Here is a 70,470-nt window from a genome sequence, read left to right on the forward strand (position 1 = left end):
TCAGAGTCGCAAGTGCTGAAGATTCTAATAACAATAAGCAGTTCAGTTTTTATTTTAAGAATATAGATAAGAGGATTGATGATGAGAAGCACAGGGAATTGTCCACTTTCATTTAGCGAGATAGCTTCATGCAAGGTCTGTAATGTGGCATTCTATACTTGTGAATCGAAGCACCCATATGATCACTGATGCACATCTTTTTAATGAAAAATTGTTTGTCATTGCCTGCTGGTATTTGACAGGTTATGTTAGATCAGGATGGCTTCAGTGAGGGATATGGTTCTGCCATATTCTCGACTGTTAAAGAATCCCCTGGAACTGTAAGTTTGTGGCACTTTGAATTGTGTTACCAAATCTCATATATTTCTTTACTTAATGTGGTTGCATTGCGAAAAGATTATTCCCTCTGTTGCTGCAGCTATATAAAATGAATGACGAGATGCCTGTCATCAATCATCTTTTTGTTGCACATGCTTTCGAGAAGAAAGCTACAAGAGCAAGGTTGCAGGTGCAATTTACATGTTTTTCACTTCCAAATGGGAAAGAAATAAAGATTTTCTTTGGGACCATTGTCTAGATCTCAGTTTGCTGTACAAAGTCTTAATTAGCTTCATTTGGCATTGACAGTGTAAAATTGGATTAAATGATTATCCAATTCACCATGTTTTTGGGGAAATGATAGTCGGACGCCCCTATTTGATGTCTACAGACCCTTTGAGATTGTAGTAAGGTTTAGATTTCTTTTGCTGTCACTAGAATTTGCAAACAGCCTAAGGGAGATAAAAGAAATCATTCCTACCATTGTATTTCAGAACTCATATCATTAGGCGCTCTTTTTTTTTTCTCTTTTAATAGCGTCGTATCGTTAGTTGACCCCCCTTATCTTTGTTGATCACGGAAGCTCAAACTTACCCAACGACTACAACTAAAATTGCCTGGCTGCAATTTATCATCCATTGTATCCCCTGTATTTTAGCAGGATTACCTACTGTATCCCTCATTTATCTAAATGAAAAGCACATAAGAAAATCATCCTCTGCGACCTTTTTGTTGACCAATCTATGGTAACTCTCTTGGGATACATCACCATCAGAAGGTGGATCTCGTGTGTTAAGAGAAAGATGGAGCTTCTGTCTAGTGAAAGCAAAGCAAGGCCTCCCCGCTCTATTCTCAAAATTAAAACTAAATCTTTTGAATTATGTTGTTTGCAGCTTGATGAACATTAGTTGTTAGGCATGAATTACAATCAGTTAAAGATTGAAGATTGGACAAAAAAAATTAATTAGTTACCCCCAAAATTGTTGTGAGATTTCATAAAATGAAAATATACAGTTTAGAGCAGTACAAGTAACTATGTATAGTAACATGAATTTTACATTCATATTACAAAAATGCACATATTAATTTATCATGATTTACAAAGATGTTAATTCTGAATCTATAGGTAGCATAGTTGATTGTGTATAGTAATTGAATATTTCATTCACATTATTAATGATGTATAAATTTATTAGGCATAAGTTACAACTTGTTAAAAATTGAGAATTGGACAAAAAAAAAATTATTAGTTACTCTCAAATTGTTGTAGGAGAGATGAAAATATATAATTTAGACTATACTACACAACTTTTATGCATATGACATATATGGCTGATTGCGCATAGTAGTTGAATTTTACATTCTTGTTACAAAGATGTACAAGCTAATTTATTAGTTACTATAGGTTTAATATACATTATACTTACCATTCCTACCACTCTCAATTTCTTCTTGTTGAAGGAGTATCTTGATGATGATTATTAAACCGGCATGGCTTGGAAGAAGAGCTTGGAGATAGACAGTGCAACTACGTACCTCTGAAAAGTATAAAAATTTTTAAACATGTTGTAATTCATTGCCAATTATTTGTACAATCTTAACACATAGATTTGGATTTACTATTAAATTATCGTTCATGGACATCTATACTATCAAGATTTGGATGGTCAAATCTTGACCACTAATCTATGAATGATTGTCTATGCCATGACACTAATTATGCTTTTGTTGGTGCTGCTTGCAAGATTTTAACTTTCAAAATTGACAGAGGAAGAAAAGAAGATGAATAGTAATGTTTGAGGATCTTGAAGACAACGTTAAAAAGGAATTGATGTATTAAATTATAGTCGTCCAATATTTTGATGCAGTAATCATCGCTATAATTTATATGCTAACTGTTTTTTTTCTTTTCTTGCTTCCAAATTAAAGGTTAGATAGTGTACTATATACATTGGAGTTTTAAGTACAATTTTGTTGGCTTCATTTGATACCCTTTTGAGAATTTGTTGAGCATGCATTTTAATTTTTACGATTGATTGACTTGAAAACAATAAACAAAAAGTTCTAAAATACCAGTGGATTTACATCTTACAATGGACCAAGTTTCCAAAGAAAAAAAAGGAGCATTTTTATGATACTTAGTAATGAACTGATATAACTACAGATGCTCATGTTTCAATATCAAATGACTTGTTCAATATCCAAAACACTTCAATAGTTGCTCTTTTTCTTTTCTTTTTTTCTTAACCACTTACAAGGTAGTCTAGTCTTTCTTCATTTTTCAATCGTCAACTCCTCGTTGATGTTTATCGTATAAAATAAAAAAAAAATTGTAGTTACATGATAATTTTTAAAAAAAAATTACAATTGTAGATTGGATATAGTTCACGAAAAATAAAATTTTACCTCTACCTGATTTGATTGCGGTTGAGAAGTTAAATTCCATGGGAATAAAGCATTGACAGGAAATATTTAATTGCTAATATAAGTAGAAGCCATAGAAAAATTGGAAAACATATTCGTGAAACTAGAGCAATGAATATCCTGAAGTTGCAAATAATCTTCCTGGACTAAATTTGCATTGTCCTACAAAATAATCAAAACATCAACATTCAATAAAAGAAACATAGTACATATTAATAGAAATGTTATACAAGAGCATCTTGTGATTGTAGATTAGTTTCACTCTTTGATTTCTTTGTTCTCTTCTTTTCGTATGAGCTTTTGATTTTAGTAGTGGAACTGCCTCTTAATCGATCTCCTCTTGACAAGATCAAAAATCTAAATATCATTAGATTTAGTTTGTGATCTTCGAATGTCATTTGATGAACCACATCTATTGGAGAATTTATGTTGTTGAATTTGATGAGTTTCTAGTTGATCCATGCGATTATTTATAAACTCCTTCACTTCATCACTCTCAGCACACAAGCTCAATAAATAAGAAGCTCAATTTTTATCATCAACTGGAAAATATTAGGATAAATTATTTCCTTCCGAATGCAAATTTATCAAATAATTCAAGAATGTTTGACAATCTCCTCCACTAATCAAGATTACCCTTTCAGAATTTGCCAAGTTTTTAGCATCACGAGAGCAAATGAAAGATTTTTGGCACCACTAACATCATCCTTCATGCAATTATATATTATTGTAGTTCTCACCCCTGACTTTGCCATAGATTTAAACGTATCCCTTTGGTTTCACTTATCTTCCTCATTGATCTGATTAAGTGCCTCTGATTTCAGCAGTCATGGCATGATTTTGGAAAGAATTAAACTCTATCGCTTCCCAAACACCATCATCAATCTTGAATCTAATAAAAGGCGGACAGCCACATCTTTTTTACAGTTCTATAACATTTAGGAGCTTTATGAGGTGAACTCTTTAGCCCACAACCTTCATAGCAATACATAAATGTACAACTGCGCAACTTCTCTTTAGTATTTTTGTATTTTTGCCTTTTACGGTCCCCAAATCTTTGATTATATGCATAAGAATTATAGTTATTGAAAGCTTCTTTCTCGTTATTAAATACTAGCCCAATTCCAAACTCAATATCTTTATCAGTTTGACAGTCAAGATAAAATTTCGTTATTTTCAATAGACTGTCATATTTGTAAAATGAACTAACAGCAGCAAAAATATAAACAAAAAAAAAGCATCTTTCAGGTATACAATAATCCATACCCAAATCCACATTTATGCTTAATTTGAAAAACTATTAAAAGAAATCCAGTTCTTTTGCTAGGGCAAAGGATGAAAAATATACAAAAACCTAACCTTTAAACCGAAAGGCTTCTGAAAAGTTTTAATTGCTGATTGATGCAATGAGTAAAAATGGAGGTAAAGGAGGAAAGGATTGGTATGAATATTGAATTGGATTTTGGAAAATAGCAGGAAGTAAGGTTGCAAACGAATCTAACCGCTCACGAGTCAAAACTGATTGAACTAAAGTCGAGTTCAAACTAACCAAATCGAACTCGAGTTTAAATATTAAATTCGTTAACTCGCGAGCTCGAGTATATATATATATTTTTATTTTTTATTTTTATTTTAATAGTAAAATTATATATATATTCCTAATATTTTATTAATTATTAAACAATATTATTTTATTTATTTTTAAAAAAATAAAAATAATTATTTTTTATTTTTTTCAAGTTCAAGCTCGAGTTCGCCTTGACTCAAATTTAAGTCAAGCTTGAGCTCAAGCTCGAGCTTTAAATTGCCAACTCGTTGAGTTCGAGTTCGAGTTTGATAAAATTAAATCAAAACTCGATTCGATTAATTCAAAACTCAATTCGACTTAACTCATTTGCAACCCTAGCAGGAAGCAGAAAAAAGGTTTACAACACAAGACAAGACATTTTTTTGGACCTCCATTTTGAATAAGCAAAAAGTCAATTCTTGAGTCAACAAAAACTTGCCATGCAGCTGTTTCTTATTGGTTCTTAACCACCGCGTCAGTTTGATTAACAACCATATAATACTTTCTCACGATGGCAAATTGGCTGAGACACCCGGCCAAGCTATCTTGCATATATCATCCCTGTGGGTGAAAGCTGGATCCCGAGAAAACCTTAGATTCACATAGCTCCCTTGATCAGTAAGCAAAAAGCTTATTCTGCTCCAATGCGGTGCCAGCCATGTGCCAAAAGGGCAATGAAAAAGCAAATAAATTATGACATTCCCAGCCTTACTCTTATCTGTACAACCCTGATCTACTTTTGGAAACTAAAGACCTACTTCCAACTCAAAAGTTCTGCTACAGTAGTAGATCATTAAAGCGTACTAGTTTCAGGCACCACGTGATGATTCTATTACCAATAACCAATTCTCAATCAAGCTTGAGAGGCAAGAGAAATTTCCCTTTTCTTTCTCTACCTTTTTTTTTCCGCGGGTATTAGGGTGATCACCATCAAATATTGTCCTTCCGCAGTGCACTAACACAAAATACATGCCCACCAGATAAACACTTGAGCATCCAATGAGGACTGCTCAGACACACAAACGCTTTGCCTGAGACTTTCCAGAGGTTCTAACACTCTGGCAGCAAGCAAACGCATCAGGAATACCAGAGCTAGGAGAAACATACCAGGCGTGCTTCCACTTTCCCTTGATCTATAGCTTATACAGAACTTGCACCATAACATAAGATATAACACACATAAACACGCACGCAAGTTCTAGTGTATAAATGCTTTAAACGGGATATATGTACTAAAGATCAAGGGCCATTGCTCTGTTATTGCTAGGCTGAGATGGGAGGTGCCAAAGCAGAGCTGGTTCGAGGTGTCTTCTTCAAAACTCGTTCTGGCAAAGCTCGTGATGGCCGTGTAAGTCCATGATTGAACTTTACTAGAGCTTTTCTTGAACTGCAATTATGAATTCGTTATGCAGATTATAGCAAAAGACGTGCTTCTTTTCTTGTTTACTATAGTTATACTCCATAATTCCGCACACGTTTAGCTCTGCAAAGTAATCAAGACAGCAATCAAGTTGCCAATCTTCAATTACAAAAAAGTTTTTCTAATGATCTGATCAAACCAGGGAAGAAGCAATGCAGTGGAAAAGAAAGGATGGAGCTCAGTCAAGTCATATTTGTGTGGTGATGAATGTGCTTCGGTCCTGGGAGAAAACGATTCAGCTTCATTCGGACAGCTTGAGATCAGCTCAGTTGTCGCCGAGGAGAATTCAGCTCAGACAACCAGACTATGTCAAATTCATTCAGACTTTACAGAGGAAGATACAGCTTCCTTCAAGAGTTCCGAAGCCACTGTAACTCAACCCATCATACGAGAAATCCCAGACAAAAGCGATAAAAAGAACATTTTGAACAATCAAGAACTTTGGGGAGTGAAGCAAAACTCAGCCTATCAGCTCTTTCAGCAAGAAGATGCTGCCATGACCATTCAGTCAGCATTCAGAAATTATCTGGTCAATTCACCCGTATTACAAGATATTAGTCTACTTCAGTATAAAACTGATTGTTTTCATTGACTCTTATTTTAAAAAAAGAAAAATTCGTTAGATTCAATAACCAGCAAGAAATTCAAGATAATTGAAGATCACGGTGATCTTAAACATTACGGGTTTCTCCAACTAGTAGGGCCATTCAATGATGAAATACTTGTTTCATGTAGTTTGTAACCTGGCGTGGGTGCTTGAATTTTCAGGCCAGGCGTTCCTCTCGGATGAAGGTGAATGATGGAAAGCAAGAGATCATTGTGGACACAGCAATTCCAAGCCCAGAGTCTCTAAGCTCATCAATAAAAGTTCAAACAGGTGATTCAACAGGCACATCTGTAGTTGATGTTGAAAGCATTAGCCTCAACCAGCCAATGCAAAAGCGTGTAAGAGTCCAAGCGGCAAAGCTGCAGGTAAACCCCAAAAAAGAACTTAAGACACATCTTTTGGAGTTTTAGCTGCAAAATACATGCATCTTCAAAAGACGAAACCTGGAGTTATAGATGAATCTTATAGCTTCCAACTAAGATTCACCAAAATGTAAGCAGTTGGGACAATAAAAGATATGTAATTGGACAGTACATTGATGCTAGAGGCTTAACTTTCTTTTCGCATGTTACTATCACTAATTCAAGGTTCATTTGCTGACCATATAGTTGTGACTAAACCTATCAAATTGAGTTTATGGTCCTGCTGAGTTACGGCTGCTAGCTAAAAAGGTCATCATCTTTGATTGCTCTTTTCTTCTCTCTTATGCAACACCCGACATTATCATACAAAAAGCTTAGCATAATCTTTGTCAAAGGCACTCAAGAATTTAACTGAAGCAAAAATTCACCTGAATTTACCTGAATTCCATCAAGTCAGATCTCACCAAGAAAATTAATATGCAATGCTCTAGATCATTAAGACTCTCTCTATATTTTTGAAATTTCAATTATTAGTCAAAAATTGATTGCTATTCCTTTTCTCGATATTGATGCAAACCAACCTGAATGCAGTTGCAAATTACTTAATAAGCACCATAGCATTTGGATAAGAGGAAAAGTGAAAAAGGAAAAGAAAAGGCAGTAAGGAATAATTGAACAGAAAGCATTATGTATGTTTCTTCTGCGCAACTTTGACAGGAAGATTGGGATGATAGCACAGTAAGTAGTACCATATCAAAAATGAGGATTCAGAAAAGAATAGAGGCGGCAACAAGGCGTGAGAGAGCTCTTGCATATGCTTTTGCACAACAGGTACAAAAAAATAAACTCGTGAACATGCAGTGATTAATTCAAATTTGCTATAAACAGAGGCTCTTTGCAGTTAAGAGTATGTGCAAAGAAGAAATGTACCAAATCCAATAGCTTGGATGCCAATATGAGCTGGAGCTGGCTAGAAAGATGGATGGCAACCCGCCAGCCAGAAAGTTCTTTGGTTAGTAACAATGCATGCAAGAGGACCAAGTTGGGTAGCTGCACATCACTGTCCAAAAAATTAATGGATGCAACAGCCGAAGAGGAAAGCTGTGGATCTAATGAGGTTTCTGCACACATTGATGGAATATTGGTAGCTGGTCAAAGAACACAGGATCGTATTAGGCCTGCCAAGATTAAAAGCCGTAAGGAATATCGCAAAGAAACAACTCGTTTCAAGCAGGCAGTGTGTAAAAGAGGCAAAGGTAAATCTTCTAATAAGTAATGTAATTACCAACAACTACTCTGTTATAGGAAAAAGATTACAATGACATTTTATTGACAGATAGGATCTTCTCCTAATTCTGGCCTGTATATTTATTGCTTACTACTGCTTGCTGGATAGGCAAGCAAGAAAGATTTTCTGGCAGATGATGAAAAAGAACATGAAAACAAATTCAAGCAGTCAGGGCAATAAAAAGAACTGAAATGTCAGCTTATCTTAAGTATCCTCTGATCTTGCAAGGTGCAACAACTACTGTCAACATACTTTGTGCGCTCTAGACCCCATTACCCAGTCCATAAAATAGAAAAGAAAACAAATTGTTGACAGGGATTTTCTTAGTTTACTGTGCAACTTCCAGTTTGCTGCTCTTGGAAGGCAAAATGTAAACTACAGAAGCTTGTGCAACAAAAAGAAACCATTTGCCAGTTTGTTCAAGAGTTCTATTACAACATTTAGAAGAGTACCTAAAAGAGTTCACTATAACTTCACAGGTTAGAGCTAAATATAATTTCTGCAACATAATCGCCAGAGGACACAATTCTTTTTAAAACTCCATTAGCAAAAGCAATACAAGTAAAAAAAGACAAGATGAAGAGGATGGAAACAAAAGCAAAAATATATATATATAGATTCAAGCCATTTCACAACTTTCAACAGTTTCTCCTGAAAAGAAAATGAAAGATAGAATTAAAAAAAAATCAACATACAAGCTTAATAAGCCCCTACTATAACCAGACTGATATCTATTTTTAGGTTTAGAAGGAAGAAAAGTCCAGCAGTAATTCAAGACTTCAAAAGTTGCAATTGCGACTTAGGGAAACGTAGGAAACTAGTAATGTAACCAAAGCCAGCCAAACCCATTGAAACTATACACTCTTTCACAATGTAAAATCAAAAGTTGAAACTTCAGAGAAAGGAATGATATAAAGAAACAATTGAATGAGCTCCTTGATCATGCTTGACAAAGTGATCTTATTAAAATATAATTTGAGCTATGGGATCATGATAGAATCAAATGACGATAAATAGATTGCATAAGAGCAAGGAAAATAAAAAGACAGAAGACTTGAAGGGCTCAAAAGCTCATGGTAAACAAGAAACAGCGTGAGAATCACAATTATAAATGATGTATGCAGTCAAAGGGGGGAGAGGCCAGTAACTTTAACTTTGGAACCTCCTCCAAAACATTCAGTCCCCTTCCATTCCCTGCTTCAGTAGGTTCTCTGCTGATATTGGGATATTCCAGACAAACCAAAAATAAAGCAACTCCAAAGCTCATCTGTCTAACAACTTAAATAAAAAAAAGAGACAAAAAGTATAACCAGTTTGTTTTCCTGAGAAATTTTTAGCTTTAAATTCTCTTATGCACAAAAAAAAAAGTAAGTAGATTTGTCAATGGCGAAGAATTGAAACAGAACTTAAAACGTCTAAAAGTCAAACCTATGTCTTGCCTTTGTCAGAAGATGGGACTTTGTAAGCTTAGAGACTGGAGGGATGGCCTTGTCCTCATTCATCGGATCACGCTGATGAAAAACCAGGGCGAGTGAAGATAGGACAGCAGGTTGCATATATGTGTGTGGGTGTGAGAGAGAGAGAGAGAGGGAGAGGAATTCATGGTTAGAGAAAGGGTGTCTACAGCCAATGAGAGGAAGAAAAACACGTTTGGGAGGAGCAAATATGCTGTATAGCAAACAGGCAGTTCAGAAAACCATTGAAAACATAATTTTGGCCCCTAAAAAGGTGACAGATACAGTGGATAATGAAGGATAAAAAGGAGAGCAGAAGGAGGAGCAAACTGAAAAGAAAATTTTTCCACAACTCACAACTTATTTCCCCATCTTAAAATATTGAAAGATATAATGATTCAACACCACCAAACAAGCCAATAACAAGCCTAAGTTTCTGGTTAAGATCCTAACTTGTTTATGTAGTGCCAAAACCAACTTTTCTTACCAAAAGGGGTGGGAATGTGGTTACCAACTCGTTACTTTGAACTAAACAACCTGGCACAACTGTCCAAGAAATTTGAATTTCTCATTTCTCAATAAGGTAACGCACTAGAACTGTATCTGATTAATATTGAATGTGATAGCTAGATTACTGATAAATGAGCAATAAAAGCATGAATGAAGCATTTATACCTCCTTTTGATCTCCATTAGTAAAGCTCAATTTGAGCATGCAGCTGTCTCTACTTCTTTGTTAATCACAGCTCAACCTTGTGATAGACTAAAACAAAACTCATTTGAGACATTTCTCATGGGAAAGATAGACTTAAAAGATCTAATTTTGTAGTTTTTTCTAAGAGAGCCCTGTAATTGTTAGTACAGTCATCACTTCTAGAGAGCAAATCTCAGTTAAGGAACATGTCTGACCAGAAGAGATGATTGGCAAATTAATATACCAGTTAGCAAAAACTATTCCACTAAAAACTCTTCCTCCATAGTAGAATCTGCACAAGCAACATAACCTGCATCTTTCATTTGCTTAATTAGTCCCCCTAATAGAACATATATTTCATTTGTTTGACTGCTAGAAGAGTCCTCAACCAGGAACGGGGAAAATCCACCACCAACATCAACCCAAGCACAGCCAGGGTCCTTTCTGACACCCAAGTCTCTCATGAAAGTCCTCACCTTGGCCAGTTTGGTCCAAGACCCAGCAGCTGCATACATGTTAGCAATTAACACATAATATCCAGAATTCTGAGGCTTCATCTCCAGTAGCTTTTCAGCTGCCCATTCTCCCATATATGTATTCCCATGGATCCGACATGCTCCAATGAGCGTCGCCCACATCGCAGATGTTGGTGCATACGGCATCTTTGTGATAATTTCCTGTGCTTTTTTAAGTAAACCTGCTCTTCCATAGAGATCAACCATGCAAGCATAGTGCTCCAAATGAGGAGCTAAACCATAGATGGTTTGCATCTTTTCGAATAGTATCTGACCTTGGACTACAAGACCTGAATGACTGCAGGCTGACAAAACAGCAACCATTGCTACATGATCTGGTTCAATATCAGACCTAATCATCTCTTCAAATAGTTCAATTGCTTCTTTTCCTTCTCCTTGAATCCCATACCCAGCTATTAGTGAAGTGTAAGTGATAACATCTTTCTTTTCTAGCAGATAAAAAAGTGTTTTGGCAGTTGAAACTTTTCCTGATCTTGCATATGTGTCCACAAGCGCATTCCATAGCAACAAATGGTCTTCAAACCCCTCATGCTTTATAATATAGCAATGAAACTCTCTGCCATGCTGCAGATCAGCCACCCGAGCACAAAGGGGCAGGATACTTGCAATAGTCACATAATTCGGTTCTACACCAGAAAGCAACATCTCTCTGAAAAGAAAGGAGGCTTCATCAGATCGATCCCAGTGTGCATAACCAGAGATAATGGAATTCCATGTGATTACACTTTTAGCTTCTAATAATCGGAACAAAACATGTGCATGCATAAGGTTGTTGCACCTAGCATACATAGTAATTAATGCATTTCTAACGTTATCAAGACTACCATAACAACTACGAACAGCCAAACCATGAAATTGTCTTCCAACTCTTAATATACCCAAGTGTGAACAAGCACCCAATCCTATAAGCACAGCCACAGGATCCAAAGGAATACCGCCAGTTCTCATCTGAGAAAGCAACTCAAGTGTCCCTTTAAAGTTACCCGTCCTCAAGCAACCTCCAGCAATGGTATTCCATGTTAAGAGATTTATTTGTGCACCATCTTTTCTCATGTCTTCAAAAAGCTCAAAGGCTTCAATCCACCTACCTTTAGAAGCATATCCAGAAATTATTGTATTCCAAGAAACTGTATCCTTATCAGGCATCTTATCAAAAATCTTGCGAGCAGCATCAATTTCCCCAAATTTCCCATACATGGAAACTAATGCATTTTGCACAAATATGTTGTGTTCTGAAGAGCTGCCATCAATATAGCTGTGAACCACCTTCCCATAGTTCACATCCAATTGCTCACCACATGCCTTAAGTATGGAAGGGTAAGTAAATTTATCAGGTCTTATTCCCTTATTCAGAATACGTTGGAAAGTAGAAATAGCTTCCTTGCTAAGCCCATTTCTGACATATGACGAGATAAGAAGATTCCAAGGCAATGGGTGCAAAAAATTTGATATTTCAGTTATAGTACGTGCATCAACAAGCAAATCGAAGCTAGTGTAAAGAGTTATCAGTTTTGGGACCAGGGCTGGGTGCTCTTCAAGACCCAAACTGATAGCTTGGGCATGAAGTTGCTTACCTTCTGGAAGCAACTTCAGGTTAGTGCTACTTACCAAAAGAGAAGACAATGCCTGTATAGTAAGATCAAACGAGAAGGATGCTACTGTGTGACTTCGAAAACTTGAAAAAGTCCTAAAGGCTTCTGATAAGTGGCCTTGACAGGCAAATTCCTTCAGGGTTTTCAGGAGGGTATCCACCATTGATTCCGTGCGATTGTTCTCACCTATTTTCCACTTTTTGGGAACAAATTTTTGAACATGGGACAAAGAGATGTGTCCTGGTAACCAACTAGATACAGAAGGCATACAATGTAGCTACTGAAGCTATAAAGAATACAGACACAGTAAATGAACAATGAATGCATAGCTGCACTAGCATTGGCAACACTCACAAACAAAATATCCAGTAATATATTGATCAATCACCTCCAAATCTCCCTCTCTGCACTGCAAATACTGGAATAGGAAAGGAATACTATCAGCTAAACCATAGAAAGGTAAAAGGACACATAAAGTGAAAAAAAAATTATAAAGCCACTTCTCCACGTATCAATTAATTAAAAAATAAAAAGCAAATAATCCCATAGAAAGATTTAAGTTATTGCCTAAAACCAAGTCCCTCTATACTGCCAACCAACAAGGATACATGTATACATGGTCTTCAAAAAAGAAGTTTCTTTTCCTAATGTGGCAAAAATGAGAACTTGCAGGAATTGAACTGAAAAAAATGTGAAGCCAAGATGCAAAGAATAGACAAATAATTCCCAAAAGGCCGCACCATACACAGCGAAAGGTAAAATGAGGCACATATTTTTCCGATTTGGGGAATCTGATAGACAACTTTGAATCCCTTTTCAGAGTCGACAAAGAGCGTATAATATACTACCTAGTAAGCATTAAGCTCAATTCAATTGGCAAATGCCAGTAATTGATATCCATGGCTACCCAGTTTTTCGAAAATAACTTCGACATTTGTGCCATTAATTGTGAAATGCCAGTACTGATATCAATGGCAGTATTAGACAAGAATTAGGAAAAGTAAAAACTTACCCTGAAGAGTAAAGCAGCAATTGAATTAATCCCGAAGTAGACAAGAGATGAAGAGGGGGCAAGGGGGTTGAAGGGAGAAATCGCCGGGAGAAGGGGTCTTCTGTTTAATGCAAGATTGATTCATAAAGATGTTCTTTTCTATGGGGTTTTAGGGGGGTTTTAGTCAAAAAAAAAAAAAGGCTTAAACCCCAAGTCTACGAGGCTCTTGGATTTTCCACCGTTCTTCTTATTTATCTATATATTTATTTATTTAATTTTTCCTTTTTTTTTAAATGGTTTTTCGCCAAATCCCAATTAATCTTTCAGTAATTTACTTCTATAATTTTTCCTGATTTTATAATCTCGTTGTAACTTGACTTAACATTTAAATTTTTTGTTTGGATCAGAGATTTAATGTCTACGTATTATATTAATAACAACTAAAACACATTTGACATCACCATTTTTCTAGCAAAATTTTAAGAGATTGAATTCAATGCAATTGTCGGAGCAAGTTTAGATATGTTTAAGAGCAAATCGTGTAAAATGTCACCAAATTATACATTTGTACTGACTCAGGTCACTAACGAAATCCATAATATGATGGCGGTTGGGCAAGTAGGCCTCTACGTCTAGTCGTTCAGGACATCTCTTTTTCAAGGAGGCAGCGGAATTCGACTTTTTCTAAAAATAGAGTACTGCGAAAGGAAGTTAATCATAGATTATCAATAAATCTAAAAGTGATTCTTCCCCGGTCGATGCCCGAGCGATTAATGGGGACGGATTGTAAATTCATTAGTAACATGTCTACACAGGTTCAAATCCAGCTCGCCCCAATAATTCGTCCAATTCGTCAATCCAATCTATCATGAGAGGATATAACCCCCTATCTTTCGTAAAGAGTCAATGTGGAGATAAAAAGAATAAAAATCTCTGCAAGATTCCTTTTTTCATTGGGGTTGTAGTTCAATTGGTCAAAGCACCACCCTATCAAGGCGAAAGCTGCCGGTTCTTTATCTCCACTTGCGGCTTGATTTTGGACAAGTATAATCTCCGGTTCACCTCGTTGGCTAACTTTTGTGAGAGGGTAAATACTTGGGTAAATTTGGTCTACAGCCCTGTTTGTAGATCGAGTGACCCAGAATTTACCACGTCATCAATGCGAATTCAATACTTTTTTTTTTGTTTTTTTTTCCTAACGATAATAATTGAATTCAATACTTAGAAACCAAAAAATTTTCTCTCTACTCACCATTCTGATTCGCAACACCACCAATTGAATCAAGAAGCTCTTCTCTTAGAGCTTCTGGCATCTCTTCGGTGCCTTCCATTCTTGTCTTTATAACATCAACCAATTTTGCCTTCGAATCAAGCTTACATATACAGAGCTAAGCCATTCAAAGTTGGAATTCATTCTTAAAATCATATGAGAAAGGAGACAGAATGAAAAAAAGTAAAAAAAAAAAACTTGCTGCAGAAAATTTTGGGAAAAGAGAGGAAGAAAATCCACCAGTCACATCTTCCATTTGATTTCTAGATCTATTTAAAAAAAATTATATGTCTTGCACTTTTGGAGGACATGAGAAACTATAAAGTAAGTGATGGGACTCTTACGATGGAGAAGAAGAGGCCAAAACAACTAGAGATGTAGGCTTTAATGAGCTAATATCGTTGATACCTAACATATCCATCTTCTTAACACTGAATTTTTTAATTAGGGAAAAATGCACTTTTCATCCTCAAAGTTTAGGTTGTTGACCAATTTCACCTCAAAGTTTCACCTAAAACACATTTCATCCTCAAAGTTCTGTAATTTTGACCAATTAAGGGCAATTGACGGAAATGAAGGATAATTATTTAATTTGGACGGAACTTTGCACGTGAGAAGCACGCTCCGTCAAATCCAACTTTATACCCAACAAAAAACGGGTCAAACCGAATGAAGCCACTTTTTGTAACGAACGAAAATTTGGAAAATAGCAAAAGGGAAAAGCTCCATTCTTCTCCTTCTTTCTTCTCCATTCTTTTAGGAACTTTGGGAAGAAAACCTTAGTGCAGCCATCAGTCTTCAAGTTCTGGAAATAGCTGAGAAATTTTCAAGAACTGCTGCATCCCACAGCATCGCAACTGATTATGGGAAACTTGACTGCCTGAATTCTATATTTATGAATGTCTTCTCTCGTAATCAACCCCTGGCATTCTGGAAAGCTCTGTTCCCTGTGTTCAACAGTGTCTTTGAACTCCATGGAGCAACACTAATGGCAAGGGAAAATGATCGATTCTTGAAGCAAGTTGCTTTTCATCTTCTTCGTCTTGCAGTTTTTCGGAATGACAGTATCAGGAAAAGCGCTGTTACTGGCCTACAAATACTTGTCCGGGTATAGTTACTGATTTACTTAGGATAGTTATATGGCTCCAGCAGTAAATATGCTTCTTGACATGTTGAGTAAAGTTTAGCTTTTTCATGTTGTAGAGCTCTTTCTCCTACTTCACGCAAACAGCTAGGCTAAGGGTCATGGTAACTATTACTCTTTCTGAATTGATATATGAAGTTCAAGTGACTCAGATGAAATCTGATGGAACACTTGAAGAAAGTGGTGAAGCGCTCTTAGAATATCGTTGAGGGAAATGGCAGATGAATCTAAGAGTCCTAACTTGTTAAATGATTGTGGTCTTCCAGATAATTCACTTGTCTCTGTTCCTCAAAATTTATCAGAGAACCATTGGTCCTGGACTGAGGTCAAATATCTTGCTGACAGCCTTCTTTTGGCTTTTGATGCTAGCTTGGAACATGCGCTTCTGGTATATTTGATGTTATGATCAATCCTACCACATATAATATGCATGATGAATTTTTATTAATATATGGTATTAATCAAAAAATCTTCCAGGCATCTATTATGACTGTGGATCGATATGCAGCAGCAGAGGGCTTTTACAAACTTGCATTGGCCTTTGCTCCTGCAGGTTGGGGGCTGAAGTCAATCATTTGGTCGATTAGAGAACAGTAAAAACAATACACACTTGACATATGCTACCGTTAAGGGAACAGCCCATGAAGTCCCCTTCACTTCTCCCTCCCAAGCTCTCACACTTTTCAAAGCATTTCTAAGTGGACATCCTCCCCCAAGAACCAGTAATATTTGAGTTGGAAATTGTTGGGTTGAGTGCTGTGCTATACGTTGCTATTCAAGATGGAAGCTTTTGCTTCGGATTTTAACTTACCAAGTCAGCTAAATGTGCAGTTCGCTGTGATGATACCACATACAGAGCAATGAACATGAATAATACTACACTGCTCCAATCAGAAGATTGAAGAAAATTGTTGCAACAACAATGTATGCTATCGTCTTCAGGGGATGCTAAGTAACAAATGCATTCGAAACCTAGTAACTTGTATATGATAGCTGTTGAATTCAAACCAATGGCCCCAATTTCTGGCCCCTTATATCCTTACCCTGTTACCTATGCATAATGCATGGTGGAGGCGAGTTGAAGTTGCATATTGTTTCGTAACTAAATTCTACTTCACATAAGGGATCTCTGTAAAAGAAGCCAGGCAAGCTTTCCACAGGGTTAAACTATTTTATGAACTGTTCAGCTCTAAAGGGACTAGTACAATAGTAACTCCAAAAAGAAGAGTACCAGATATAAATATAATACTAGCATATATACACGAAAAGGATTTAACTTCCTGCATGACGCCCCCTAACTTCAGTAAAGATCACCAAGGAAGTAATAATACGCTAGTTGTTTTGACAACACTACTAAAATTACAGAAGGCGTTCCAGATCTTTATATAATGTGGTTACTGCATTTGTGTGATGCATATCAGGAGATGCAGTCTTGGGCTGAAGCTGCACAAAAAATTTTGGGGTTGCAGAAAGGCAGAGGGGAGAAGGTAGAGGGAAGAAGGAGAATAATGTTGGTTTTTGTCCGTTGCAAATTATTGTTCCGTTAAAAAATGGCTCCATTCGGTTTTACCCATTTTTTGTTGGGTTTAAAGTTGGTTCTAACGATAAATTTGCAAATTCCCGTCAATTGTCCTTAATTGGCCAAAATTACGGAACTTTGAGGATGAAATGTGTTTTGGGTGAAACTTTGAGGTGAAATTGGTCAACAACCCAAACTTTGAGGATGAAAAGTGCATTTTTCCCTTTTTAATTAATTAGGAGAACATCATGTTCTAGTTCCAATCTACTAGGTTCTTCAAATTCTTTTTTTTTTTTTTGGAAAATCTTTTAATTTAGAAATAGAACTGTCATTGCTTTATACAGCTATAGATAGGATTGTAATCGAATCGAACCACTCGTGGTAAGGTTGTAATCGAATTAAATTACTTGCAAGTAGCTTAGTCAACAACTCGACTTGAACTCAGGTAGCTAGTAGGCCCTAAGTCCCCTAACAAGTCGAGTTCGTGTATCTAATAGTAAAACTCGAACGCTCGTCAAGTCTTATCTAACTTTTTAATTTTAATTTTAAATATATTATTATTATGAAATCACTTTTGTACGCACAAGAGTGGTTGAATTTACAAAAAGTTTTAGATTGTATGAAATTTTTTGAAGGATTTTTTGCTCAAAAATTATCAAAAAAAATGAAATCCTCAAATCTTCATAACTTGAAATCGATAAGACTCGCTTTGATTTGAACCCATGCAAGTCGAGTTCGAGCTCCAATAATGCTACTCATTCGAGTTCGTGTATCCTTCGTACAAGTCGAGTCGATTTCGAATACGACCGTATCCGGGATACTTACCTCGACCCGACTCAATGGACTCTATTACATCCCTTGGCACTGGGGCTGCTTTGTATTTACAATTAACTAATAACCCCAACCAAATTTCCTCCCCAGCGCTCCCGCCCAGGAGGGGCATTTCCGTCAACTAAATCCTTCGCCACATGCACATTTATTTCATGGGAAAATTGCAGAAACCTCCCCTGAAACTACTGACAGTTGCACTGAGCTCCCCTCTAAGTTCTGAAATGGCAGATAGCACCCCTCAACAGGAACATTAAGTTGCAAAATCAGTCCAGGCAGCTTCAATTCCCATTAAAAAATTAGCTGTACAAGTGAGATAAAAAATTTGTTCCAAATTTGCCCTGATGTTGGTTGACAAGTAGTATTAACAAGAGAGGGGCTTTTTCATTAAGCACAAGGAAGTTCAGGGGGTATAAATGCAACAACATGCTTCCAGATGATGACCTGCAACAACTTCATTTGCTGAGAAACCAACGGCTACTTAACGGCTAATTGATGTAACTAAGGCACTAGCTTATAAACGATGGTCAGTAGCAAAATGAATACCAGAATCTGGACTCATGTATGCAGCAGCAATTTTCCAGCTCAAAACACAGCTTGCTTGATACTCAGTTTGGCAGTTTCAAGTCATATTGCAGAAATCAGAAAATGGCTTCTTCCAGCCACAGGAGAACATCATGGAACTCTCCTACATCCTTCACAATACAAAACAAATATTGCTGGTGCAATAGAAAGGCAACATTGAAGATTTCTGAGTCTGAAAACAACCCCAACAAATTATACTTTTTTGGGTAAACAACAAAAAAGCCCCATGTGGTTAGGCAATCATACATAAAAACCCCTTGTGGTTTCATATCATACCAGTCGATACCCCGTGGTTTGAATTAACCTGAAAAGTGGACGGAAATCGTCAAATATTCGGCGTGTGTCTTAAACGAACTGCAAAGGCGCGTGCATATGCGAAAAACAGATTTCCACCACAAACTTTCACCTGATATGCCTATTTTAGCCTTCACTCTTTAATAATAAGAGACCAGCTTCCGTTTCTTCTGAGTCTTCATTCAATCTGTTTCCAGATTATTCAGTAACTACTGTAGACACCAAATTTTTAGTGTATTTTTATTTACTGTTATTTTTATTTTTCATGCTAGTTTTTATTTACTTTTAGTCTTTTATTTTTGTTTTAAGTCATTTTAGCATAGAATTTATTTTTAAAAAAAAAAGGGGGAAACCCGCAAGCGGGTTTCAGGCTATTTAACAAATTACTTAAAAAAAAAAAAATTTTTTTACATGCAAGCTGCGTTGAGTTGCATATGCCCATCGGAGGGCCCTAGGATGCCCAGCAAACCTCCCCTCTCATCCTCACCCTTCAGGTGAGGGTTTGAGAGTATGTGTTTGATATAAATAGAACAGAAACGCAGCTTTTAGTCATTTTACATAAGGGGGAAACCCGCAAGCGGGTTTCAGGCAGGCTATTTAACAAATTACTTTAAAAAAAAAAATTTTACATGCAAGCTGCGTTCTTCAAAAGGGTATTTTCGTCTATTCACTCAGCTCCGTCTGTTTTGCCGATTTCCGTCCACTTTTCAGGTTAATTCAAACCACGGGGTATCGACTGGTATGATATGAAACCACAGGGGGCTTTTATGTATGATTGCTTAACCACAGGGGGCTTTTTTGTTGTTTACCCTACTTTTTTTGTGCAAAATGCAAGTACTTCCAGTGGTATGAGGGTCCAGAAGAAGAAGAGGTTAACAGTAGAAACTATGACACCAATTCAGTGCTACAATCGCACCTACAGCAACAAAGGTCTATGGCTGTTAGAATGGAAATGCCAATTGTTCTGACAAGTGCAGTGGCTATACTTTTCATCATCAATCTCATACTTGTTGCTGTTTATGTTTTCATCCATATTGTGAAGTCAATAGGCTGATGCTATCCAGAAATGTACATTAGTGATGAAGTAGATATAGCTGCAGTTCGAATTTATATGTAAGACATAGGAGAGGAACAAGTTCCCTTCATCATGTATGCAGCAGCGTTTGTAGTTTACAATATAAATGCAAGCCAGAGTTCTGTTTATATCTACTGTCATCAATACAAAATCACTTGTTACCAACAATACAAAACAAAACAGTCACAGAAGCATACTTGTATTACAAGATTAATGCATTAATACAACAAGTCTGATCAGAATTCAGTAATTTGAAGTACTACAAAAGTGAAACACAACAGGCAAGTAATAGCAGAGCATGACTGAGCAATCCACAAAAAGTTCAAAACACCATCTGAACCATTAAATCACTTAGAACAGATGGTGAGGATTGCAATGTCATGAGAGGCAGAAACATGTCTAAAACTGCCACAGTATAGTACAAAATAGCTCTGTTATGTACATAATTAATGGCATACTACTGAATTGATACTTTCAGCAGTAAGCATTCACTTGCCAAAACTATAGAGATAATATCAGAATTGCATACTAAAACTGCTATTGTTGCTAACATTTGTTGAGTGCAGTGTTGTAGCTGCATTGATGGATTCAGATGCAGGTGTAGCAACTTGAAATGTAGCAATTTGCTGATGACCAGCTTGTTCCACAATTTGAGTGATCTGAGTAGTATTTGAGTAGTTTCTCTTGCTGCTCCCTCTAGCAGATGCTCCAGTATTGCTTAAAGGTCTTCCTCTCTGTACAATCACACGTGTTGAACATTACACTCAAGCATTTTATTAAAGCATATCATAAAATGCACTCATTCAATTGCACCTTTTTCTTTGAAGTGGTTGCTGTGCTCTGATTCTGCACATGCACATTCACAGTTGCAGGTGCAGGTTGAGTTGAAGGAGAATGATTGTTGCCTTGGCTTGAGTATACAACTGGAACATTGCCAGAGACATGATCCTAGCAGTAAACATTGACAAGTAATATTAGTTTCGACAAGGCATGTGCTATAAATGTTACAATCAGAAGCTTAAATAAGTTAAAAAATCTTACCCAAAGAGTTGCTCCTGACAGGCCCGTGTTTGCAGTCCCTCTTCCTGGTTTGCCTCTTCTATAGCTCTGTTGTTAAGGAACAAGCTAATTGTAAGTAATGAATTGATATAAAATAATCACATTCAGTAGCAATTTCAGCACATATAACACCTGCTGGCCAGTAGTTCTATTGCCATTCTTCTTATTCTGGACAGGTGCTCCTTGACATGACCTCTTGTTGTGACCAAAAGAGCCACAGTTTCCACACTTGATGCAGCAAAGTCTTTTTGGTTGTGACGCAGACTGTCCTTCATCATGTTCCCTTCTCCTTTTAGTCTTTGGTCTACCTGGAGCTCTTCTTAATGGAGGAGGTAGGACTGTTACAGGTGTAACATATGGCATAGGTGGCCACATTTTCTCATCAGGAATTGGATGAATCATACTTGAATATGTCTTTAAGTACTTATCTCTTGAGAACCAATGCTCACAGTAGGATTCCAGCTTTTCTCTCTTGTAGATAATCCCTAGTGCAGCATGTTTACAAGGAAGGCCTGAAATTTGAAATGCTCCACAATCACAAGTTTTAGCTGATAAATTGACTATGTAGGACCTGTTCATATCCCCCACTTCAAATACATCAGTAGAAGCCATAGTGAGTTCACATTGTCTTGATGCTTGTCCTATTTTTTGTAGTTTACCAAGCATCTTTGGTGTGATGGCAGTGGTGAGCATGCACCCTTTCTGATATCGCTTATGCATTTTCTTCATGAACTTCTTCCTCAACCCATCAACAAGTGTCAAGATAGGCTTCCCTCTTAGCTCACCTATCCATGCATTGAAGGACTCAGTGCAGTTATTTGTGACATGATCACATTTTAGTCCAGTATTGAACGTATATCTGCACCATGTTGTTTTAGGAATTTTGTCCAAGTATTTCCATGCTTCTATGTTTAACTCCTTTATGCTAGCCATGGCTTCATTATGTCCTGCAACATCAAAGCTTTTTGCTGCTCTCCAGAACAAGTTACTAAGCAGAATACCAGGAAATTGAGCTTTAAAATTACTGCAGATATGCCTACAGCAATGTCTTCCACTAGCAACAGGCACTCTCTCTTCATAAGCTATATTCAAGCCCTGAAATGATCACCAAAACATGCAAACAAGTTACACTAAAAAATACAGAATCATTGACAAGTACATAACTAATCCAGAATCTGGATGCATAACAGAATCAGAATAATGTTCAAGGCCTGTTGTGAAGCTCACCTTTTGCCTGTCACTCATGAAGGTTAGAGGACCATGAAAACCATTTTCTGAAGTAAATGGCCCAAAAAACTCCTCAAAGTAATGAAAAAACCAACTCCAGGTTTCTTTATTTTCAGCTTCAGCCACAGCAAATGCAATAGGAAAAATGCTATTGTTAGCATCTAATGTGACTGCTGTGAGAAGCACACCACCATAAGCACCTTTTAAAAAACATCCATCAAAACCAACAAAAGGTCTACAGCCTTCAACAAATCCACTTCTTTGAGCTTTGAAACTAATAAACATTCTGAGAAATCTAGGCTCAACAAGAAGAGTAGGCCTATCATAATGTATTTTGCAGATACTTTGTGGGTTGTATTTCCTGATCAGCTCTGCATACTTTGGCAATTTGGCGTACGATTCAATGTGATTGCCTTCAATCTCATTTCTTGCTTTAGTTAGTGCTCTATACATCTGCCATTTGCTTGGATGCACACCATACTTAATCATCTCAGCTTCTACCCCTTTGGTGGACATGTTGGGGTGAATTCTCATGACTGGAACTAGTTTCTTGGCAATCCAGTCAGCTGTAGCTTCTGTGTTCTTCCTGTCCATCACACATGTGTGTTCACCTTGATAAGTCTTAATCATAAAGGTCATGGAATCTAAAACTGGTGATGCATGGATTCTCCATTTGCACCCTTCAACACCACAAACAGCAGTGACTCTGCTCTTCTCATTCTTTAGTCTCATAATTGGAAATCCTTTCTGAATTACATAGTCCTTTAAAGCTGCTCTAAATGCATCGACATTAGTAAATAGTTGACCTTTCTTAAACTCTATCTCTACTTTTGGGTTGTACGTCCACAGTTTTGATTTCAAAGCTTGCTGAACAGGGTCAGTTTCTTCTTCATTTTCAAAATAAGGAACTAAGGCACCCTCCTCATTGTCATCAAAATCAGAAAATGACATGTCAGATTCATCACTATCGCTATGAACATCTAAATCTTTCTCATTGTCACTATCCATGCTGTGCAGCCAGCTTGAATCAGAGCTGGAATCACTATATTCACCCTCAGAATCATCAATGGCAACAACACATACCTTGTCCTTTCCTTTTTCTCTTAAGTTCAAATCAGTGTTATGACCATTTTCATTTATCTGATTAGCTTTATAAGATGGAATAACATCCATATCCTGCACATGCACATTAATCATTCTTCCAGACTTATGCATTTCAAACATTTCACGTACACTATCATCATCTGTAATATCAAACATACGATCTGTCTTAGGAATCTGACACCTCATATGTATTAACTTATTCAGATGCCCAGGGACTTCACCGAACACCTTCTCAGCAACATCAAATAGTAGATTAAGGTAACAGTAACCAATTGGATCGATATTTGGATTTCTCACTTGTTTCTCCTCATAGTGAACAACCATATCATAAGTAGAAAAAAGAGCCATCCTAGGTTTCAAAAGTGACAGAAACTTAGCAATGTAAGTAGAAAATAGCAGACAACTGTATCTAGTTTAGACACTTATGTCTACACTGATGACTAGTCATGAACTCAAGACTATTGTAGCATTCACTGAGTTGATACAAGTCTTAAAAGATCGAAAAATAGATCATGATCAAAACATCCATTGATAAACATGTCTAAAATAACATGAATAGCAGAGTACAACAGCTCGTCTAAAACCAGCTACAATATCATCATATTTGGCATTGATCATTACTGACAATAACATCACATTTGTTTCTGATCATTACTAACACATTCAACTCATGATGGAACAAAAAACATGCATTCATTGCACTCAGTATTCAAAAACATGATCATACAAGAGCTAAAGTACAAATTTATTTACCTACTCCACTTCAGTTCTTGCAAATTAACTGCAGTTGATGCTCAAAATTGGTTCCTAGCTCACGGTCACATATGTTGTTTATCTCTCACGGACAATCAGCCTCCCATGAACTAAGCCAGAGTTCCAATTTTCTTCTCTTATGTTTCCTTCTCTCAATGGTCAGAATTTTATCTGCAAGGCACACTCTCTTATGCTGCAAGTAGGCAGCTTGTCACCTCAAGAGCAACTTGTAACAAATTGGCGCCAATTCATGGCGCCATCTTCCTCAGCAATTGCCGCCCTGTTCTTGCCTCTAAAACTAGTCTCACACTAAAGCATACCCTTAATCAAAGCTGGACGGAGACTGCAACTTGAGTTAGTTAGTTAGTTAGTTAATTAAGAAGTTAATTAACTAATTAGATAATTAGTTAAGCATCTAAAGTTAATTAGTTATTTATGTCAACAGATAATTAGTTAATTAATTAATTAGATTATTAGTTATTTAGTTATTTAGTTAAACTATGCATAAATAGTTAATTTAGTGTAAACTACAATTATCAAAATGACAAATGTTTTACTAGGTTTAAGTCATCACATTCTTTGGTAAAATTAAATTTTAGTGAGGGTATTTTAGTAAATTGACAATGAAGAATGTATTAAATTGTGTCAGTCTTTTTTTAGGGAGGTGATTGCTATTTTAAACTTCATAGGGGAGGTCAATGCTATTACCATAAAACTCAGGGGAGGTTTCTGCAATTATCCCTTATTTCATTGAACACGTTGAAATTCATAGGGTTCTGTTTGGAAATTCTTTCCACTTGTCTCCACGGCCCCACCTCTGAAGTCTGAAATCCAGAACTAAAAATTCTCTGCCCAAACAGGCACAAGCAAAGATTTGAGACAGAGGAGAGGCGACCGACGCTCACGCGCTCCCTTGCAAACTTCTTAGCTGCCTCCGCCCCGCCCACCAGAAAAATAAAAATGCAATTTCAGAAACTCCATTGATTGCTCCACCGGATTTTCAACTCAGATTCTGAAGCTCTATCGCCTTTGATTGATGGTGGATTTTTGAAAAATGTGCGGAATTACGGCGACCCGGCCCTGCCCAATTCGGTGCTATAGTAATGGTTTTGGGGAAAAGAGGCTCGGTTTTGCTGGTACCGTAGCAAAGGATGCTCAGAGATCGCAATTTCTCAAAATATCCAGGCCTTTTCTTCAGGAGGTAACTTCTACTTCTGAGTTCTAATTCTGTCATTTACTGCATTTTAATTTGATTTTTTTTGTTAAGGTCTGTTTGGTTAGCAAAGCACAAAGCGTTTGATTTTTTATTTATTTGTTTTGTTTGTTTGATGCACTTTGAAAAATCATCAAGAGTTTTGATAGTTGTTACTCAAAAGTAGTGAAATGGTGGACGACAATTAATACATGTTGCCCCTTTCATTTTGCGAAAATTCATTTTTTTTTTACTCAGAATGTAGGATGGAAATGTTAATGTTTTCTTTCAAGAAGAGTACATCGCAACTTTGGCGTCTCCAATTATGAAAAGTAAAGTTTATCTGTATAAAATAGGATTTAATTTATCATATTCTTTATTATAATTGGACAAAGGACTCCTTTTTAGTGTTAAAACCTATTATGGTTGTAAAAGTCCTTGGAGCATGCTAGAGAAGGTGGGATACCTGTCACTTTTTATGCAAAATTGTAAAATTTTCTAGAGAATTGTTTACTTTTACAATTAAGGGGCAGATGTCACTTTAGAGTGTTTATTATGGTCCAGCGACCCTTTTTTGGTGGATTTTACTGTTCCCTGAGGGCATTATTATAATCGCTCGAGCTTTCATATAAGGAAACTGGACATTGTTTTTGTTTGATCTATGTTGGCTTCCTATTGAGTTGCCTTCCACTTTTCTTGTTAGGAATTTCCTAAACTTTCAATGAGGGCGGCATTCAAAGGTAGAGGTATTCAAATGGCATTGGCAGATGAGAGACTTCTGCAAAGGAGAGCTGTAGTAAAGCCTGCTGACATTTTGGTAAATATGATTAGCTCCTTTTGAGATTGCCACATATGTGAGGTTGGAATATTTTTGGAACTTTGGTTTTGGTTTGAATTGCAAAGCCATGTAATTGATGAAGGGTGGTAATTTCTCTGTGCAGGCATATGATCTTGTCCAAGGAGCTGATGTAAGTTAAAGTCTACTTAGTACACCTTCTTTTTAATGGGATTACAACACTTGGTTGCACCAAAATATCATTTCACCTTAAGTTGTCATTAGTTGCAATGAGAAATCTTTCAATACTACTGTTATGATGCTTTTCCAGGAAGGTTTTAGAGTTAAAGATGCTAGACAAATGTTTATGCTTTCAGTATGTCTGATAGTTACCATGATAGTGAATCAAAATATTTTTATTTACTCAAAAATTTGTAGTAGCAGAGAGCATTTGTTATGTCGGTGCTGTAAAGTGCTGTAATTCATTTCAAATCTTCTCTGATGCCAAGAGGTTGTATAATAGGTTTAAAGTCCTGCAGTTAGACCTTTCTCCAGGTCTCATGCTTGGTTCTTTGACTATTGATTTGTTGGTTTTACTTTCCCGCAACAAGATTGAAAACAGTAATGCTACTTCAAACAAAAAGGGAAAAAAAAAAGGACCCAGTTTGGATAATGTTTAATTGCAAAAGCGAACTTTTTCTCTACTTTATAGACTTCTCTAGTTGATTGCTAAGCTTGATGTTCTAGAATCTGAATGTCTGTCAGATCTGGTTTTGCTAGTTTATGGTACCCACCAAGCTCTGTTGTGCTATTGCATAACGATTTGACTTACAGTGGAGAGAGTGACCCTTCTTACAGTATCTGGAAATTGTTTTGAGAATTTTGGTGATCTTTTACAAATGTTTTGTCTTAACTCATCGAGTATTTCCTATGAAATTTTGGTATAATCAGAAATTGAACGATTCACATTCTTTGTAGCCTTTTCTGCCATTGAGGATATTTTAGAACAAGAATATCCCATCTAAGATTAAATGTACATTGGAGTCAGTTCAATTGGTTCTGAATTCAATTAATTCTGTTGCCTTCTGACTGAGAATGTCTAAGATGTTAGTAAGATTCTTGATTTATATGCAAGTCCTCTAGAGAGGTCAATAATATTGATCTTTTCTTTCAATTTCAGGTATCTGAGAGAGCTTTAGGACAATATATTATCTTTAGTGAGTAGTTGGATTCCTAGAAAAAGAAAAGGTACATGGCCTTGTTGAGATTAGATTTTCAGGTTTTAGTGGGACTGGAAGGTACTATTGATAAAACCTCAATTTGCAGTACTCTGAGACATTAAGAATGGGAGGACGGCGATGGCTTTTTTGAATTAGTTCATGCAGAACCCTTGCTAGCCTTTAGGATTTAGAAGCCACTATTGCTTTAGGTATTTCAGCAATTCTTCTTCATGTTATATGAAGAGAGATGGTGTGAGCAACTCTTTTCTTTAGAGGACTTGATGTCATCTATATATGCTAGTGTGTGTGTGTGTGTGTATCCTTTTCTTTCTATTGTCTGTTAAATGTATTTATTTCAAGAGATAAAATGGAAGGAGGACAATTTTGACCTTTTAAGATGTCGCTATTGTATTATCATTGAGTTTTGTTTTGTTTTATTTTGTGTTTGTATATATGAATTGCTTAATGCAAGTAAGTAACAATAAGATGATTTACAATGACCGATCGTTTTACTGGAGCTATTGTGCGTTTGCTTGCATGTGTCTGAATGACTGCTTATAATTACCAGAAGGAAAACAAGAAAGAAAAGAAGTGATTTCCCATCCATCTTTGTGCAAATGGCACTACACAAAACTTGTTGGCTTTACAGTTATTTTCTCTTGCTGATGACATTATGGCATAAACAATAGAATTGTTAAACCATGGTGGCTACTTAGAAGTCACTCTATTTTTCTGATTAATGTGCAGAACCTAAGACTTTGCAAGATAGTCTACTGATTACATGTACTGGTTGAGTTTCTCATTCGAAACTTGCTTTGATCTGATTGCATGAACCAGGTTACATGGAGTTATATTCTGGGAAGATCAGTCCCTGAGCCTCCAACAGCTGTTCTTCTACATGGCATTCTAGGAAGCAGAAAAAATTGGGGTAGGTTCTGTTTGCAGCTAGTTATATTCAATATTATGCAAAAGCTAGTCATGATTATCGTATGCACTTGTTACCTATTTGTTTAACTCTGTAGTTTCATGATGTCAAAGTCTGCCTCTATTTAATCCTTTCTTCTTTTTTTACATGACATGTGATGCTATTACACAAATTCAGCATGTTGTTTGCTTTGTATCTTCTCAGAATGACAATATTAGTAGCATCCTGTAAGATCTGGCTTATGTGTTTTACATACATGAGCATCTACCCTCAATGAGAGTTGGAGGATATACATTATCTTGTGTGCATTCTAAGTGGCAATGGATTATACTTTTGTAGCAATGTAGTTTTGGGGATTTTTTTTTCCTTTTCATTATATGGATAAAAGCAGAAAGTGCCTTAACGAGTGCAAGGAATCCTACTAATGGAACAAAAAATCCTCAACAATCTGGGACAATGTCTCCTGACCATATATTATACTTTTGACCTCTCTTGTGCTTTGCTAAGGAGTTCTATGTCCTCCAGTCTCCTTTTGTATGGTCTTGTTTGAGATGTCCGTCTATGGTTGTTAACATCTCTTGTTGCTATTTCCAGATCAGCCTTTACCCCTGTGAATTGCTTTCATGAACCGAATCTTTCCCCAAGACAGCTCCTATTAAAAATGATTTCTATTCCCTCAGTACTCTAATCAATACTTTCCCCATGTCATTTGGATTGTTTCAGTTCTTCAGTTTATAACTCGTGATTTTCATGGATTTGTGATGCATTAGTTGAGAATTTTTAGTTAACTTGGTCATGTTAATATTACATAATTGCACAAGTTATTTTCTTGTTGTTTCGCATTATTAAAAAGGGAAATGACCAAGGGTGCCTACTGATGTTGTAGAACAGATGGGTGAGAGTGGCAATTAGTCAGCTTCTGCAAAAGTACCACATTTTATTCAGCATTCTGCACTTTGTGCCCTGACATTTTGTAATATTCCTTGCCATAACGTTTAATTAGCCATATAGAATTGAATGGAGGCAGTCAGCCCCGTTACACTTTGGGAATAATGCATAATAAGCTAGGAAAGGTATAAACCTTTTTAAATTTGTCAAGTTGTGCTGTTCTTAGATCTTGTAAGCTTACCTTCTGACCCTCCTTCCCAAAAAATTGGCCATAGAACATTAAAGAATGCTATACATTACTGTCCTCTGGTGGAAATGGTGTTAAACCAAATTGAAATTGGAAAGAGGACTTTCTGAAGAGGTGAAGCCAAAATATCTGACTGTATACCTGATCTTCAAATTAAATCTAGTCTTCTAAACAAAAATCTAAACTTTATTGTTGAAGTCATTTTCGAAGTAATCTATGATTTCTTCTAACATTTATCCAGTACTTACAATGGCAATTCTCATCGACACTTTTCACAGGTACATTTGCTAGGAGATTAGCAAAGGAATATCCGAAGTGGCAGGTGCGTCAGGCATGTGTGCTTGGTTTAGTTTTATTGTCACTTAATGCAGCTGTGCAAAATACTGTTTATCAAAAAGTAAAGTTTCCTATTTGTCATTCATCTATGTGATATAGGGATTAACTTTGTCTACACTGACAATGTAATGATTTTCTTCACACTACCAGGCCTACATGCATGACACTTTACCTCGATTTAGTGTTGAAATTCTTTTGCATATTTGACATGCATCTAGACCCAATGGTAAAAAATTCTTTACACTGTCTGTCCAGGAAAGGTTAATCATGATGTTATGGAAGGAACTTGTCATCCGCTGGTTAACAAGTAAAAGAACAAGCACTTTTATGCATGCAGCAACATGTTAGAGATAACAAAAACAAAAGAAGGGTATTGCTATCATCTTGTAAAAATATGAAAGGAAATACTATGAAACAGCTTTAGAAGATAGTGGCTTTGCTTTTTAGGTGTTTCTATTCTAAATACTTGGGTGGATTTTCAGGATAGTTTGAGTTTTCTCTTGATGCTTCTTTCCTGAGTTTCCCTATAGCAACAAATTCTGAAAATTAGTACCCTGTTGTTGGAGAAAGCATTTTCAGGGCAATCTAGGTCATGGGAGTTCTTAGACTTGTCCTTTTGATCTAGAGGATGAGTTATGTGTTTAATTGCTTTTGTTATTTCATAGGCCTTTAGGATTGCAATTCAGCATATAATTTGAAGATAGGGTGTATTGAAGCATTGTAAATGTTACATTTATTAAAAGCTTACTATAATTCACACATTGGTTGACTCAGTTTCTCTTGGTAGACCTGCGATGCCATGGTGATTCAGCATCTATCAAAAAGCAGGGACCTCATACTGTTGCAGCTGCTGCCCTTGATGTCTTAAAGCTTGTATGTAATGGTTCAGGTTTGAGCTATCTTCTACATACATGTAAAACGGTTCCCCTGTCAAGTGTATTTGTTTTGACAATGTTGCTTTGATGCGATGGATTGTTCACGTAAAACTGTTTCACTTGAGTGTGTGTGAATATATTGTTAATTTTTTTTTTCTCTTTTTAAACTTTGTTTGCCTCTATGATCCATGGTATTGCTGTCTGGATTTTAATTAGTTTGAATAGTATCAGGTAAAATGTCACTGCCTGGATACCAACCCAGTTTGCTGAGCAGTGTTCTAAATTTGTAGTTGGACCCTTGTATGGACATGATTGATTGTTTCTATCAGAGGCATATTATGCAACACAAGGTTTAAGCCTCATTGTATGGTTTATGTATTAGTCATCCAAAACCCCTTTCAAGTATTTGGTTTTTGTCTCCTGGATTCAGCTAGCGTAGATTGTATATCTACAAGTATTGAATTTGCAATTGATGCGCTGATCTAGCACTGTTGTAGTGGTGCAACATTCTATAAATGAACGTGTAATGGGTACCTGAAGAAATGAAGACAAAGGACATTATAAAATTTGGAAACAGAAAGTGTAGTGGATATTTTCCTGGCAAGGGTAGGGCTGGGACATGAGCTGATGCTGGACCCCTGTATAAGCATAAGGATATTGGGAATTTCTTGTAGAAGTGGCTTATGAACCTTGAAGCTGTTGTTCTTTGTGTATGTTGATGGTAGTGTTGTGTTATTTAATGTCATGACTGGTATTGCAATGACATCAAATCCCGATTCTGATGTTAAAATGTATGCATACATGCAGGCACAATGCCTCACATAGGGATAGTTTTAAGTCAAGTGAGACCAATTTGGATTTTAGAACAGGAGATAGTCTATGAGCCTTATGACTTTAAAAAGCTTGCCATGGTTCCATATCCTTTGCTCTTTTTGTGTTTTAGTGTGCCTCATATTAAAGATCAATCCTATGTAATAAAACATTCTTTCTGAATAGCTTCTGAAGAGTAGTCTGCTTTCCTATTCTTTGCCAATATGTAGTTCCAGTATGGGTTTTGTTTAAACAATTTGTGTGAGAATCAGTTTTCATTAGAATCTGATGCAGAATAAAGGATTACTCTAGTATGATGATAAGAAGATGATTGCGGATTGCAATGGAAACAACCTCTCTTTATGCTTTCATAATTGGTATTCTATAAGTAAAACATCATTTCACAAAGGGTCTATTTTCTATAAAAGTAATATTTGTGCTGTCAATGTTATTATTCAGCAAGAATTCTCCACAAGTTTTAAGAGGAAATCTGAGGAGCTCAGTTTCATGTAATTCATTTGGTTTTGGCTTTTCTCGGGATTTTGCTGTATCTAATATGTAATCAATAAGAGGGTTAGACTTGTACATCTTATGATTATTTATTCTTTGTTTCATATTGATCTAAAATAATTACAATGAGGATAAAAATATTGATTCATGGTATCTGTAAATCCTTTATCTCATAATTCTAGTCTGCTTTTTTAAGTTAAAAATGCTTAGAATGCAGAATAAATTGATATAACTTCCTTGGTGAAGAATCTCAATCATTCATGCCTCACTGAACTTGTCTGTGATGTTTAAAAGTAGAGATATATTCCCTTTGCATCCTCTACAGATTATAGTGACATGTAATACTGCATATTTAAACATTTGAAAAGAGATGAGCAATTTCTCCTAAGACATTGTAGATATAAGGAGCTGTGATATAACTTAGTGGGTCATGAATTTGAAATTTCTATGGTTTTTGAAATAAAAAAGAGAAGAATAGTTCTTTTGCAATTAAGTATGTGCTTCTTTAAATGGTATTCATGTCTATGGTGTGCTTGATTTATGCATACCTCTTCTGAAGTTCTTTCCTGATGAAGCTTTCTGAGTTAGTATGTCTAAGCCTCTGCTTTATAAATCTTGTGCTTTTTCCCCCATGTACAATTCCTGTTATTCTTATCAACGCTCTCTTGAACCTAAAGCACAATTACAAATAAATATGGGAAGTAATCTTTTACCGCTTTTAACCGTTATGTGGTAACACTTGTTTTTCTTTGACTAGCTTGGGCAGCTCAGATTAACTCCTCGGGTTGTAGTTGGTCATAGCTTTGGAGGAAAAGGTAATTTCTTCTAAAACGATTTATTGATAAAAATAGTGCACATTGGTCTAAATTCTAAACACCAGGATATGCAGTGTCAGATGTATGCAGTTGATTACATTTTTCTTTCTGTGCAGTTGCCTTGAGCATGGTTGAGCAGGCTGCAAAACCACTTGCACGACCTGTCAGAGTACGTCAATGAAATTCCGAAGATTACTAAAACAAACTTCCAATTTTTCATCTTTTGTGATTTTAAAATGAATTGCACCTTGTGGTAAGTTTTGTCATAATAGGCTCTACCACTGCTATTTGCAAAGGTAGCAAAGATTACAGATCGAGGTGAGCTTAATGCCTTACAGCAGCTCTATTCTTGAGAAGCAAAAGTCTTTTATAACTTTAAGTCATAGGTCTCCATTTTTCTAGGGTGATCACTGGCACAAAGAATTAAACTTCATGACGTGGGTTTCTGTTTTCAAGAATTATATTTAGTGATAAGAGAATTTTAACATTTAATTTTATCATTCATCATGTTACCCCTTAATTATATAAATGGATTCTAAATCCATGATTATATATACATTAAACCATAGGATAAAGCAGATATATGTGTATAGCTGTCAAGTATGCTTGAGTAAAGTTTTGGTTAGATCATCTCTATGTTGATGGCTATGGGGCAAATTCTATTTCTTAACATTTCCATGCCCCTTTCTAAGTATCCAAAATGTTGACCATACGCATGAATTTAGCTTCTTCTGCCTCCTTGGTAAAAATTTTCCCTTTCCCACAAATTTTCTGCAATCTAGTGTGTAATTAAAAGTGAAGAGTGTTTTACATAATGGCATAGAATCAACCAAGTCTTTTATAGCTTATTCTAGTTGACTACCCTCTTGCATTGTGAGATAGCATAAAATTTTGTAATCGAGTTCAAAATGTAAGTCTGTGGAAACATGATTTATGGCAAGTTAATGCAAAATTGTGGAAGATATTGATTAATCTTGATGCTGAGAATACTTTTAATCTGTATGGAAATGATGGATAAGTTGTAAGCTAGAGTTGTAAGGCTGTCTTTTATAGTCTTTGTTCATTCTCTAGTCATCTTTATTCTGTTTTTAACTAGATTGCCATTCAGGTTTGGGTTCTAGATGCAACACCTGGAAAAGTTCGAGCTGGTGGAGATGGAGAAGACCATCCTGCTGAACTGATAGCTTTTCTGAGTAAATTGCCTGATGAGGTCAGTGCTTGTTCTCTTTTTGTTTTCTTTGTATTTTTGTTTGGTTCATTCTTTCAAACATTTTGAATTTTTAAGAATAACATTTTGGCATTGAGTCGGCTTTGATGTCTTTATGTTACCTTTTCCATGGTGGTCTAACAATATCAAAAGTGACTTAGGATTGCAGTTGTGTTGACTTAGTTTTGAAGTGTGGCCTTAACCTATTCTTATCTTGTCATGGTGCTCCATAGTGCTTTGATGATATTTAATTCAGTTATGCTGTTTAGGAAGAATGTGGGATGAGATTTGTATTATTTGAGTAATACCTCGGTAAAGCAGAGAATATGCTAGAAATGGAAGATCGGTTATTAGCTTTCTCATTTTACTATTCACATGTTCTAGACTTGGACTGAATGTTCTCAACACTTCAGTTTTGCAATTTTTAGCCATAGATTTGTTGTATTTCCGTAAATTTGTAATCACTGTCTTCATGGGCATGGTACTGCTTCTTGATTATTAACCATCTTGGTAGAAACATGAAGTCCATTCTGTGCTTCCATTAAATTTGACAAGTTGACAACAATAATAGCCTTCATACCAAAGACCTAGCTTAACCAGATGGGACAATAACCAGGCAAACATGAGCTTTCTGGATCAACTCTCAAGCACTCCTTTTTCCCCTAGTAATGCTTTGTAAGGCTTAAGAGTCTCCCTTGAATCGAAATTATGGCCTCCAGTTACAGTGACATCTTCTAACTAGGTTTGTCTCACTGTGGAGTTCGCGAAGAAAGACAGCTGATGTGAGGGTTTCAGCATAATAACTTCAGTATGACAAGTAGTCCACAGGTGTAGGTGCCTAATATGTAGTAATAGCAGATCCTAGATATAATGTTTTCTTCTTTTTGAGGTAGATGTTAGCTTTCTCTTAATTTGAAGACCCTTGCTTTGAGTTTCAAGTTTTGTTACATAATTTGTTTATTATAAGTTAGCTTGACCACTTACTTTAAAAGGGTCAGCACATTCCTGTTTTTGCAGACCAAAGCTAATTTTTTCTAATGGAGGAAAGTGGTTAATCCTTTATACTTGTTTGGAACCGTTTAGTCTAATGTTTGACCATGTATTCCTGTAACATCTTATTCAAAATTACTGACTTAGCTGTAATTAAAAGACAGCTGGATGGGATACTGAAACATTTGATACATTACAGGTTATCTACTTCATTATTTATCTGATTGGTTGGATAGTAATTTCAATAGCACTTTGAGAATTATACTGTTACAAATAGCCAGTTCCACTTTGAAATGTCATATAGCTTGTGAGCACCATTTTGTAATCGGAAAAGTTTGGCCCCTTCTGGACATCATTGTCCGCTACCATTAAATTAAGCATACAAAACTTGAGTCTGATTTGCAAGCTTCACAGGATCTGCAAGTCTTTTTATCTTTTTCTTGTTTTTTGCATTTTCTTTTCTTTGTCTACACATCTGTGCCTATATCCTTTTTACTTTGAAGCACATTAGTCATGTTGGCTCCAATAACATGGCATTCATTTCAACAAAGATCATCATGCTTTCTAAGCCAGTGGCCACCCCGCCATACAAATCACAACTAGCATTGCCAAAACTCTATCTCTACTTACTTCTCCATCTCAAATTGAGATCTGCTCAAGTCTAGCAATGACAACTATCGATTACCAAGATCTGCTGACACAATGCAAGTAAAAGTCACAAAGTCTTGGATTTCGGGAGCTTAACAATAGTCATGTCATCTTTTCATAAAAAAGTTTTGAAATCAACTAATGATACAGTTCAAATAAATGTTGGTGTTACTACATGCTGTTAGATGAACTTCTACAGTGGAAGGAATAAAAGAATTTTTTTATGTGGAACTTGAGGAACATTTAAATCTTTTTTCCATGTCATCTTTTAACCTGTCTTTTCCATGCTTTATACATATTCCGCCTTCTGTTAACTATTGCTCCCCAAGCCAGGTCTATTCAAAAAGGGATATTGTAGATGCTTTAGTACAGGAAGGTTTCTCAAAGGATGTGGCACAGGTATAATTTGCACAACTTTTGAAGTCTTATAAGTGAATCTTAGATTTTGATCATGGACAGTTTGCATGTGATCATATCTATTTGGTAATCTTGCATACACTTCCTCATCCTCATCTCTGAAGATTTGCATAAAACTCACGCCTAGGGCGCTCACATTTTCCTGTACATTGTGTCACCTTAGTGGATATTGAAATGTGTATGCTTATGTGATAGTCCTTTAGCTGTTATCAATGTTCATAAAATTGAGAATAAGTGATTTTAGGTTTTTCAGATGTTTCTCTGGCCTTTAGTATATACTTTCTGTTCCGACAAAAATATCATGTTTGTGGATAATATGTTGTTTTTACTGAGTATACTTGTCCAAGTCAAGGATGAAGTCTGGTGTTTTTAATCAGCTACAGTATAGCAATGGACAAAGATTGTTACATTCTGTTTCAATGCAAAGGGAGTGGCTGCAGAATCACTTTTTTGAAAAAAAATTCCCTTCTGAAATGAAACCTATAAAAAGAAAACTTAAATGCTTGTTTGCATATCAGCAGCTTGTTTGTCTTGTTCCTGGTTTTCTTTACTCTCCTAACTTTTGAATCGTTCCTAGTGGGTGGTAACTAATCTGCGACAGAGTGGCCCTCCTGGTTTGCCGTCATCAAGGTTCTCATGGGCATTTGATCTCAAGGGCATTTCTGAAATGTACAAGTCATATGAAGAAACCAATATGTGGTAAAATATCTTCGTCTTTTCCAGAATCACATGGTTGATCTTATGAACTTATTGTCTGATTATATGTAGCGTCGTTTTGTAGCCTGGAGCTATTTAACATGCTAATTTTATTTTGACTAAATAAGGAGGGCATGTCAATATTCCTTTCACATTTGAACTTCAGAAGAGTATATTTGCAGATCACATGAATTATAGTGTTCAACTTGACCTGAACATGAGAGTAAAAAGACATGTTAAAAGTTCTTCAATTCTCGTCGTGGTAAAATCTTAGCTCTTGAAATGCATCTTCTTATCTCTCCAATATCTGCAGGAAATTAGTGGAAGATGTCCCTCGGGGTGTACATGTTAACTTTTTGAAAGCAGAAAGAAGTTTGCACAGGTGGGCCCTTGAAGATCTTCAGAGAATTCATGCTGCTGAGGAGCAAGCAGTTGAGGAGGGAGGTGGAGTTGAAATGCATGTCCTTGAAGATGCTGGTCATTGGGTAAGTCACATTTTCACTGACGTTTTTTATTTGCTTGCTCAATATTCTCTTGGCATTTACCCTTTTTCACCTCTTTGAATTTACAGCATCTTTGTCTTGTGTTTCATGTCATGCATTTTCTTTCCATGGTGATGAGCTATTATACTTTGTTTAGTTCACACACTTAATTTATGTTGACCCTGTTCAACATACGTCTGTCTTCCTAAATGGGTAGCCTAATGCAATAGATTTCTCTATTTATTGAGGATTCAAATCAGGGCCTCTGGGTGTGCGTCTGTGTCTGTGTCTGTGTCTCCCGATCCCCTCCCACACCTCCACCAAAAACGAAAGCAAAATGAAAAGAGACAGCTTCAGCTACACCACCTTACAAACTTGCTTAGTTGCAACACAGAAAGCAAGAAGTGGACTAATTTATTTCCCTTCTTTGTAGTAAGAGATGGTAAGACATATGGCCATTTATCATGTCACCTTCAAGCACAGTAAAACAAAGTAGTACTCGACGTAGGAAGCAAGGACACTCCCGCAAAGATTACATATATGTATCTGATCATGTTTGTATCTCAAGGACAACCAAAATATGGTGACATAGTTTTAGTTCAATTTGCATATGCTTGGGTAATGTAAAGGGTGCTTTGGGAAGGATGCATCAGCTGAACATCCTCTAACAGTACCATCATTTGTCACTCAGGTACATGCAGATAACCCTGATGGGCTCTTCAAGATTCTTTCATTCTCTTTTCAAGGATTTTAGGCTCTTAACTTCGGCAAGGATCTGTCAACTTCAAGGGTGTAGTCTCCGAGCTACTGTGATCATTCTTTTTGTCCACCGATTGCTTCTGACTTTTCAGTCTTCTCTTATTCTTTTTCCCTCCCTTGATATATGCATCATTTTGTTCTATGAAAACCTGATCATGTTGTTGTATTACGGGTTTAAGTAGTAGGAACTCTATACTTGCAAGGTTTGGGGAGCATTGACATTGTGAGATAGGTATTTGTGATGATGGGTATAAATTTGATTTTATGAGAAAATTTGAGAATTTAGGCATCAATTACAGGGGTAGCCTGCTTGTAGAGGGCTAACGTTTTTCTTTTAGAAAGATGCAGATATATTCACATATAGCTAGGGTTGAGATTTCCAGCCTGACACCATATATTTCCTTCCATGCCCTAAGACCATAAATTATAGGAAGACCACAATTGGGCACTTGACCGAGACTTGCGAGCGCTTGAGCGCTAGGCAACAGTAAAATTTGTTTAAATACGTATATTCTGAATATGTCATTTCTTATTTGTAACAAAAATGAATCAGCAAGAACCCTCACTTGCACCTCTCTCTCTCTCTCCCTCCATAAATACTCAGTTCAAGGTATACGTTCTCTGACAAAACTCAAACTAAGATCTGTAAAAGTACAGAATTGCTGAAAGTACAAAACTTTCTCTAGGATCTCCAAAACTTTTGGCTGGTATAGAGGACACTCTCACAACGCTAGTAGTAGCCGGCAATAGAATAGGGTCGAACTCCATCTGTATATTTCTGCTTCAACCGAGTTTATTAGCTGAAGAAGAAGATTGATGCTCATGCCTACTTTGGTTTGAAGCTGACCATTTCATCTGCATGAAGCTCATCTTTCTCCATGGACCTAAATGAATGTTTCTTTCTGCTGTAGACCTTTTGGCTGCATCACACATTACACGAACAATAGCATTTAAATGTTCAGGCTTGCCAATATAGGTCTCTGGGAGTTGCTCTATCAATTTGTTATAGTCTTCACAAGCGTTTGCCATTTTGAATTCATCCCGAAATTCAATTTCTATCAAAAACCTGATTTTCCTCTTCTTTCCTTGAGCACTTGCAATTACATCAATGTACTCATGTCTCCCTGTTAAAAGCAAGAGTCCACGGAGCTTAATATAGCAAGACAATTTCTTGTTTTAAGGCTTAATGTTAAATGGGAGGGATGGAGGGGTTTTGGGTGGGATTAAAATGGGATTGGAAAAAAGGGGCCAGTACTCAAACATTCCCATTTAGTCAGTGAGGCTTATTTTCATGCCGCCATAAATATCCAATAAATCTTATTTTAGTTTTTTTTTTAAAATTTTTAAAAAGCAATCTCCTTTTCCTGTTCACCTATCTCAGACTACTTCAATCAACAACCAATTTTTTTTTAAATTTTATTTTTCTGGATCTGTAATATAGATTTTCTCAGTACACCGTTGTGAAGATTTATTGCATACCAAATTATTTTGAATTTTTTAGTTTTAGAAAAAGCATATCAAACCAAATTAGTGACTCAATTCAATGCAGGAAGTGGGGAACAAAAGGGAAAAAAATACTAAAAGATGAAGTTGAATCCGTGGAATGTCATAAGAAAAGTAATTAAAATTATTGAACTAAAAAGCAATTAAAGTTATCAAATTATCTCGCATATTTTAACAAAACAGAAAATGAATCGAAAAATCCAAATTCAAAAGAAAATTGTGTATGAATTGTCAAAGTTAATAATCAAATGATATTCACAATTCAAGCGATTGTGCGACGAAAAAAAGAAATAAAATAAACAAAAATGGAATCCAATATAAACAAATCTAGTATGGAAAAAAGAATTTTTTTTAAAAAGAGAGAGAAAGAAAAAAAGCAACAGAAATGGGTCCCATCATAAACTCAAATAATACCTAATTATTCCTATTTTTCGATGGTATATAAGACCTAAGTTCAATCCCGTGAACTCATCCTGCATGGGTAGTCCATTGCGATTTGGAATTAATTGTCATCACTAATGTTGGTGAACATATAATTTCTTGTTGAAGATGTGTTTTCTTCTAAACAAACTAAAGTAAAAAAAAAAACCTATATTTGGCAGTATTATAAATTTAAGAAAAGTATAATCCCAAGAGTTCTTATTTTGGTCTTAGTTTTCAAACAAGTTTTTGGAGGTACATATTGTACAAAAAAAAAGAGTAGTAACATTTCAATTAACAGCCTCTTTCGATTACTGAATAGTCTAGCACTCAACATATTAGTATACATGCATCTCTATACGTGGAGACAAATTAGGAAGATTTTACCTCCTGGTATAGAATGTGTTTTCTTCCACATGGAGGTACATATGCTGGCATTAATTCCTTTCCCGCGCAGAAAATTCACAATTGCTCTCCTTGAGCACTTGGAGCAATCATCTACATCTAGGCCAAGACATTCGCATAATTTAGTATTTCTGGCTAACTGTATGAGGCTGCTAAGTTCTTCCCTGGACTTGGAACCGCTCGAACTGTATTGTTCCAAAATCTCCTGTAAATGTTGAACTTTCTTCAGCTATGGAAAGAGGAATCATGTTTTAGACTTCAATATTCCACATTATTATGCTAAAATTCTAAGAATACGAATTACACTATTTTGGACTTAAAAGGTACTTGTCATAAGTTAAGGGATAATTTCAGAAACCTCTCTTTGAGATTTCTGAGAATTTCACTAGTCTCTCCTGAAGTTTGCAAAACTACACAAAACCTCCCCCGAGATTAAGGTTGTGATAACAAAATTAGTCCAATTAGAAAAAGTACTTTAAGGAGAGAGATAAAACTTTTATTTCATAAATACCCCTTATGCATGTATATAAGTTGTATTAGTAAAAGAATAAAAATAATTAAAAATTAAAAACAATTAATACACGCATTTCACCACTCAAAAAGTTCATATTTAATAAAAAATAACACAAATAAAGAACAAAACTACACTAATCATCACAAGATTCAGCAAAATAGAGTAGTCATCTCTTTTAACATGATGTTTGCTATAATTCTTGTGATTTTGAACCAAATAATTTTTGAATTTTACCTTTTTTTCCCTCCTTTCTCCTTTAGTTCCATAAAATTATTTTACAGCAGTCACACATTTAAGAGTTTCAAAGAAATATCCTCATAAACAACCTTCTTTTGGCCTATATTTTTTTCTATTACCGAACATTTCTTCTCACATTGTATACAATTGATTTCTGATCATTGTCAAATTCTATCAATCACAAAATAGCGTTATTAGATATATTAGTTTGATGTTATTTTGTAATTACAAGTCATTGTTCATCATTAAAGAAATTTCCAACACTTATTTCCATTAATTAGTGACTAATAGTTAATTAGTGCTCTAATTATTTAACTGTTAGATATTAGTAAAGAAGAAAGGAGGGAAAAGAAAGGCAAAATTAGACAATTTTTTCTGTTCAAAGTTACAATAATCATAACAAACATCATGTCAAAAGAGATGACTACTCTATTTTGCTGAATCTTGTGATGACTAGTGTAGTTTTGTTCTTTATTTGTGTTATCTTTTATTAAATATGAACTTTTTGAGTGGTGAAATGTGTGTATTAATTGTTTTTAACTTTTCATTTCATTCTCTTATTAATACAACTTATATACATGCTTAAGGGGTATTTATAGAATAAAAATTTCATCTCTCTCCTTAAAGTACTTTTTTAATGTTACTTTTTCTAATTGGACTAATTTTGTTATCAAAACCTTAATTTCAGGGGAGGTTTGTGTAAATTTGCAAACTTTAAGGGAGGCTACTGAAATTGTTAGAAACATCATGGGAAGTTTCTAAAATTATCCCAAAGTTAAAAGCCATTTCTTTAACTCTTATACAACTCAAAATATCGATCCCTTGACCTTGAGCATTTATTACTACTAAAAAAAATATACAAATACATAAAACAGAATTCGGTTTATATCTTTTTTTATTAGATAATTGGGGAATTATACAGAACCTTCTCATTTTAATTTTGTGAGAGTGAAAGAGAAAAAAAAACTCAAAGCATTGATGGATCATGGATATCAAGATTGCTTCCTGGCTTTGTAGAGTCGGGAAAATGAACGTAATCAATGATGTAGTTGTTCATTAAGAGCATTTTATTTCAGTAGTATATTCTTTCTATTTCCGCCTTAGATTTCAGTGGTATATTCGCAAGATAATAAGTAGGCACTCGACAAAATTGGTTTTCCATCGTCCCCCCACACCACATATTTAGTCATTAGTTGCCCAAGGCCGAAAATGACCATTGCAGATATTCCTGTGGTGGAATTTCAATTCACCAGACATTTGGCTTGCCCTTTACTAGATTCTTCCCCTCCATCTTTATAAGCACTCACTTTAGAAAGTGCGAAAAATAATAAAATAGGAAACCCAATAAAGCACTAACAATTATGGACATAAAGTAATGGACAACTAATTGTCCAATTGGAGATTCATAAAGACAAACAACATATGAATATTAACATAGTTTATTGAATAAATTGGTTAGGAAATTTTCAGCCACAACAATTGAAACAATTTTGTCCTGAGGCTAGCTATTTGGTGGTACTACTGGTTAGAGTTATTTACAGTGTTAGGTCTTCAACTTGTTCAAAAACTTCCTTCTATTCCAACGAACTTAAGAAACTTGATGAGAAAAGATACTTGTCCCATGTTTCCAACCAATAAAAAGATTAAAAAAAAATTAAGTGTTGTACAAAATTAATTACTTAGTGTTAATGAAATTCATACCATTAATTTTCAGACACTGCATTTAATTTCACATTATGAAATAAAATAATTGAATTTCTACTCTATTAGTGTTAATGAAAGTCATACCACTCATTTTATAAACCAACCAGGAGATAACTTCCACAATTTTAATGCACAATACTAAAGAAATTTTCCCTATTGGAAGACAAAGAAATGAAATTTCTTGGCTGCCCAAGTTGTCTGAAAAATGTAGGTTCACTAAATCCAAAAGGAAAAAGCAGTTGTATAAGATGTACTAAATATAATTATTGGACAATGCTCTTTGCAATCACTTAAACAACATTAAAGCAGCAAGCCTCAATTTGTTAGTCAAATACAGTAATAGATGGTAGCCGACCGAGCTAATCATATTCATCGTCCTTTTGAAACTAGTTCATAAGAAGAACGAACTCTTGAATTTATTTTACTATGTTAAAAAGGTACTTAACGTTACATTACATACCAAAGTAAAGAATCATGCATGGCGCCTAAACTGTTTATCTCTTCAATGAAATAATGGAAGCTAAAACATGCATAAAGACATCAATAACCAGAAACTACAAAATTGATTATTACACTTTTCATGAGGACAAAGTTTGATGTACAAGTCAAGTACAGCAAAACTATGAAAAGCTTACTTTTAGAATCTAGATAGATATACAAATACATACCTGGAGCAAAGCTTCTTGTGATTCCCAATAGAGGGTTCTCTCATCATGATCAAAGGGTTGGTAGTCGTTGCAATCATCATCCTCTATTGCATGACCATTGGTTTCATGACGACCATCATAACCAAAAGAATTCTGATCTTCTTCATCGTTTATATTTGTGTCTATACAGTTAGTATAGCAGCCATGAAAGCTGCCAAAGAAGTTTTTATGATCATTGTCATGTTTTATGAAAGCCTTCTGATTATATTGAAGGAGCAAATGGCCATTACCTCCATTTCCCCCCCTCATGTTCTTGTATGATATTTGAGAGAGCGGTGGACATTGATGGAGGGCCAAGCAAGAAAGAGAAGAAAATGTGAGGAGAAGAAGTGATTGTCATGAGCGGGTTATATATATTGCCTGCCACGTTTGCACATATTGAATAGTGATCAATATTATGGGCAATGTATATCTGTCCATTTTCAAAGGTTGTCTCAAAATTGAAAACGCAAGAAATGTATGGACAAAAGCAGAATTTTCTTTCAAGACTCGAGAAGGTACATCTAAGAAATCTTCTGAGAAAATCGCAGTTATGGTACATTAATTTCGATCAATTTGACTTATATATATATATATCTATATATATATATATATATATCTTATCTCATTTTTGTATTCAAGTATTTGAAACATTTGACCTTAATACCTGATGCCCATATATAGCCCTCATAACATTGACAATTTGATACATTATATCACCTCAATATGTAATTCTTGTACTGTATTAATTGTTCTCAAGTACGAAAATATGGGACCAATTTGTCAATCTCCAAAACATTATTGTCGCGCCCCATTTTTCGCAATGGAAAAAAAAAAGATGTTTATAAAAGATGTGATTTTATTTAAAATAAGTGAAAAGAGGACCTAGAATGAGACTTTAAAAAAAATACGACAGTTTGGATCCAAAATTTAATCTAAAAAGGGTTTTTAAAAAAAATTAGAAGTCGCTACTTGATATTAAGTTTTGGTGTACCAAGTCACCCAAAAGTGTTTTTTAATAAAATAAAATAAAACCCTTTTCGACAACTCCAGGTCTTTAAAAACAAGAGAAAATGAGTTCGGGAATCACGATTGAAGAAAGGGAAGGCAAAGGTTCGAGTAACTCAAACCTAAGTCACCCTTTCAACCTAATCTAAGTTAGTTGCGAGATTTAGTCAAAATTTTCCTAATATAACTCTTAAAATTTATCACATTTGGATGTTTCCTACATGGATGCAAATTTAAAAAATATTGAAAGGGACAAAATGTTCATTCAAGGGTTTAATTGATACAATCGCATTACTTGCGAAGGCCAAAATAATTCCTTGAAGGGGTCACAAGTATGCAAATAATGAAATTAAAAGAAAAGAAAAGAAAATTAAATTATATACATAAGGTATAAGTGATCAAAGAAAAAGGAATGTAGCATAATGGGTATGGGAGGCAAAAACTCGTGACATAATTTTCTTATACAGGGATTAATGGGTATTTAAACTAAAAAGTTATAATCACCCATTTCCTATGTTCAAAGAATAATTCTCCTAATATGAACAAGCAAATGAACTAGTTTAAATGAGATGTAATTCTAAATGTTATGATTAACACATATAGAGGGTAGGGGATAGAGGATAATACAATAGGAAATATCATACAAAATGAGAAAAGATCCTAGAATAAAAAATATGCATGAAATACATGAATGTCACACAAAATGAATCTAACGCACGAATAATCTAAAGGTCTAGTATTGGACTAACTCATTTCTATAAGTACCCACAAGCATTGGACTAGTGAGAAACGGAAAAAAGACCACAACTAGCGTTGGACTAGTGTAGTGACGTCATGCATTTAGTATAATCAAATAAATTATATGAAACATAATAAAAGCAAATAAACACATATAGCACATAACACATAAGCATGATATTTAGATGCAAAGATCCTAAGAAAAACGAGTAAATACTTAAGCACGCAAGCATGCAAGCACACAAGGCCAATAAGAGCAATGAGAGACCTAACTATTACATTTGGGGGCCCTAACTACAATCTAAGGGGGAAAGAATAAAATAATAAAATAACTATCTAATTATTACATATTCTATATAAATACATGTCTTGAACCCCCTAACTATTACAATTTGGCATTTAAATGCCTCTCAAATAATCAAAAACTTAATTATACAAAATTAAAAACAAATAAAGTGAATAAGTAAATGAACAAAATAAAATAAAAGAAACATTCAAACAAAAACATGCAATTACACATATAAAATCACATAAGAGCACATAAGAGGATTTAAAGATAACACAAAAAGATACCTCCCTTGAAGTAGTAGGTAATTGGGTTTGGTTTTACCTATTTAACTACAAAAATAACAAAAATCATCAAGACATCAATTTAATTAACAAATAAATTATAAAAATGAAAATAAACATGAAATCAATCAATCGAAGCATTCAAAAGGAATATAATTCATAATTAAAGAAGAAAAGTAACTTTTATTTAAAAAAAATCAAATCTATTTGGGACCTAATTGAAAAAATTAATAAATTTTTGGAGGTCAAATTCAATTATCAAAAAATCTAGGGTCCAAATTAAAGAAAAATAAAGTTTAGAGACCTATTTTGTAATTAAATTAGGAACCTAATTGAAAGAAATCTAAAGTATTTAGGACCACAACATAATTATTCAAAAGTACAAGGACTGTTGTGCAATTTCGTAACCAGGTTTCTTAACCAAATGGGCCATTGGGTTACTCTCATTTATTATTTGGGCCAAAGGCCATTAGGTCCAGACAAAGGTCCAAGAAAAAATACACAGGCTAACCCGTAGTTTTATCCAAATCAACCCAATCACAAATGCATGGGCTCTAACCTCTTAGCCCAAGCCAAAAAACCCCAATAAAAATAAACTACAACCCATTACTAAAACTCAAACAAAATAGCCCAAATTTTTATACAAAAACCCACCTAACAAACACAGAAACCTCCAACTATTTTACCAAACCCAATCAAAATAATAAATCTATCAAAATTATTAAATCTTAAACTCCATCCTAAAATTCATAAACAATCTGTAAAAAATCATATTAAAATATGCCAAAGAAAATTAAATTTAAAGGGGCAAAAGTGATTATTTATAGAAGTTTTTGAGCCACATTGAAATTAGGTAAAAGTTGGGGGATGAAAAATAAAATTTTCAGAAATTCATGCATCCCCGAAGCTTTCTTCTGCAGTTTCTGGGTTTACTTGTTCGGCCAATTGAAGCTCTGGCAGCCACGGTGGCGCCGACGCCTGTCACCTGCGATTTCTCCGGTCGCTAAAAATTATCAAAATACATACCCCTACTCGTTTTGTCTCGTAGATTCCATTTTTGAAGTTAATTTTTACAAAAAAATGAATAAAAAATGGCGATATTGCCAGATTATAACCACGATTTTTATTTTTTTTAAACACACTACAATCACCACTAAAAATAGTAAAATTCATACCAAAAATACTACTTGTGATTTCTATAATCCAACATGAACAAAATTTGTAAAATAATCCAATTTAATTCAACTCTTCATCTTTGGCATCTTTTTTTTTAACAATTAACATACATATACAAAAATTACTTCTCTGTCCATTAATCTAGTTTATGACATTCCCAAATTTTCACCCATACAACAACAACAAAACCAGTAAAATAAATCAACGAGCAAGCCACCACATATATATTCAATCTAGTTAATTATATATATATATATATATATATATAAAGAGCTGGAAAAAGGAAAAAAAAATACCTCAATGAAGAGATTGATCCCCTGACCAGAGTTCTTTTTTTCAGTGAAATTGCCAAGCTCCAATAGCTTGACCAACAGCTGCCAGAACTCTTTTTGTTGAAGTCCTCTCTGTTGGTGTGTGTTGTCTTGGTTGAGAGCAAACAGAGAGCCACAAATGTCTTCTTTTCTTCTTGCGTCTTTCTGTCCAAGTCCCCTAGTCGAGAGAAAATTGAGAGGGAGAGTTATGAGGAGCTCGAAGCAATTTTTTCCTTCTTCTTCTGTGTTTTCTGTTGGCAGTCAAAGAAAAGGCCGTGAGAGAGAATTGAGAGGGAGCGTTCTTTTTTTTTTTTCTTTCTGCTCCGTTGCTCCTTCGAGGACCCCCGCTGCAAAATTGGAGCCTTTCCTCATTTGTTTCGTTGCTTTGGTCAAAAGGAGTGGATTGTGGTGGCATCATGATGATCAAGGTCATCATGATGTCTCCACTTTTATCCCACTGACCGTTTTTATTTCGTTGGATTTGGGTTATATCCCACCAACCTCGACAGGTTTGTTGTATCCCACTGACCGTTTTATTTTATTGGGCTTGAGTTTTATCCCACCAATTTGTTATTTCCTGCCAATCAAATTTAATTTAATTTCCTGTTGGCGAGTCTCAGCGTCCGCCGCGCACTCTTCTAACTCCCTTCTTGGAGTGTAACTGCATCCCTCCGTGCATCTTTTTCTAGTTATGATAATTTACTTCTTTTGACTGTTTTGATTAACAATTGTGTTTTCTCATTCATTTTGTGTTTCATGTTTAGAAGTTTTGAGAGTTCCGACTTCTTATACTTTGCAAAGATCATATATGTTCAATACACTTGTTTCATTGTGGTTCACTGGTATTCGAACTATGTTTGTCCTGATTCCTATGACAGGATACGTAGGCAAATCTACATGAGTTCGGTCATGTTTTTTTATAATTTTAACCAAGTATTAGCTTGTTTATTTTAACTCAGGTGCAGTTAGAAGAGACAAATAAGCAATTTGGTGTCTACATCTTTGTCTAGCTTGAGTTTCTTCGAAACTTTAGACAAAGAGGGGCAAGTTGTAGACACCAAATTTTTGTCAATTTTTAATGTTTTCTTGAATTTTTTTATTTAATAAATTATTTATTTTCTTGCATTTTAATGTGCATTTTTCTCATTTTTGCAGGTTTATTTTAGAAAAAAAAAAGAAAAAATTGATTTTAGTAAGAAAATATAAAATATAAAAAAAAATAATAATAAAAGTGGAAACATCATGATGACCTTGGTCATCATGATGCCACCACAATCCACTCCTTTTGACCAAAACAACGGAACAAATAAGGAAAGGTTCCAATTTTGCAGCGGGGGTCCTTGAAGGAGCAAGGGAGCAAAAAGAAAAAAAAAGAACGCTCCCTTTGAATTCTCTCTCACGGCCTTTTCTTTGGCTGCCAATAGAAAACACAGAAGAAAAAGGAAAAATTGCTTCGGGCTCCTCATAACTCTCCCTCTCAATTCTCTCTCGACTAGGGGACTTGGACAAAAAGACGCAAGAAGAAAAGAAGACATTCTTGACTCTTTGTTTGCTCTCAATCAAGATAACACACACCAACAGAGAGGACTTCAACAAAAAGAGTTCCAACAGCTATTGGTCAGGTTATTGGAGCTTGGCAATTTCACCCAAAAAAAGAACTCTGGCCAGGGGATCAATCTCTTCATTGAGGTATTTCTTTTCCCTTTTTTCAGCTTTTTTTTATATATATAATTAACTAGATTGAATGTATGTGTGGTTGCTTGCTCGTTGCTTTATTTTGCTGGTTTTGTTGTTGTTGTATGGGTGAAAATTTGGAAATGTCATAAATTAGATTAATGGACAGAAAAGTAATTTTTGTGTATGTATGTTAATTGTTAAAAAAAAATGCCAAAGATGAAGAGTTGAATTAAATTGGATTATTCTGTGAATTTTGATCATGTTGGATTGTAGAAATCACAAGTAGTATTTTTTGTATGAATTTTACTATTTTTAGTAGTGATTGTAATGTGTTTAAAAAAAATAAAAATCGTGGCTGTAATTTGGCAATATCGCCATTTTTGATTCATTTATTGTAAAAACTAAGTTCAAAAATGGGATCTGCGCAAAAAATCGAATATGAGTGTATATTTTGGTAATTTTTGGTGATCGAAAAAATCTTCGGCGATTGGCGACTGGTAGTGATCCGTCATCGAGCAATCATTGCCACCGGCAAGAAAATTGCAGAAACAACTGCGGCCAGAAATGTTGCAGAAAGAAGAAAAAGCTTCATCGAAACTTTGACATGTTTCGATAAAATACCGGCAAGAAAGAGCACATAAGAGAGTTTAAAATAAAACAAGAAGATACCTCCCTTGAAGTAGTAGCTAATTGGGTTTGGATTTGCCTATTTAGCTCCAAAATTAACAAAAATCATCAAGGCACCAATTTAATTAACAAATAAATCATAAAAAATGGGAACAAACATGGAATCAATCAATTGAATCACTTAAATGAAATGTAATCAATAATTAAAGAAGAAAAGTAACTTCTATTTAAGAAAATCAAATCTGTCAGGGATTTAATTGCAAAAATTAATAAAGTTTTAGAGGTCCAATTATAATTAACATAAAAATACAGGGTCCACATTAAAGAAAAATAAAGTTTAGGGGCCTATTTGTAATTAAATTAAAGATCTAATTGAAAGAAACATAAAGTATTTAGAGCCACAATATAATTACTCAAAAGTACAGGAACTGTTCTGCAAATATTTCACCAGATCACTTAAGAAATTGGGCTACTGGCCCATTTTTATTTCTCCCTCGGACCAAACCATTTCGGCCCAAAGAAAACCCAAATGAAAAGAGATGGACCAATCCATTTTTATTTACCAATTAAACCCAACCAAATTAATCAAAACCCAATTCAAAAACCCAACCCAAAGTGTTGGATTTTAACCTCTTCAACCCAAGTCAAAACCCAGAAAATAAACCCAACTTTTCTTATCCAAACCCACCCAAACAAACAAACCACAACCCAAAACTACACTTATTTTTCCAAAAATCCAATAAGATAATAAATCATCTAAAAGAAATTAAGATTTAATTATAACCTAAAATCCAGAATTAATCTACCAAAAGACTACTTAAACATATAAAAGGATTATTAAAATTAAAAAAAAAAACGAAACTGGTTTAATTGCAAAAGCATTTGGGCCATAGAGAAATTAATTAAAACCTGGGGGAGCAAAAATACATAATTTTTGAAAACGAACATGCAGCCGTTACGAAAAAGCTTTCTTCTTCTTGCGATAATTTTTATGCAACTTTGCTTCATCAGCTGGCAGCCATGGCTGCCAGTGGCAGACCGCCACCAGTTGCCAATTGCCGGCAATTTTTGTTATTTTTTTAGAAATTATTGAAAAAATACACTTACTAGATTTTTCATATAGATTCCATTTCCGGCTCTCACTAGAATTTTCATGTATATTCGATTTTCGGAGTTAGTTTTTATAAAAAATGACCAGAAGGTGTCCAAAATGCCAAAACAGTTCGGTTTCTATATTTTTTTTAACACTCAAATCTTCACCAAAAATCATAAAATTTATACTCCAACACTCCTTGTGATTTCTCACAATACAACTATGATTTTAATTCAGCAAGAAAACAACATAAAAAGACTAAATTAAAGCAAAACAGCCCCTAAAAATAACAACAACAATAATAATAATAATAATAACAGAAATAGGAAAACACAAATTAACAACTAGCTTACAAGGGAGTGTTTGGATACCAAAATTATTCCAAATAATATTTCGTTTTGCATCACAAACACATTTTCCAACCTACCTTTCTATATTCCCAATAACCTTTTTATCTCACATACATCATATCACAAAAATTACTACAGTAATTATTCTAAATAATATTTCAAATAATACACTATCCAAACAAATCCACTAATTAAAAAAAAGGCTGAAAAAAGAAATAAAAATGAATAGGGATACCTCGATGAGAGTATTAGTTCCTTGTTAAAATTTTTGATGAAATTTCCAAGCTCCAATCCAACTGGTTGCTGCTTGCGTTTTTGTTGAAGTCCTCTCTGTTGATGTGTTGTCCTGATTGAGAACAAACAGAGAGCCAAAAATGTCTTCCTTTTTCTTCTTGCGTCTTTTCTGTCCAAGTCCCCAGCCGAGAGAGAGAGAGTTCAGAGAGTTTTTTTTTTCTTTCTTCGTGTGTTTTTTGTTGGGAGCCCAAGTAAGGGCCGAGAGTTGGGAGAAAGAGTGGAGTCCTCTTTTTTTCTTCTGCTTCTCTTGCTCTGTCTTTTTTCATTGGGAGCTCCAAGCGAGAGAGGGAGAAAGGGAGGGAGGCCTCTTTTTTTTCTTCTGCTTCTTTTGCTCTCTGGAAGTCCACAGAGAGAGGGAGTGAATTGAGGGAGCCAAAGAGCAGAGGGAGAGGGAATTTTTCGTCCGTTCCGCTCAAAAGTGAACCAGGGACTTCCTTCTGCAAAAATTCTTTCTTCTGCCCGTTGCCTTCGCCCTTTTCTTCTTTGGTCAAAAGAATGGCCATCATGATTTTGGTGGCATCATGATGACTTGGTCATCATGATGTCTTCATTTTTATTTTTTTTTATTTTTAATATTTTTTTAAAAAAAATTTTAGACAAACCTGTAAAAATAAGAAAAAATGCACATTAAAATACAAAAAAAAAAAATCATCAAATATAAAAAATTCAAAAAAACATTAAAATTGATAAAAATTTGATGTTTACAATTATTAAGGCAGAAAGTAAGATAAGGCCAAATATGAGAAATGTGTAGCAAATGAAACATGAAATATTATCTATAGTAGTACTCAATGAAAATAAAGGATTAAACTAGAAATATGCACTTATTGGTTCATTGGACGCGTGAATTGTCAAGACTTTGCAGAGCTTCCGACCAGAAATAAACATATTTCAAGGATTATAAATTACAAAGCATTTATTAGCTACGAAATGGCTTGGGATTATGATTGCAGTTCAAGAAAATGTACAATGGTAAATATAAAAGATCGAGACTAAAATGAATATTCTAATTGCCAAATGAACTTTTGCAACCAATCTTTTTAGCTTGTATATGTTTCAGAAGTTCAACTTTGACAGTTGTGAGTCTAGTCACAATTTCCCTCATGTTGGTCCTCTCCCTGGGTGAATCAGCTAGACAATCTAGCCCAAGACGAAGGATAGAGAATAGACATTTGTTCCCTTGCGTAGAACTGCGGATCTTCTTGTGTAATTAAATTGCCGTCAACCACAGATACTATTGACTTTGCTTGGATTGATTTGCTAAACCAATGCTTGAGGTTCAATTCTTCTCCAAATAAATGATCAGTAGGCTTTTTCCTTGTGAATGTTCCAAGCAAGAGCACAGCATAACTGTATACATCACCACTTATGGACACTATGCCTTGCATTCCATACTCTGAGAAAGCATCAAATATAGGTTATTACCAGTAGTTGTAAGATAAAAACTTACTGTTGATCAGAAAGAATGCTTATGCTTTGTAGGAAATCGATAATAAAAAATTTAGATGGAGTCTGAATAGGAAAGAAGTATCACCTGGCGCATGTACCCTATTGTGGCTAAGGTCTTGTTTGTACCGTATTTTCATCTTCACCAAAGAGTTTAGCAATACCAAAATTACTTATGTGTGCTACCATATCCTCATCTAGAAGGATGTTGCTAGGCATTAAATCACAGTGAACTACAGGCGGTTTGTGATCATGGTGGAGATATTCCAAAGCTAAAGCAACATCTATCAGTATGTCTAACCTTAGTAGCATGTTGGGAAAACATTTGCTCGAATGCAACCAGCTTTCTAGGCTTCCATTATGCATATAGTCGAGTACCAGGGCTTTGAAGTCTTGATTACTGTAACAGCTTATGATTCTAATCAAATTTCGATGATGGATATTTGCAAGTACTTGGCATTCATCATCAAAGCTCTTCTTTGATCCTTCTGCTTGCAAGTGGAATACCTTTATACCAACCCTGGAGCCATCAGAAAATACTGCTCTATACACGGAACCAAAACTTCCAACGCTGAGAAGGTTGTTTTCACTAAAGGAATCTGAATTTCTTGATAAGAAACTTTTCTCCATGTTTGACACATCCGGACTTCATTCTGCTGTAGTACTTCAACCCTTTGGACATTTCTTTTTTTTCCATCAAATTGTAGTGGCTGCTAAAAGTAGGATAAAGAGTAAAATAGGAGGCAGAATGTACTTAGTCAATGAAAAATATTTTGCTGACCTTGATTTGAAGACATCTTTTGTCTTGCAGGATGGAAAATGTAATCTGGCTGAACAACACAATGCACAGTTATTCATAAAAGATTCATCTGTTAGGTTGGAAAAAGGTCCACCTTCTGGAATTTCCCCTTCCAGTTTATTGGAAGATACATTGAAGAAATTCATGTATCCAAGCTTCTCTAATGGCTTTGGTATCATTCCAGTAAATTAATTCTGAGATAGATCCAAATGTTCCAAACTTACCAGATTTCCAAAAGACTGAGGAATATTTCCTTGAAATTTGTTTTGCGCCAACGACAGATAAACAAGTTCTTGTGCACTCCCCAAGGAACTTGGAATATCGCCTGATAATTGATTCCATGACAAGTCTAGTTGTGTTATGACCTTCAGATTTTGTATCTCTGTTGGAAGATGACCACTTAAAGAGTTTGAAAACAGGTTTAGTCTTAAGAGATCTTTAAGGTGCCAAAAACCGAATGGAATGGTGGAATTCAAACTGTTGGATTGCAAAAAGACCCCTCTCAAGGTCTTGATTTCACCCAAGCAATCGGGTATTGGACCATAGAGCATGTTTTCATTCAGATACAAGTCGCCAAGATTCTTCAGTTGGCAAAGCTCGGTAGGTATATGTCCTTGCAGTCAATTGTGTACAAGATATATACCCTGAACACGACTTAAATTCCCGACTGATGATGGAATAAATCCAGTCAAATCACTGTTATCGAAATATACGGCTTCCAAGCTGCTAAGATTCCCAATTTCACTTGGAACAGTACCACTGACCTTGCTACCAAAAGTTCTGAACAGTCGAAGAGATGAGGAGAAATTCCCAATTGACGGTGGAAGCAGACCATCAAATTGATTCCCTGATATATCAACATACTCCAATTGTCTGCAATTTGTCAAAGAAGAGATAAATCTCAATTCTGGAGTTGAAGATTCCCTTCTCAAATTGTTGTCACCTAGAAAAAGATACTTCAACGATCTTACATTACCCAGTGTGCTAGGTATAGGGACAGTAAAAGAGTTCTGTGACATGACTAGCATGGTAAGTTTAGAATAATTGGTTATAGAGCTTGGCAATCTCCTACTGAATTTATTGGAGTCAAGAAAATTTTTTTGCAGTTTTGGAAGTCTAATCTGCATACTTGAAGGAACAGAGCCTGAGAAGTGGTTAAAAGCCAAATGCATATACACGAGTGATGACATGTTGATGATCCCAGGCTGGATGAGGCCGGAAAGGTTATTGTTTATGACAGAAAGTATTTCAAGATTGTTATTTTTACCAATTTCACCTGGAAATTCACCTGCCAAAGATGAGCAATTCAGTCAGTTGTGAAGCTCTTATGATGCCTTTGATTCCTTGTTTCTGATTTGTGATGTAATCAGTGCAAACCTTCGGGGTTCAGTTCCACCAATTGATCAAACTAGTTGTGCAAAATGACCAACTCTATGTGAACAGATATCCATACCTTTCAAATTGTTGTGACCCAAAGCAAAGTGAGGTTCCCAATCCTCTTAGATATGCCACCTGTGAAGTTATTTTCTACCAAATATAGGCGTACAAGAGTCTTGCAGTCCCAAATGAAAGAAGGAATTGGGCCATTAACTGGTTGGTCGAAAGATATAGTTCTTCAAGTGCCGGAAGATTGTACCACATGTTTAATAGAAAGCTTCTTGAGAGATTGTTTCTGGAAAGATCAATCACTTTCAGAGACGACATGTTGAAGATAAACAAAGGAATTTGACCCGTTAGCAAGCCACTGCTGATGCTAAATTCCTCCAACTCAGTAAGATTACCAATCTCTAATGGAATCCCACCTGTGCATCCAGTAAAGGAAAGATAAATCAATTTGTCAAGTATACTTGAATTGAGAATGCACTTGTTGCAGAGAAGAATGGGGTCCCGTATATACCACTGAAAATGTTACCACCAATGAATAACCACTTGAGCTTGCTCAGGAACCCAAGTATTCTTGGAATATTACCATTGAATTGATTGCGGCCATATGACAAAAACTCGAGGTCTCCGCACTTGTACAGTTCTAGGCAACCAGCTTTCTAGGCTTCCATTATGCATATAGTCGAGTACCAGGGCTTTGAAGTCTTGATTACTGTAACAGCTTATGATTCTAATCAAATTTCGATGATGGATATTTGCAAGTACTTGGCATTCATCATCAAAGCTCTTCTTTGATCCTTCTGCTTGCAAGTGGAATACCTTTATACCAACCCTGGAGCCATCAGAAAATACTGCTCTATACACGGAACCAAAACTTCCAACGCTGAGAAGGTTGTTTTCACTAAAGGAATCTGAATTTCTTGATAAGAAACTTTTCTCCATGTTTGACACATCCGGACTTCATTCTGCTGTAGTACTTCAACCCTTTGGACATTTCTTTTTTTTCCATCAAATTGTAGTGGCTGCTAAAAGTAGGATAAAGAGTAAAATAGGAGGCAGAATGTACTTAGTCAATGAAAAATATTTTGCTGACCTTGATTTGAAGACATCTTTTGTCTTGCAGGATGGAAAATGTAATCTGGCTGAACAACACAATGCACAGTTATTCATAAAAGATTCATCTGTTAGGTTGGAAAAAGGTCCACCTTCTGGAATTTCCCCTTCCAGTTTATTGGAAGATACATTGAAGAAATTCATGTATCCAAGCTTCTCTAATGGCTTTGGTATCATTCCAGTAAATTAATTCTGAGATAGATCCAAATGTTCCAAACTTACCAGATTTCCAAAAGACTGAGGAATATTTCCTTGAAATTTGTTTTGCGCCAACGACAGATAAACAAGTTCTTGTGCACTCCCCAAGGAACTTGGAATATCGCCTGATAATTGATTCCATGACAAGTCTAGTTGTGTTATGACCTTCAGATTTTGTATCTCTGTTGGAAGATGACCACTTAAAGAGTTTGAAAACAGGTTTAGTCTTAAGAGATCTTTAAGGTGCCAAAAACCGAATGGAATGGTGGAATTCAAACTGTTGGATTGCAAAAAAGAGTCTTGATTTCACCAAAGCAATCAGGTATTGGACCATAGAGCATGTTTTCATTCAGCTACAAGTCGCCAAGATTCTTCAGTTGGCAAAGCTCGGTAGGTATATGTCCTTGCAGTCTATTGTGTTCAAGATATATACCCTGAACACGACTTAAATTCCCGACTGATGATGGAATATATCCAGTCAAATCATTGTTACGAAATATATGGCTTCCAAGCTGCTAAGATTCCCATTTTCACTTGGAATAGTACCACTGATCCTGCTTCCAAAAGCTGTGAACAGTCTAAGAGATGAGGAGAAATTCCCAATTGACGCTGGAAGCAGACCATCAAATTGATTCCCCGATACATCAACATACTCCAATTGTCTGCAATTCGTCAAAGAAGAGATAAATCTCAATTCTGGAGTTGAAGATTCCCTTGTCAAATTGTTGTCTCCTAGAAAAAGATACTTCAATGATCTTACATTACCAAGTGTGCTAGGTATAGGGCCAGTAAAAGAGTTCTGTGACATGACTAGCATGGTAAATTTAGAATAATTGGCCATAGGGCTTGGCAATCTACCACTGAATTTATTGGAGTTAAGAAAAATTTCTTGCAGTTTTGGAAGTCTAATTTGCATACTTGATGCTGAAGGAACAGAGCCTGAGAAGTAGTTAAAAGCCAAATGCATATACACGAGTGATGACATGTTGAAGATCCCAGGCTGGATGAGGCTGGAAAGGTTATTGTTTATGACAGAAAGTATTTCAAGATTGTTATTTTTACCAATTTCACCTGGAAATTCACCTGCTAAAGATGAGCAATTCAGTCAGTTGTGAAGCTCTTATGATGCCTTTGATTCCTTGTGTCTGATTTGTGATGTAACCAGTGCAAACCTTTGGGGTTCAGTTCCACCAATTGACCAAACTAGTTGTGCAAAATGACCAAATCTAAGTGAACAGATATCCATACCTTTCAAATTGTTGTGACCCAAAGCAAAGTGAGGTTCCCAATCCTCTTAGATATGCCACCTGTGAAGTTATTTTCTGCCAAATATAGGCGTACAAGAGTCTTGCAGTCCCATATGAAAGAAGGAATTGGGCCATTGAGCTGGTTGGTTGAAAGATATAGTTCTTCAAGTGCCGGAAGATTGTACCACATGTTTAATAGAAAGCTTCCTGAGAGATTGTTTCTGGAAAGATCAATCGCTTTCAGAGAGGACACGTTGAAGATAAACAAAGGAATTTGACCGGTTAGCAAACTACTGCTCATGCTAAATTCCTCCGAGTAAGATTACCAATCTCTAATGGAATCCCACCTGTGCATACAGCAAAGGAAAGATAACTCAATTTGTTAAGTATGCTTGAATTGAGAATGCACTTGTTGCAGAGAAGAATGGAGTCCAGTATATACCACTGAAAATGTTACCACCAATGAATAACCACTTGAGCTAGGTCAGGAACCAAGTGTTCTTGGAATATTACCATTGAATTGATTGCGGCCAAGTGACAAAAACTCGAGGTCTCTGCACTTGTACAATTCTGAAGGAATTGCACCTTGCATATGATTGTAAGACAGAAAAAGACCGGTCAGTTTGAACTGATTATTAGTACAGGGGTCCGTTGGAAGATTACCTGATAAACTATTATTGGTGAGATCAATTTCTTCCAACAGAGTCATGTTGAAGATCCCTAATGGTATGGAACCACTAAACTGATTAAATCGCAGGGTTAACCCCCCTCAAGTTGGAAAGATTAGCAATCCCTTGTGGGATACTTCCTTCAAGAAAATTATAGCCCAAATTTAAACTCTCCAGCTTTGAGATATTGCATACAGGACCTGGTATGACGCCTGTGAACCTATTATGGTCAAGAAGAAGGAGCTCAAGTTCAGGCAAGGCTCCAAGCCATGATGGGATCACTCCAGAAAAGTTGTTATGTCCAAAATTCATCTGTTTTAGACCTTGTAAATTAGCCAACTCATTTGGGATGAAGCCACTGAAGAAGTTGCTGCTAATGTCCAGTGATGTTAGGAATGTTAGGTTTCCCAATTGCGGTGAGATAGTTCCACCAACGTTCCAGCCAGAAAGATCCAAGGCCATGATTCTCTTCCGGAGATTGCAATAGACCCCTGCCCATTTGCAAATATCAATTGTTGAAAACCAATTAGCCAAGATTGCAAAAGGGTCAGAAGTGATTTGGCTTCTGGACTCGAGAAGAGAAAATTCATCAGTGGTGAGGTTTTGATTAAGAGGCACAATTTCTTGGCTAAATGTGGCACAATTTGCCATCATTATAGCACCAGAGAGGAGAAGTTTTTGGTCCATCTCGACATGAACACTATGCTAACATTAAATTTTGAGAACTTTATATATAGATTAGACATTGAGTGATATAAATAAGCCAATTAACTATGATTTGTAATGATTGAATCTTAACAAGAAGAAGACGCGACATGCTACAGGCCATAGCATACATGCATGTCTGTCAAATTGAGTCAAACCATCAGTAACTCTTTTGTTTATTAAGAAGCCGTCCTTGTCAATTCTAACAGTTGGCCCATAGTCATTACCCTGTTTACACCCTTCAATTGTACCTAAATTATCATTTTGGTCCCCAAACTTAAAAATGGGATACTTTAATCCCTAAACTATAAAATTTGTCCTACTTAAGTAACATTATTAAGGAAGTGAGACAGATTTTATGCCTAAGTGGTATACTTTAGGGACTAAATTGGGACAAATTTTATACTTTAGATACTAAAACGGACAAGTACTATACGTTAGGAACTAAATATGATAAATTTTATAATTTAGAGATTAAAATGTCCCATTTTAAAATTAAGGGGTCAAAGTGAGAATGTCGTATAGTTAAAGAGTGCAAAAGTGGGATTAACCCTATGATGAATCATGAAATTCTACACTGATTGGTCAAAATGGTAATTAATAGGAGTTTGGGAGTGTTTTGGAAATCAATTAAATTTCATTTTTTAAATTTGTTTCTATAATTGACAATATATACATGATTATTACTTTGCTAACCTTTTTGCACAGGAGGGTCCAATTCTAACCAGTGGGTTAGGGACCAATACAAAGTCACTCACTGGTGATGATATAGGCTCTAGAGGGAGAGTTGGATTAGGTGATAAGGTAAGAGAAATTGTAAATAGGTGATAAGGTAGGAGAAATTGTAAATAGGAAGTTCGGTTAGAAAAGGGCATTAGATTAGCACCCGAAAGAATTTAGTCCTTTTCTATGGGCAAAACTCTAGTCTCACATTATGTTAATGAAAGGTAGTCCCTATTCAAGATTTTCAAAAAAGAAAGAAAGAAAGAAAGAAAAGATAATATAAGCTCCAAGTAGAAGTACTTTTTTATTAAAAAAAAATTCATTAACATATTACTTTTGCTTGTACAAGTGATATTAGATAGGGAAATTGATTTAATTTGGAGACAATAATGTTTTGTTAGGCTTCGTTTGGATTGAGAAATTTGATGAAGGATTTGAAATTCATCTAAATCGCTCTCATTGTTTAGATTACTTAATAAGAATTTGGATTTGTAATATATCAACTATTAAAATATATTTTAAATACTAGAATAATTAATAATTTGCAAATCCAAATACCTTCTAAATAATATAAACAACTAAAGAAATTTGAGAAAATTTCAAATCTTTTATCAAATCTCTCAATCCAAGTGCAACCTTAAAGAATTTCCCTAAATCAGGAAGGTGACTTATTGTGGAGACAATAATTCAGGTCCGTTTGGAGGGATATCCCCCGGCCACCCCAAGTCCAACCGAAGGAAATGGCGCATCTTGCAGGATTGAAGAACAAATTCTCCTAAGAAAAGAACAAAGATAAACAAATGGCGAATAGATTGATATTTCATTAAAAAAAAAAAAAGATAAACAAGTTCTGCTTAATGCTTTTGTTTTCTCATTTCACCTTTTTTGTATAACATCTTTTATATTCCAGTGGCACTAGCAATTCTTTCTGTCAATGGCCAACACACCGGCTAAGGAAATAAATTCAGATCGTCTACAATTTGTTTCACAAAATAATTCCCTCATCAACCACACCTATTACATAACTTAAATATATATTGTAAAAAATATCATAATGCATCCATCAGTATAATGCATCGTGCATCGTCCATCAGAACACCAACTCATCGTCCATCGTCCATCGTCCAATATTTACTTATTCCAAAAAACAGCAACCCAAAATCATGTAGTTTTGTTTTGCTTGATTTATGTGGCCAATATTTAGTTCATGTTTTTTTTTTTTTTTGGTAAAACGAAACATGCCCGACTCGAACCACTTAAGACCCGAGCTGACACACCAAACCGGAGGAATACACCACAGTTCCATGCAACGTACCCCGGACGAGTTATGGGGGTTCAAATCCACAGTAAAATTCAAACCCAAGACCAAAGGAGTTCTTAAGAGTTCGTTTACCACTGGACCACCCGTGGGGGCTTAGGTTCCGTTTGATAAAACTGAATCTGAATTCTAAATTCTGAAATCTGAATACTGAAACAATTAATTTGCTGAATTTTAAGCATCGAAAAAAAATATGAATGTCTGAATTTTAATACTAAACCTATTTATGCTGTTTGATAAATATTTATAGCTGAATGCTTAATAAGTTTAATTTGACAATTTTGCCCTTATATCCTTTCATTCAAAAAAAAAAATAGAATCTATGATTTAATTAGTTTAAAATTGTTAGGTATGAAAATAACAATATTTATTTTTAAATCAAATTAATATAAAAGATGAAATATATTATGTAAGGAGTATGGAGAAGATGTGAAAGTCATTAAAAAGGGAGAAAAGAGAAACTAAAATTCGTTAGATAGAGAATATTATGTTATTTAATTAGATAAGAATTTTGAACATAATTAACAAACAAGGGTAGATTTAGTAGATAAGATAAGATAGTTGAAGTAATTCTATTGATTCTTATTAGAATTAAGCATTCAGTTAGGATTCTTGTGCTGAAAAAAATACACACAGGTTCAGCACTGCTTAACAAATTCAGCAAATAGATTTTCATTTATCAAACATTCAAAACATCTAAATGTCTGAAAAAATTCAGATTCAGCACTTTTTTATGTTATCAAACAAACCCTTAGTTCTTGTTTTTACTTATTTGCATCCGCATGTTATAAAAGATTCAGTTATTGTTCGGGGACAAAAGCAAGAAGGAAGCCCAATTCCAGTACAAAGAAATGCTAGCTGGCTCCATATTAACCATCTAAAAGATTCACATATATAATTGAGTAAATCAAACCAGTCCTGATTTTTTTTTTTTTTTTTTGTTTTTGGAAGCAAAATACGAAAGATTGGGGACAAAATTAAAGGGCTGACATAGATTGATACTGCTGGTGGGAAGATGCATTAGGACTATTAAGTAACATTTTTTCATTAATAAGTTTGGAATATGTTGGAATGATGAATAATTTTATTTAATTGACTAGGTGAAGAGTTGCCTAACGAGTTTGGAGATATTCATGATTCACAAAAAGCGTGTCTATGTAATATTGTACACTTTAGTTATTTGAATGTTAATAATGCCTGGCTCTACATGCGAGTTTCTTTTCGAAAAAAAAAAAAAACACAGCAAATCTCTATAAATCAGAACCTTGCTTGATTGTTTATGGAAGTTATCATGTCTGAATTCATAGATGAAGCCAGTTTTTTGCATGAGTGATGCTACAAGACCGATCCTCTATGAAGTAATATTAACTTTTCTTAGAGGAGGTAGCATCATATATAGTTGCTGTGGTCTTTGTTTCACTGAATTTAAAGATTTGATTTTTAACTTTTGATTCTTAAAAAGTTATTTTATGGGATTCACAATAGCTTTTCATAATTCATATGCTGATTTTAGATTTTCTGGACCCAAGAAAAATTGAAATCAGAAGTAGGTCTTTTGTTGCTTTTGAATTTTGATTGTGGGCTACTTTTTTCATGCAAACAAACCTATCCTCAAAACAAAACCTAAAGGCGCTCTCCCCATTCCTCTTTGTTCTCATCCCACTTTTAGACATATTAAATCACTTAGTTAGTTCAATTTACATGAACTTTAATTAATATTACATCAAATCTCTATAGGTAGAGTAATTAATTACTTCAAAGAATTAGCATAGAAATTCATTTATGCAGCATATAAGGGGCTACCTAGTCATTAGTTGGTCAAAATTAGCTTTTGCAGCATCTTTTAAGAGTATGGTCGAACCTATATAATTGGCCAACTAGAACATATACTTCCTCTGTTACGTTAAAAGTGTCGTACTTTTCCTTTTAATCTGTTCCGAAGCTACTATCACTTACCTAAAATGGTAAACAAAATTTTCATATATTTCCATTGAATACCTTGTCAATCACAATTTCCTATAAAGGCCTCACAAACCACCTTAACTGAGTTAAGATGTATGCTGGAGTGGAGTAGCAGCGTGATGCTCAAACGACAATAAAATTTGTATTAATTTTTAGTGGGCGTCCCCCAAGCATTATAAGGTGGCAATACTCAAAGTTGATTCAAATTAGAAAACAAGGGCAAAAAAGAAAGTTCAAACATCAATGTTAAACATTATTCTTATTAAGTTGGTTACTCGAAAAGTGACCAAATTTATGGGATGAATGGAGTATAACATTCTGAAAAGTCTAATTTTTGAAAATCAAGTTATAAAATTAGCATTTACAAAATCATAAGCAGTTAAGAACATGCCTATACATTCAATTTTATTGGAATGCATTACTTTTCAAGCTTAATCAAAATGGATACCGTTTGATTGAGGGACAAAACAAAACAGATAACGTGAACCACTTCTAAAGCTCGAGGTATTGATGTTCTGCTCTAGTATGCACCAGTCTGCGCATCCCACTTATCCCAAGAAATTCATGTCCTCTCTTGTCTAGTAGCATCACTTTAATCATGGGGTAATCTGCATATGCTGCATGCAAGTTTCTATTTTACGAATCTTAATCTAACTATTGGCATTTGTTAGTACCTTGATCTCTTCCTCTTTTTCAAGTATGCAGTGTCCATGAATTGCAAACAATTGACCATGTGTTCAGTCAAGTAGCATTGTATTTTAATACGTTACACAATAGTAGGAGGAAACGATCTTATAGCGAAAAGAAATGATGATATTCTAGCTAGTGCAATTCGTTACTTCTGTACATTTTTCTGAAGTGTTTCTTTGATCATTTTCAGTTTACTCACAATGTCCCTCATGTTAATCCTCTCCTGGGGTGCATCAACTAAACAATCCAGGCCTAGACCAAGGATAGACAGCACACATTCTTCCTTTGCATACAACTTCTGCTTTTCTTGTTGAATTAAATTGCTGTCAACAACTTCCTTCATTGAGTTTGCTTGTATTGATTTGCTAACCCAATGCTTCAAATCTAATCCTTGTCCAAAACAGTCATCAGTTGGCCTTTTCCTTGTGAATGTTTCTAGTAAGATTACTCCATAACTATAGACATCGCCACTCGTCGATATTATCCCTTGCATTCCATACTCTGTGAAAGCATTGAATAAACGTCCATTATGCTAGCAATTGTTACATTACGACTTTTGTAGATCAGAAGAATTTCTAGGTTTTAGAAAATAAACAAAAAAAGGTTGAGAAAGAAATATTACCTGGTGACATGTATCCAATAGTTGCTAAAGTCTTTGTTTGAACCATAGCTTCCCCATCATCAAAGAGTTTAGCAATACCAAAATCACATATATGTGCTGTCATATCTTCATCTAGCAGGATGTTACTAGGCTTTAAATCGCAATGAACTATGGGAGGCGTATGATCATGGTGAAGATATTCTAAAGCTGATGCAACATCGATCATTATGTTTAGTCTTTGTAGCATGTCCAAAAAGGAATTCTCTGAATGCAACCAGATTTCCAGGCTCCCATTATGCATATACTCTAGTACCAGAGCCTTGAAGTCCTGATTGTTGTAACAGCTGATGATTTTAACTAAGTTTCGATGGCGGGTACTTGCAAGTACTTGACATTCAGCATCAAAGCTCTTGCTTGATCTTTCTGCGTGAAAAACTTTTACTGCAAAAATGGAGCCATCAGAAAATATCCCTCTGTAGACAGAACCAAAACTTCCAGTCCCAAGTAAGTTTCTTTCGTTAAAGGAATCTGTCGCTCCCAAAATCTCTTGATAAGAAACTTTTCTCCATTTAGGAGGCAACAGGTTATCACTCTGTGGTAATTCCCTTCTTGGAATTTTTCTCTTTCTGCACGCAAATGAAATGGCTGCCAAAACTATGATACCCAATATAATTAGAGGTAAAAAATACTTGATCATTGAAATAGCTTTCTTTGATCTTGATTTGGAGGCAGTTTTTTTGCAGGGTGGAAAATGTAACCTGCCTGAACCACACAATGCATAGTTATGCATGAATGATTGGACTGTTAAGTTGGCAAAAGGTCCACCTGTTGGAATTTCCCCTTCTAATCTATTGAAAGACACATTGAAGTATTTCATGTAACCAAGCTTCTCTAATGACTTTGGTATCACTCCAGTAAAATCATTTTGAGATAGATCTAAATATTCCAAACTCACTAGGTTTCCAAAAGATTCAGGAATGTTTCCTTGAAATTTGTTGTGTGCCATGGACAGATAAGCTAGTGATTCTGCACTTCCCAGAGGACTTGGAATATTTCCTGAAAATTGATTCCATGACAAGTCTAGTTGCGTTATAACCTTCAGATTTTTTACCTCAGATGGAAGACTCCCGCTTAAAGAGTTTGAAGACAGGTTTAGGCCGAGGAGATCTTCAAGGTTCCAAAGACTAGATGGAATTGTGGAATTTAAATTGTTGGATTGCAAAAAGACGGCTCTCAAGGCCTTGATTTCACCCAAACAATCAGGTATTGGACCAGAAAGCATATTTTCATTCAGATACAAGTCACCAAGATTTTTCAGTTGACAAAGCTCAGCAGGCATTTGCCCTTGCAATCTATTGTGTTCAAGATATATACGCTCAACATGGCTTAATTTCCCGACTGAGGGTGGAATAAATCCCGTCAAATCATTGCTATCAAGATATATGGCTTGCAGACTGCTCAAATTTCCAATTTCAGTTGGAATTGCACCCTTGATCTTGCTTCCAAAGGCCTTAAACGATCGAAGAGAAGTAGAAAAATTCCCTAATGAAGTTGGAAGGAAACCATTGAATTGATTCTGTGATAATTCCACAACCTCCAACTGTCTGCATTTTGTTAAAGAAAAGATAAATCTCAACTCTGGGGTTGAAGATTCTCTTGTGAAGTTGTTTCCTCCGAGTAAAAGATACTTCAAGAGTTGCAAGTCACCTAGCGTAGTAGGTATAGGACCACTAAAAGAATTTCCAATAATGCTTAGCTTGGTAATCTTAGAAGCATTTGATATGGCAGCCGGCAATATTCCGTTGAATTTATTGTCGTCCAGATAAACTTCTTGCAGCTTTGGAAGTGTACTCCAAATACTTGAAGGAAGAGAGCCTGAGAATTGATTACCAGCCAAATCTATATACACTAGCGATGACATGTTGAAGATACCAGGCTGGAGGAGGCCCAAGAGGTGGTTGTTTCTAAGAGAGATGACTTCAAGATTGATGTTTTTACCAATCTCACTTGGTAATTCACCTGCCAAAAATACGCACTTTCATCAGTTCTCAGTTCTCAGCCTTTTAGGATGCTTATGGCGTCTTCTTTCCTATTTGTAACTAATTATAATGCAAAAAAGAATGCAAGTCAGATGCATACTTTTGAAAAATCTTCCAAAGCTCTTCCAAGGAAATTCCCACCCAAATAGGTTAAAGCAGCGGATTTCAGAGGATGGAAGATCAGATATAAACAAAGATTTCTACTCAGATACAGCATGCTGTCAAAAATATGCGAGTGTGACGTTCTTGTTAGGATTGGTTCCAAACATTCCACTTTCTGGCATATTCTATGCAAGATATCTGGTCACACATCTTTGGATAGCCAAACTTGTGGTACTATAAGTACGATACTTATGATGCGTTCTGAGGTAAAAAGCTTACATCACTTTTTCCCTTAATCCACTACATTATGGAAGTTAAAGGAGCTCTTTCGGAGGATCACTAATGTGCTTCAGAAAGTCTGCAAAAATGGCACCTTTGCCACTGAAGTCTAGATTGTTTCTTAAGGACTCACGTGATATTATTCACAAGTATGCTCACTCCTTTATCTATGAAGCTTCAATGCTTTTTTCCATCAAATATACTTGAAATACTACTAAGGAAGCTCCATTAGTTCAAAATTTAAGAAATATTTCTCTTTGTTTCACATATCCAATAGTTGAAATTGACAAGATTACAACATTGCTTGGGGCATGGAAAAAACAGAGTTCTACAAGGCAATATAACTAGAATACACTTAGCAACTGCCAGCTAAACCAAAGTCCAAACTAAAACACAAGTACAACGCATGAGGGCGAAAAGAAACAGGGTGAAAATGGAAAAAAGAAAAATGAACGAGGGCGATTCATATAGTGCATATTTGATTTTCTATGAGAAAACGACAAGTAATCAAATACAGATCGTTCACTTTAACTGGCATGTCCTGATATTTGGAATCTTGATGGAGATGTATTTCTAACCTGACATAAGTTCAAATCGTATTTTACTGTTGATTCCTGTGGCTTTCTTTTTCTGGCCGCAAAAATTGTCAACTAACTGAATAGATGCATGGTTTTGTCTCGTTAAAATCTTCTCTGTCCAAATTCCAATAAAGCCAAGATGGGGAGTTTCGCTAACAAAATAGTGATGTCTTGCATGCAGTTACATGTTATGCCAAAGTAGTAATGCAAAAGGACCATGTCTACTTGAAATAATGGATATTCAAACCTTTCAACTTGTTATCGTCTAGAATTATCTTTCTGAGCGAAGTGAGGTTCCCAATCCTATCAGATATGCCACCTGTGAAGTTATTGTGTTTCAGTCCTAGGTCTACAAGAGCCTTGCAATCCCATATGAAAAAGGGAATTGAGCCATTGAGCTGATTGCTAGAAAGATCCATCTGTTTTAGTGCTGGGAGATTGTAAAACATGTCTACTGGGAAGCTTCCTGATAGACTGTTGTTAGAAAAATCAATTATTTCCAGAGTTGATATGTTGAAGATAGAAAACGGAACTTTCCCTGTTAGCAAGCTATCCCTTATGCTCAATTCCTCCAAATGTGTAAGATTACCAATCTCTGAAGGAATCTCTCCTGTAGAAGTAATAAAGAAAAGAGGTTCAATTTGCAAAATGAACTTCAAATGAGCATTTAATGCAATGTTGTAATAAAGATGATGGATTTCAGTAAGTACCAGTGAAAATGTTTCCCCCAATATATAATTCCTTGAGCTGGCTCAAGTACCCAAGTGTCCTTGGAAGTTTGCCAAAGAATTGATTGTATGAAAGTGACAAATATTCAAGGTATCTACATTTGTACAATTGTGTGGGAATTTCACCTTCAAAATGATTGTAAGACAGATAAAGACCTTGTAGCTTGGAGGGATGATTGCAAATGTCCATTGGCAGATTTCCTGATAGGCTGTTCCTTGTGAGGTCAATACGTTGCAAGAGAGTCAGGTTGAATATTCCAGACGGTATAGAACCTTCAAGCTGATTATATCGCAGATTTAATATCCTCAGGTAAGAAATATTAGCAATCCCTTGTGGAATACTTCCTTGAAGAAGATTGTCGTTCAAATTCAATCTCTTCAGCTTCGACACATTGCATAGCGGAACAGGAATGACACCTGAGAACCTGTTGCTGTCAAGGAGAAGGAGCTCAAGCTCTATGAAGGTTCCAAACCAAGATGGGATCTCTCCAGAGAAGTTGTTGTACCCAAAATCCATCTGTTTCAAACCATGCAAATTAGACAACTCATTTGGGATGAAGCCACGGAAGCTGTTAAAACTAATATCCAATGATGTGAGGAATGTGAGATTGCCTAGATGAGGTGAAACGGTTCCTGAAAGGCTCCAGTTTGACAGCTTTAAGGCTGTGATTCTCTGATGGAGATTGCAAGAGACACCTATCCAGTTACAAACATGAGTTGTGGAAGACCAATTGGCCAAGATCCTGAAAGGGTCAGAAGTTACTTGGCTTTTGAACTCAAGAAGAGAAGATGCATCGGTGCTGAGGTTTTGATCAACATGAAGAACTGCTTGGCTGATTGTAGCACAGTTTGCCGTCAGTATAGCAGTAACGAAGAAACAAAATTTATCCATCTTAGGAATAAACCTCAAACAGGATTTTCAGACGACACACATAGGCAAATGGTAAAGTACTATAAGCCTACAATTAATTCAGCTTCCTCTGATTTTATTGATGGAATGCTAACAAGAAAGGGGCATGATATATTTCAGCATGCAGCTGAGTCAAACTTTGAGGAACATCTTTGTCTTTAGGTTTGTTGGACTCATGAGAAGAAGCTTCAATGGTCCTATGTTGAAGTACTTTTCACAGATGTAAAAGGGGTAATAGAATTGGGGTTCTGGATTGAAGGGTACTTCTTAGGAGATTTTTTGTTCCTTTTTCCTCTAAAATGGAGCTATTCCATCCATAATATCCTTATTGTTGTCAAGATAAATTAGTTTTTGGAGCAAATATTTCGTTCATTTTAAGAACCTAAAAGGAAATTGTCACCAGTTAACTAATGTGGCCATCAAATGCTTACTTCAAATTTACGCAATACATGTTACAAAGGAAAAGGGTGATGAAATTGTTTGACCATAGGTTACAAAATTGTCAACCAAGTTACCTGACTTTTTCAGCCTTAAGCAAATGCTTATTAATTTACTCAAAGAAATATGTGTATATGCTTAATAATTATTAACTCAATAGGGCGATTTCAATCGTCTTTAATTCCAAAAAAAAAAATGGAAAAAAAAATCGCACCCAAGGGTCAGTATTACCGTATCAGATTCAAAGCATTCAATTTAGGTTGGAACCCGTAGTAATCAATGGAGTGATGTTTCCCATGTGCTACATAAGTAATCTAGCTGTGGTTGCATCCATGCTAAGAGGAAGGACAACATTTTCTGGCTATTTCATCAATGAGGGATGGACCATTGATTTTGATGGTCTTTAATTAAGCAACAAATCTGGTCGCAGATTTTAGGTAGAAAGAAGTGATACAACAATGCAAAAGCAACTTGGCCAAGGAAAGACTGTGTAGCTATTGCTGGAGAAGCTAGAGGTAGACATGGTGGTTTTGGTACAATTCAGCCTTGTCTAACACTGCAGATGGGAATGATTAGGGAAAAAATGGGGAACAGAACAAATAGATATTAAACCACTGAGCCGAAGACAACAAATAGATATTTGTCACAAGGGAAGGTCTTAAGTTCCTTCTTGGGCTATAGGTGGGGATTCAAATATTACCTGTAGGAAAAAAAATTCAAGAGTTATACCAAAACACTCTCTTGATTTAGTAAAATTTGTATACTCGTTAGCTCCAAATACAGCCTCTTTAGGCTCCCCCTCCCCTCTAGTCTAGGATAGATAAATCACACAATAGTTGTCGTCTGCAGAAAAAAAAAAATAGATATTATAGTATTTCTTGTTTTAGTTTACATAAAAAAAAAAATTCATTAACACTGTTGATCATACTCCATGTTTGCATTAGACTTTTCAAAGACGATAAGCTTTCATTTCCTTGTTTCAGATATATAAAAAAAGATGGAAAACTAATAGCACTCTAAGAAAACCAAAGAAAGGAAGAAGTTCGCATTATAATTGTAATCCAAGAAACCGTTTATTTCAACTGAGTAACATCAGAGATCATTTAATGCATCCCTCATATCTATCAAGAAACTCCGTTTGGAATCCTCAACTCAACCTGTGTGACATCTGTTTCACCAGGTTGATCTGCAAAATTTCATATGAATACTTTCATATCAATCTAGGTTGTAGATAGATTGAAATGACTGCATGCTAACACTTTATATACTTTTGCAATTTGGTTTGCAAGATGGATTCTTCAGATTTGTACAAAAGAGATTCTATTTTT

At 35.5% G+C, this 70,470-nt stretch overlaps 6 protein-coding genes across 9 annotated transcripts; 2 read left to right on the plus strand and 4 right to left on the minus strand.

Annotated features, from left to right (window-relative positions):
• Positions 1–5,270: 5,270 nt before the first annotated feature.
• Positions 5,271–8,409, plus strand: LOC113748743. Its single transcript, XM_027292290.1, has 6 exons — positions 5,271–5,657; positions 5,872–6,258; positions 6,498–6,701; positions 7,416–7,529; positions 7,600–7,954; positions 8,095–8,409. The coding sequence occupies exons 1-6, from the start codon at positions 5,583–5,585 to the stop codon at positions 8,121–8,123; spliced, it is 1,164 nt and encodes a 387-aa protein (XP_027148091.1). The 5' UTR covers positions 5,271–5,582; the 3' UTR covers positions 8,124–8,409.
• A 1,712-nt stretch (positions 8,410–10,121) lies between these two features.
• LOC113750363 (pentatricopeptide repeat-containing protein At1g71490) lies at positions 10,122–14,583 on the minus strand. Its single transcript, XM_027294351.1, has 2 exons — positions 14,505–14,583; positions 10,122–12,501 (listed from the first exon to the last, which is right to left on the minus strand). Exons 1-2 carry the CDS (start codon positions 14,581–14,583, stop codon positions 10,391–10,393), a joined length of 2,190 nt encoding a protein of 729 aa, XP_027150152.1. The 3' UTR covers positions 10,122–10,390.
• A 10,352-nt stretch (positions 14,584–24,935) lies between these two features.
• LOC113749363 (abhydrolase domain-containing protein C22H12.03) lies at positions 24,936–38,137 on the plus strand. The gene is made up of 13 exons (XM_027293064.1): positions 24,936–25,311; positions 26,006–26,119; positions 26,244–26,270; positions 28,135–28,225; positions 29,636–29,679; positions 30,468–30,566; positions 32,646–32,703; positions 32,820–32,872; positions 33,812–33,913; positions 35,882–35,947; positions 36,543–36,664; positions 36,975–37,146; positions 37,835–38,137. Exons 1-13 carry the CDS (start codon positions 25,165–25,167, stop codon positions 37,895–37,897), a joined length of 1,158 nt encoding a protein of 385 aa, XP_027148865.1. The 5' UTR covers positions 24,936–25,164; the 3' UTR covers positions 37,898–38,137.
• A 209-nt stretch (positions 38,138–38,346) lies between these two features.
• On the minus strand, positions 38,347–43,695 carry LOC113749364. 3 transcript variants are annotated; one of them, XM_027293067.1, is made up of 4 exons: positions 43,623–43,692; positions 43,354–43,543; positions 40,213–40,459; positions 38,347–39,026 (listed from the first exon to the last, which is right to left on the minus strand). In XM_027293067.1, the coding sequence occupies exons 1-4, from the start codon at positions 43,673–43,675 to the stop codon at positions 38,686–38,688; spliced, it is 831 nt and encodes a 276-aa protein (XP_027148868.1). In that variant the 5' UTR covers positions 43,676–43,692; the 3' UTR covers positions 38,347–38,685. The 3 variants fall into 3 exon arrangements, with proteins under 3 accessions (XP_027148868.1, XP_027148867.1, XP_027148866.1); XM_027293066.1 differs by having other exon boundaries at positions 40,213–40,435; positions 43,354–43,695; XM_027293065.1 differs by having other exon boundaries at positions 43,354–43,695.
• Positions 43,696–53,419: 9,724 nt separating this feature from the next.
• LOC113750365 (putative receptor-like protein kinase At3g47110) lies at positions 53,420–58,756 on the minus strand. The gene is made up of 11 exons (XM_027294352.1): positions 58,207–58,756; positions 58,065–58,121; positions 57,073–57,237; positions 56,701–56,886; positions 56,179–56,336; positions 55,937–55,985; positions 55,191–55,262; positions 54,590–54,748; positions 54,104–54,403; positions 53,685–53,842; positions 53,420–53,491 (listed from the first exon to the last, which is right to left on the minus strand). Exons 1-11 carry the CDS (start codon positions 58,754–58,756, stop codon positions 53,420–53,422), a joined length of 1,926 nt encoding a protein of 641 aa, XP_027150153.1.
• A 4,825-nt stretch (positions 58,757–63,581) lies between these two features.
• Positions 63,582–68,926, minus strand: LOC113748598 (putative receptor-like protein kinase At3g47110). 2 transcript variants are annotated; one of them, XM_027292070.1, is made up of 5 exons: positions 67,777–68,926; positions 67,314–67,676; positions 67,067–67,180; positions 64,090–66,087; positions 63,582–63,968 (listed from the first exon to the last, which is right to left on the minus strand). In XM_027292070.1, the coding sequence occupies exons 1-5, from the start codon at positions 68,684–68,686 to the stop codon at positions 63,613–63,615; spliced, it is 3,741 nt and encodes a 1,246-aa protein (XP_027147871.1). In that variant the 5' UTR covers positions 68,687–68,926; the 3' UTR covers positions 63,582–63,612. The 2 variants fall into 2 exon arrangements, with proteins under 2 accessions (XP_027147871.1, XP_027147872.1); XM_027292071.1 differs by lacking the exon at positions 67,067–67,180.
• Positions 68,927–70,470: the final 1,544 nt, after the last annotated feature.

Source organism: Coffea eugenioides, chromosome 10, assembly GCF_003713205.1.
Source record: "Coffea eugenioides isolate CCC68of chromosome 10, Ceug_1.0, whole genome shotgun sequence".
Taxonomy (NCBI): Eukaryota; Viridiplantae; Streptophyta; class Magnoliopsida; order Gentianales; family Rubiaceae; genus Coffea; species Coffea eugenioides.

What these genes read in the sequence shown, in the direction of transcription:
- LOC113748743 (XM_027292290.1), top strand. Translation starts at nt 5,583, where the DNA reads ATGGGAGGTGCCAAAGCAGAGCTGGTTCGAGGTGTCTTCTTCAAAACT. An exon ending in TCCAAGCGGCAAAGCTGCAG is followed by an intron (nt 6,702 to 7,415) that starts GTAAACCCCAAA and finishes CAACTTTGACAG; the next exon opens with GAAGATTGGGATGATAGCAC. An exon ending in AGTGTGTAAAAGAGGCAAAG is followed by an intron (nt 7,955 to 8,094) that starts GTAAATCTTCTA and finishes CTTGCTGGATAG; the next exon opens with GCAAGCAAGAAAGATTTTCT.
- LOC113750363 (XM_027294351.1), bottom strand. Translation starts at nt 14,583, where the DNA reads ATGGAAGGCACCGAAGAGATGCCAGAAGCTCTAAGAGAAGAGCTTCTT. An exon ending in TGGTGTTGCGAATCAGAATG is followed by an intron (nt 12,502 to 14,504) that starts GTGAGTAGAGAG and finishes GTTGGTTACCAG; the next exon opens with GACACATCTCTTTGTCCCAT.
- LOC113749363 (XM_027293064.1), top strand. Translation starts at nt 25,165, where the DNA reads ATGTGCGGAATTACGGCGACCCGGCCCTGCCCAATTCGGTGCTATAGT. An exon ending in TCTCAAAGGATGTGGCACAG is followed by an intron (nt 35,948 to 36,542) that starts GTATAATTTGCA and finishes AATCGTTCCTAG; the next exon opens with TGGGTGGTAACTAATCTGCG. An exon ending in TATGAAGAAACCAATATGTG is followed by an intron (nt 36,665 to 36,974) that starts GTAAAATATCTT and finishes CAATATCTGCAG; the next exon opens with GAAATTAGTGGAAGATGTCC.
- LOC113749364 (XM_027293065.1), bottom strand. Translation starts at nt 43,641, where the DNA reads ATGAGGGGGGGAAATGGAGGTAATGGCCATTTGCTCCTTCAATATAAT. An exon ending in CACAAGAAGCTTTGCTCCAG is followed by an intron (nt 40,460 to 43,353) that starts GTATGTATTTGT and finishes CTCTTTCCATAG; the next exon opens with CTGAAGAAAGTTCAACATTT. An exon ending in AACACATTCTATACCAGGAG is followed by an intron (nt 39,027 to 40,212) that starts GTAAAATCTTCC and finishes TGCTTTTAACAG; the next exon opens with GGAGACATGAGTACATTGAT.
- LOC113750365 (XM_027294352.1), bottom strand. Translation starts at nt 58,756, where the DNA reads ATGGACCAAAAACTTCTCCTCTCTGGTGCTATAATGATGGCAAATTGT. An exon ending in CTCAGTCTTTTGGAAATCTG is followed by an intron (nt 55,986 to 56,178) that starts GTAAGTTTGGAA and finishes TGTGTTGTTCAG; the next exon opens with CCAGATTACATTTTCCATCC. An exon ending in CTCAGGCTCTGTTCCTTCAA is followed by an intron (nt 54,404 to 54,589) that starts GTATGCAGATTA and finishes ATCTTTTTCTAG; the next exon opens with GTGACAACAATTTGAGAAGG.
- LOC113748598 (XM_027292070.1), bottom strand. Translation starts at nt 68,686, where the DNA reads ATGGATAAATTTTGTTTCTTCGTTACTGCTATACTGACGGCAAACTGT. An exon ending in TGGGGGAAACATTTTCACTG is followed by an intron (nt 67,677 to 67,776) that starts GTACTTACTGAA and finishes TTACTTCTACAG; the next exon opens with GAGAGATTCCTTCAGAGATT. An exon ending in TATTGGATACATGTCACCAG is followed by an intron (nt 63,969 to 64,089) that starts GTAATATTTCTT and finishes ATGCTTTCACAG; the next exon opens with AGTATGGAATGCAAGGGATA.